Source organism: Rhipicephalus microplus, chromosome 9 (assembly GCF_043290135.1).
Source record: "Rhipicephalus microplus isolate Deutch F79 chromosome 9, USDA_Rmic, whole genome shotgun sequence".
Classification (NCBI taxonomy): Eukaryota; Metazoa; Arthropoda; class Arachnida; order Ixodida; family Ixodidae; genus Rhipicephalus; species Rhipicephalus microplus.
Window position 1 is genome coordinate 108981865 of NC_134708.1, and position 72089 is coordinate 109053953.

A 72089-nucleotide genomic window follows, 5' to 3' on the forward strand; every position below is an offset into this window, starting at 1 on the left:
TGGACATACTGTATCAGTCTTGAGGGATACTGGAAGCAACACCCTGGTCGTGCGACGTTCCCTCGTTCCCGATGATGCGCTGACGGGTACTACCGCCACTATTTTATTGGCCGATGGTAGTTGCATCGAGGTACCGGAAGCAGAAGTACGGATTCTATCGCCCTATTTCACCGGAAATGCGATAGTCAAATGCATGACGTCGCCACTTTACGATGTCATCGTAGGAAATGTTCCCGGCGCCCGTGACGCTAATGACCCCGACTCAACGTGGAAGGAGTCAGCGAGCCTGAAGTCGGAAACTAATCAGGCATTGAATTCTGAAGAGAAATCCAAGGATGGATGCGGGACGAATAGCACAGTCATGGTTGGTGTTTCAAGCAAAGGACATCGCCGGAAGCTCACGACTGCTAAATTTGGAAACTTAGAGGTGTCACAGGAGTCATTTCGCCAAAAACAAGAGGAAGACCGGTCGCTGGATGTTTGTAGGGCGAAAGTCGACACCCTCATCCGCGGTAAAGGAGCCACATACCACTCATTTATGTTCGAGAAAGGAATCTTGTACCGCGTTTACCACTTGACTCCGGGTAGATCAGTTCAACAAGCGGTGGTTCCAAAGGCGTTGCGTGTCCATGTGTTGCACTTGGCACATGAATCACCGATATCTGGTCACCAGGGTATCAAGAAGACGAAGGACCGAGTTTTGGGGTCGTTTTATTGGCCCGGTGTACAGGAGGAGGTACGAAGATTCGTAAAATCATGCGACGCATGCCAAAGGACATATCCCAAAGGCAAAGTAGGCAAGGCGCCTCTTGGACGGATGCCTTTGATTGACACGCCATTCGAACGTGTGGCCGTTGATGTCATTGGACCTCTGACGCCGATTTCAAAGAAGGGTAATCGGTACATTCTTACCCTTGTGGATTTCGCCACTCGGTACCCGGACGCGGTGGCTTTGCCCGCAATTGATTCGGCAACAGTAGCAGATGGACTACTGGAGATGTTCTCTCGAATAGGATTTCCACGGGAGATCCTCTGTGATCAAGCATCCTGCTTCACGTCAGGACTGATGGAAGAGGTGAATGCTTTGCTTGCTATTCGACATTTGAGCTCGACGCCTTACCACCCGATATGCAATGGCTTGGTCGAAAGGTTCAACGGCACTTTGAAACAGATGTTGCGCAAGTTGTGCCAAGAGAAGCCGAAGTCATGGGACCGATTTCTTGCGCCTCTGTTATTCGCCTATCGAGAAGTACCTCAGGCCAGTATGGGCTTCTCGCCGTTTGAACTGATCTACGGCCGGCACGTCCGAGGACCCCTGGATATATTGAAGGAACTCTGGACAGGGGAAGACCTAGAGGAAGATATCAAGACTACTTACGGATACATGCTTGATCTGAGAGAACGTCTTGAACGCACCTTGAAGCTGGCTCAAGAGAATCTCTCCCGAGCTCAACACTCGCAAAAGAAGTATTATGACCGAACCTCCAAAACCCGACAGCTCAAAGTTGGTGACCGGGCTCTTATATTGCTCCCAACCAGGGAAAACAAGCTTCTTATGCACTGGAAGGGGCCATTTCCGGTTACAGGAAAAAAGAATGACCACGACTATTGGTTGGACCTTGGGCACACCACGAAAATGTTTCACATAAACATGCTCAAGCGCTACGAAGAACGTCAACCAGAAGTCACTAGTCAAGCTTCATCGTTCGTTGTAGTCGAAGAAGGAGAGTCGGATTCACCCCTCCCTACATTTAAAGTAAATGAAGGGAAAGGTATTGAGTCGGTCACACTCGGAAGTAATTTAGACGAAGCACTACGCGATGATATGTACAATCTCTTGGAGGAATTCCGAGACATATTTTCCGAAGTTCCTGGGAAGACGAACCTCCTAGAGTGCCGGCTAGAGCTTACTACAACAAAACCAATCAGCACGTCACAGTATCCGTTGCCGTTTGCAATGAAGGAAATAGTAGAGAAGGAGGTTCAAGATATGCTGAAGTTGGGAGTTATTGAACGATCCCATTCGCCGTATAACTCACCCTTGGTCCTGGTTAAGAAACCGGACAACAGCTTTCGCGCTTGCATTGACTTCCGTCACATTAATGAGGTTCTGGTGTCCGATTCTGAACCCATACCCAGAACTGACATTATGTTTGCTGAAGTCGGCACGAAGTCGGTTTTCTCTAAGTTAGATCTTACAAAGGGCTATTGGCAAGTACCCTTAGAGGAAAGTTCTCGTCCGAAAACAGCTTTTTCAACGCAATCTGGACACTACCATTTTCTCTATATGCCTTTTGGGATTAAGACAGCCTCGGCCATATTCACACGATTGATGAGGACATTACTGCACGGCATTCCAAACACAGTGCATTACATAGACGATGTTCTAATTGCCACAGCTACGTGGGAGGAGCATCTAGTGACATTGAAACAGTTGTTTCAGAGGATCCGAGAAGCAGGCCTACGGATCAAACCTCAAAAATGTGAGATCGGAATGACTTCTGTCATCTTCCTTGGGCATCACCTCGGCGATGGTACAATTCGCCCAGTAGAAAGCACGATAGCGAAGATCGCTAAAGCCCCAAGACCGGAAACGAAGAAGCAGCTTCGCTCTTTTCTCGGCTTGGCGGGATATTACCGAGACCTCATACCTCACTATGCCCAGAAAGCGAAACCACTGACTGAAATGACAAGAAAGATGGAAAAGAACAAGTTAGCGTGGAATACCGAAAGAGAAGAGGCATTTGAAACCCTCAAACAAGCTCTAGCATCTATGCCAGTAGTCAAGGCTGCTGACATAAAGAAACCCTTCGTATTACGTACAGATGCATCTGATAGGTGTATAGGCGCTGTGCTTATGCAGGAACACGAGGGTCTTCTTCACCCGGTGTCATATGCCAGCCGCCAACTTATGCCCCGGGAAGAGAGATACTCTGCAATTGAAAGAGAGTGTTTAGCGTTAGTTTGGGCGATCGCGAAATTTCATATCTTCCTTTATGGAACCTCCTTCGTCGTTCAGACTGACCATCAACCGCTACGATACCTCTCTCAAGCCGAGCATTTGAACAGCCGGATCTTGCGCTGGAGTCTCGCATTGCAAGAGTACACCTTTCGCGTTGAGCATATCAAATGATCAGAGAACGTAGGTGCTGATTATATGAGCAGGCTACAGGTGTAGATGCTAGCTATACAACATTAATGTAATAATGTACCATATGCCTAGGGACTCTCACATACAGACTATTCTCTTGGTGCAACAGTTCTGTACATTTGTTTGTCGTAAGTCTTGTCCCCCGCGCACTTTGGACAGTTTTTTTAAAAAAAAAACTTTTTGAAAGGGGGGACTTTTGTCATGATATGCGCGGTAGGTTCATCTGGTGCGCGATGTTTGTGAGTTTGTGCTGTGCCGTACGCCGACGAAGATGACGATGAGACAAGGAAAAGGCGGAATCGTGTCGTTAAAGTCAAGCCAAGCCATGGGGAGAGAGAAGAGGAAGACGACGACGGGGGTTCGAGAAGAAGGATCCGAACGAAACAGTGGCAGGCTGAAGCGCTCGTCGGGTCGTGGTCCCGAAGCCTACCTGTGCCTGTGGTCCGCCCGAGCCTGGCTCCCTTCTACCGTGTGATCCAGCAGCCGGCGCCGGTCCGTTGTACTCGGATCCGGGCATTTTCCAGACCTGGGCCTACTACTGGCTGTCCGGGACGTGCTTGCCACACATCGACTCTGCCTCACGCTCCGCTCCGACCATGCCTGAGTCATCGCTGATGTCGGCGTAAGACGCAACGCAACGCATCGACTCATCTGCCTTCGACGTCACACGGTGAAGTGTTTCAAACCTTGTGTAGTGCAGTGGGGGACTACGCTAAGCGTCAGACCTTGTCTTTCGAGAACGTGTGTCGTGCTCGTACCTAAGGCAGTTCTTCGCTGTTGCCAGGTAAAACGCCAAGCTTCATTATCGTTTTTTTCTTTTTTTTTGTGGCATTAAAGCCTTATAACTCAAGTTGCAAATGTCTTCGTCAGTCTCGACAACGATTATTTAAGTTGCCGTGATTACACGAACCTTTTCCCTCACACCCTGCATACATGACACAGCTAGACACGAAATTTATTTTAATATATATTTACGGGTGTAATTAAGCGAAAGTATACAGAGCATACCAGTAACAAGTCGCGACACTGAAAAAAGTTCCAAAACACTCACTAGGATATGTTTTGTATGCAGAAGGTATCATCATAATAACCGAAGAGTGCACAGGGCTTCGTTTATGTTCAAAGCTATATAACTGGCTGAAACGATCCGGGCCGTGCCGGGCCAAAGCATTTCAGGCACGGGCCGTTTTTGCGAACACCGGGATGGGCTTGGTAGGGACGAAGCAAGATGTTTTTGGACCGGGTGTGCTCGGGCCGGATAAGTAGGCCCGTGCAGTGCTCTAGTCCGGGTTTCTGCACAAGCTCACGTTTCCCGAAACCGCGGCCAGATGGCGTTAATATCTGACACGGATTAGCGTTACTGTATAGACTTTTGTTTTCGTGTGCGCCGCCAGCTTGCTAGCGGGTGGTTCTTTTCAGGTCAGGCAACCCATCTGGCATGGGGGAAGCTCGCTGTTTGCATAAGAGGTAAACGTGCCACTGTGGTTTTGTCGTTACTTTCAGTTTTAAAGATGATAGTCTTTCTTGGGGACCTTCAACGGAAAAATTTTGATCTGTCTGTCTGTCTGTACACTTGTCTGTTTGTCTGCCCTAACAATACCTTTTTTTTTTTTTTTTATTGGCGCTAGTATGCCCTACGGCATCTGTTAAATAAAAAGGAAAAGTTTTGTTTCCTGTATGAAGGCCAGGAGTTGTCGATGCAGTGGACCGTGCGTCCAGCGCGTCAAGTCAGGTGGTCGGCCGGGGTGGTGGTGAAGGCCGCGTAGGTGGCGAGTGCGAGCCTGGTGAAGGCCCGGGCAGGTTCCCAATAGGTGATCAAGCGTTGCCTCTGTGGCTGGGGCAACGCAGAATGGGCACGTCGTTGGGGGAGGCTGTGCACCAGATGTCCATGTAGCCCGGATTGCAGGAGTCAAGGCGGCGCCCACACGAATCCTCCTGAGCGCAACCTCCTCTCGGCGAGTTAAGCCGCCGGGAAGGTCAGATCCACGCGGAGGAATGAGAGCACGCGTGGAGCGCCGGAGGGTTTCTTTGTGCACAAGCAAGCTGTCCTTCGGGGACAAACGAAGTAGAGGCAGCGGGTGTTGAACAGTCGCTGGATGGCAAGCGGCATCTGCTTCCACTTGAGCCGGTGCAGACCGGCGGGTCCACAGAACGCGGACAGGACAGGCACATGAGTGGATCAGTCGGTGTATATCAGAGGCTATATCGATGGAGCTGGTCACTTTTCGCAGCTCTCGAACTGCCTGCGTGGAGTCCGTATATACAAGCAATTTATCGTGTGACAAAGAATCCATTTTGGATATCATAACTGTTAACCCGTCCCGTATAGCAGTGAGCTCCGCTAATACGGATGGGAACGGTGCCTCTGTTACGTAAGAGCAGATATGTTGGATTTCAGGTTGCGCGGGGCATACGAGACTGGTGTGCAGAACGCAATTATCGGTAGCTGCGTCTACGTATACCGCTAGTGAGTTCTCGGTGGTAGTGACGATGCCCTCCTGCGCCGCTTGTCGGGTGGATTGTCGCAGGCGGGTCAGTGGTCGGTTGTCACTGGCCTGTGCCTTGAGCCATGGTGGAACTTCTGCCACGGGTGCGTCAGGCTGTGGCAGCGTTGAACCATAGTAGTGAGCTAGAGCTGCCGCCGCAGGAACAGCTTGACTCTTTAGGTAGCGAGCGACTCGACGCTGGTGTACAATTTCGTCGATGGTGTTGAGCTGCGCTTCCGCCTGGAGGGTCGTGATAGGTGTCATACGGGGAAGGCATGTAATCGCCCTCATGGAATCTCGGTTGGCGGTTTCGAGCAAGTCCCAGTCTCTCAAAGTCAGTCGTTGAAACTGAGCTTGATAAACGAGCCGAGGTTGTAGGATTGATCGCACCAAGATACGGGCCATTCGAGAACAGGCACCCCCCGTCTTTTGAGAGATGCGACGAATGAGATGGAGGGTATTAGCACTCTTCCGGCGAGCAGAGCGAACCCACGCATTCGCAGAGCCAGATGCGTCCAATTCGACCCCGAGCACACGTATAGTGGATACAGGGGTGAGGGTATGGCCATTTAGGCTCAAACATATCGGCGTCTGCAGGAGGCGACGGCGACCTCGTCTGTTGGTGATAGACATGAATGCAGTCTTCGTGGCAGATAGTGTCAGTCCTATGCGCGCACACCAGTCCGACGCCTTGTCGAGAGCACTCTGGAGTGCCTCCTGCTGGCGTTGAAGGTCTGGATGTAGTGTCCACACAGTCAAATCATCGGCATACAGGAGGAAGAAGGCATCTGGAATGCGTGCTAGTTGCCACGCGAGGGGCAACAGGGCAATATTGAAGAGTATCGGGGCTAGAACCGAGCCCTGCGGTACACCCCGCTTCATTACAAAGTGTCCGGTTCGTTCCTTGCCTACTCTGATGCAGAAGGTACGGTGTGCCAGAAAAGACTCCACAAAGTTGCAGACGCGAGGCGGAAGTTGAAGCCATTGCATTATGTGATTGATCGCAGAGTGGCTGACGTTGTCGTAGGCCTTATGAACGTCCATGGCGAGAAGGGTTCGAATGCTGCTTGATCTTCTTCCCACAAGCACCATGGACGTCAAATGATCTAGGCCATCTTCCGTGCCCAGGTGCGGTCGAAAGCCAATCTGGGCCGGATGGTACCAGGCGTGCTTTTCCAGCCACCAGGAGATGCGCGACGCCAACATGCGTTCAAGAAGCTTGCACAACGTACACGTTAGAGCAATCGGCCGAAGATTAAAGAGGCTGTTCGGGTGCTTTCCCGGCTTAGGTATCGGCACAACTTCGGCATGCTTCCACGATTCAGGCAGCCCTCCGGTCGTCCAGACTGCGTTAAGCGTGTCCAGCAGCCACTGCAGTGCAGGGCCATCCATGTTCTTGAACACTTCATAGGAGATCCCATCTGGTCCTGGTGCCTTGCGTACTTTTGCCTGGTCAATTGCTGCCTGGAGCTCCGCCATCGTGTATGGCGCTTGCATGCCTTCGATGTCCGACGGACTGGGAGTCACGCCAACCTCCGGAGGCAGGTTACACGGACAGTCGAATTGTGGTGGGGCCAGGTTGTAGGCCGGGAAGAAAGCCTTAACTATTTCTGGAGCGAACTGGCTTGGCGTGCATCCAGAAGACAGACACGCACTGGCCGCTGGGTCCGGCGTACGGGTGCCTAGTTCCATACTCCGGAACGTTCGCCATATTGAGGCGGTTGAAGACGATGGACCGAGTGACGCACACCAGTCCATCCACCGTTCGCGGGCGAGACGCTTCTCGCAGCGACGCGCCGCAGCGGTGAGTCTGTTGAGGTTATCACGAAGCTCAGCGGCTGCCGGATCTCGGTTTAAGGCCAGCTCTGCACGACGGCGTGCTGCCCACAGACGCAGAAGATGTAAATTTGGATGTGGTCGGTTCTCCTCTACCCAGCTTGACTGCGTGGCGGCTTGTACAGCTCTGGTTAACACCTGCAATGGATCAGACGATGTATCAGCAATCGAGTCGTTCAGTTCATTGCGGAATAAGTCCCAGTTGGTTGTGTAGCATCGACGTCGGAGGCGGCGCTGGTTATACGCGGCCAAACCAATTTTCAACGGATGGTGATCACTCCCCCAGCAGTCTGGTTCTAGGTCCCACGAAACGTCACACATGCCCAACCACCACGAGAGATCGGGCGCATAAGGTGGAGCACAGGGATGATCCCACCGACGTGTAGAAGTAGCCGGGGCATTCAGAAGGACAAAGTGCGCGTCTGTAAATGTGTCTAGCACGATGTTGCCTCTAGCACTGGAAGAAGGGTAGCCCCACGACTGATGAGGTGCATTGAAGTCTCCCCCAACTAGTACTGGGCACCCAGGATAGGTTTGACGCAGGTGAGCCAGCCACCCCAAACGCAGTCGGGGAGCGCTGCCACTATACGGACGCACGTAAACTGAAACCACAATCACGTCAGTACGCGGAAGTCTAACGAGCACTGCCACCACTTCTTGCCACTGGTTACACCACTGCAGCAGGGGAACCTGCGTTTGAGGATATGTAGTCACAACATACACTGCAGCCTTGCCTGGAGGTCCCAACGCATTGGTGCAGCGTCGATCAGGGATGGTTGGGGAATCATACGCAGTGAATCCAGGGATGCGTGGAAGCGAATTCGTTTCTTGTAGAAGCAGGCACCAAGCGGGGAGCTTCCCCAGCGCAAGGCGATAGCGAAGCTCACCAACTTTATTTGCAAGTCCCCGGCAGTTCCACTGCAGGACACAGTGGTGGCGCGTTGCTTTCAAAGGAGTGGTCATTGCGGTGGAAGGTTGGCGAGCACCACCTTTGAAAGCTCTTGCAGTTGCCGGGCAACAAAGTGGAGGAGCTCTGCCGGAGTCATCTTGACTGGTGCTGACGCGCTTGCGCAGGATAATTCAGGCACAGAAGCAGCGTACGGCACGTCTGTACCGCGCATCGCAGTTGGTCCAGCGGGTCGAGCGAGATGGGTTCTGCGTTGAGCGAGGCGCTTGACTTCCATTTGGAGCTGCTGTATCTGTTGGTCAAGCTTCGCCAGATCGTCTGTACCCGTAACGCTCAATTTAGGCGTATTCGCAGGCTGCTGAACACGTTTTTTGCCCCGCTTGACGGCGTCGCTGTACGTGGGGACTTCATAGCAAGCATTTTCAGGTTCTACCAACGCTGGTGTGTCCTCTTCGGAGGGGGACAACAGTTCAAACCGGTTGCTAGTCGGAATGTCGGCGTCCCTTTCTTCTTGTGTCACCGAACGCTGGCGGCGCTTGCGTTGGCGACGGGCTTTGAGAGCCTTCTGTTTAACTGGACAATCTTTGGACGTTATTTCATGATCGTCCGTTTGGCAGAGCCCACATTTGTACGTGCGCGTCTCGACGGACTCCATGGAGGTGTCTGCGGGTTGGGGACAAGAATCTCGCATGTGACCGGTACGAAAACACCGATAGCAGTGTACCACACCGGGCTTGTACTCATGAAATTTCAGGATGCATCCATAGTACGTAATGCGGCTTGGTGGCGTTCGAGGCCCTTGGAGAGTGACAAGGCACGTGCGTCCACGGCCCATATAACGAGCTGTTACAATCTTGTGTGTGGAGCAGGTCAAAGCAGTGATAAGGCCCTCCGGCGATTCCCCTGGGTCAACCCCAGAGACCACATACCGACGCAAGTCCGAGCCGGAACTCAAGTACGCTTGCACCTGTACAGTACAATCAGCTGTGACTGGCAGAGTTTGCAGGTGGGTGAGGCGGTCAACGTCTGCTAGCGAACGCACCCATACGGATACGCTGTTGGTGGGATGGTGAATGGAGAAACCTTGAAACGCGGTGGTGTTGAGGCAGGTGTCGAAGGCTGACTGAAGGAGGCGATTTGACAATTTTGATACATCGAAGCACTCACGAGGTTTTACGACGACTTTGTACTTAGACTCGGTGCCAGGCGAGGCGACAGCTGCCGGGGAGGGGCACTCCCGCTTGCTTGCCGGTGTGGCTGAAGCAGACAAATCATCTATTCCCATTTGTGAGTCAGCCACGCGTTTCGCACTGCGTTTCGGAGCGGATGATGGTTGTGATGGCTGCATCTTAAGCTCCGCTGCAGCCATCGTTACTGGTTCACATGAAGAACACGGGAGCGTTGCCGCTGCCAGATGCAACCGGCGAGACGCCGGAACTGTCCTGGCGAGCGTCCCACGCACAATGTTGAAGTGAACGGCACCAAGGGTGGTTAGTCCAGGTCGTCGATGGTGTCCGGAAGAAGAGTGCTTGGGGGCGACCCCACGGCCTCGTCCAGGGCGTCCGGCAGGTCTGTCCTTAGCCGGTGGGGCCAGAGAGCTGGGCGGCGTTGCGTTGAGCCAGGGCGCTGAGAGTGGGGGAACGCCGGTGGGGCGATGGTCGCGCGAGCCGATGCTTTCAGCCGATATTCACGGAGCCGTCGAAACGCGTCCGCTCTCGTCGGCAGCTCAGCTGCGTCCCCTAACAATACCTCAAACGCAACAAACGGTCAACCCCATCCAGAGCGCCCACCAATATTACTCAAGGTTTAGCGTTCATAGTTGCGCGATCGTCAATTAAAAAGCAAATATTGCGCATATCTGAGGCGCCATAACAACATGTCTATGTTTTGTATGTCTGCCTTTATATTAGAAGAGGCACACACAAGTAACTCTAAGGACTGTAGCGTTTAACGCACTGCGCTGACAGTGCAACGTGATGCTCAAGAAGGTGTTTCGAACACTTTGCTACGACGGCATGGTGGTAGCACCTGCCCGTCGCTTTGCATTCTACACCTTATTACCTCCGTGACTGGCGCGCATCTTTCTCCGTAGTCGCGCACGCCTTCGTTTTCGAAGATAACTGCCAGATGGCGCTCGTGCCTAACGTGCCTTAAGAAGTACTTTATGCACCACAATAGACAAGGACGAATCAAGTGGTGCAATGGCTCCCTTTTCACAACGAGAGTGGGAAAGGGCTGAGAAAAGAGTTCCTAGTAGTAACATCAACAGGCCCAGATGGCATTCCAATTAGGCTGATAAAGACATTAGGTCCGAAGTCTAAGCAGGCTTTGAGAGAGGCAGTGAGCAAAATAATAATCAATGGTGAAGTTCCCGATGGATGGAAACTTAGCAGGATGAGCATGATCTATAAAGGAAAGGGGGACAAAGCTGACATAAACAACTACCGTCCTATAACAGTGACATCAGTGGTCTACAGGCTGGCGATGCAGATTATAAAGGAAAGACTGCAGGCATGAATAGAAGATGAGGGGGTGCTGGGGGAACTGCAGAATGGGTTTCGGAAACACAGGAGGTTGGAAGACAATCTGTTCTCACTGACGCAGTGCATCGAAATAGCAGAAAAGGAACACAGGCCCTTGTGGCTAGCATTCTTGAATATCAAGGGAGCGTACGATAGCGTGGTTCAAGAGGAATTGTGGGGAATACTAGACACACTAGGCAAGGAACATGTGGTCACTAATCTTTTAAAGGGTATCTATAAAGGTAACAAGGTAGTTATAAAGCGGGAAAAACAGGTATCCAAGCCTGCAGAGGTAAAACGGGGGCTTACGCAGGGGTGTCCCCTGTCACCCTTATTATTCATGATGTACCTACAAGGATTAGAGGCAAAATTAGAGGGAAGTGAACTGGGCTTCAACCTCTCTGTTGTCAAACAAGGAAAACTTATTGATCAGGCACTACCAGCATTAATGTACGTAGATGATATAGTGCTAATGGCCAACAACAAAGAAGATATGCAGAGATTGATGGACATCTGCGGTAATGAGGGAGATAGGTTAGATTTTAGATTCAGTAAAGAAAAATCAGCAGTCATGATTTTCAATGACAACGAAGGTAGTGAGCTTAGGATACAGGAGGTCACGCTAGAGATAACAGATAAATACAAATATCTGGGCGAATGGACAAGCAATATGGGACCGAGTACCTGAGGGAACACGAAATATACGTGACGACTAAAGGTAACAGGAATGCAGCAGTGATGAAAAATAGGGCACTGTGGAATTACAATAGGTATGATGTTGTGAGAGGAATATGGAAAGGGGTCATGGTTCCTGGGCTGACGTTCGGCAATGTGGTCTTGTGCATGAGATCAGAAGTTCAAGCAAGATTAGAAATTAAGCAACGTGGAATAGGTAGGCTTGCTTTAGGAGCTCACGGGAATACACCAAATTAGGGAGTACAAGGTGATACGGGATGGACATCATTTGAGGGCAGGGAAGCTAGCAGCAAGATAAAATTTGAGAAGCGATTGAGAGAAATGAAGGAGGAGCGTTAGGCTAGGAAGGTTTTCAGCTACTTGTACATGAAGAATGTCGATACAAAATGGAGGAAGCGAACCAGGAAGTTCGCTGGTAAATACTTAGAAAACAGCAGGTGGCCAAACCAAAAAGAACTATCGGTTAAGAAGAAAGTGAAGGAAACGGAGACTGACATGTGGAAAATGGGCATGATTAAGAAGTCCGCACTAGTGATCTATCGAACTTTTAAGCAGGAAATTGCCAAGGAAATGATCTATGATAATACTCGGGGTAGTTCTCTAGTGTTTGAGGGAAGGACGGGAGTACTGCGAACCAAGACATATTGGGCCAAATACGAAGGGGTAGACACAGTATGCAGTGCGTGTGGAGAGGAAGAAGAAACTGCCGAACACTTGATAATGTTCTGTGAAGGGCTTCACCCTATAGTTCAGGATGATGGCGCAGAGTTTTTCAAAGCACTGGGGTTTAAGGACCGGGAGGGCAAAATAGACTTTAAGCAAGAAGACTTAACTAGAAGGTGGTTATCTGATTCGTGGCTAAAGTCAAGGCACGAGTGAAAATTAAACTCTTTACTGCAAAGTACGAATCCTCCAACTCACTTTTTAAGGAAAAAAATAAATATAGTTTTGGGTTCATTAAGTATTACGGCTTGGTGGCGCTAGCCACCGCCCGATCTAAAGGGTACAGCCATATCCATCCATCCATCCATCCATCCATCCATCCATCCATCCATCCATCCATCCATCCATCCATCCATCCGTACATCCATCCATCCATTCATCCATCCATCCGTCCGTCCGCCTGCCCGTCCGTCCGCCCGCCCGTCCGTCCGTCCGTCCGTCCGTCTGTCCGTCCGTCCATCCATCCATCCATCCATCCATCCATCCATCCATCCATCCATCCATCCATCCATCCATCCATCCATCCATCCATCCATCCATCCATCCATCCATCCATCCATCCATATATCCATCCATCCATTCATCCATCCTAGATGCGCTTGTTCGCCTCCGTTGCACGCTCGACACACTGAAACATACGCACACACTTAGTTTCAGTTCACACTGAAACATCCGCTTTCTACAGCGACCGAAATTCCCCTGCCGCCGAAACGCAGCGTTGTTCGCACTGGATGCGCCCCGCGCCGCCGAATATGCCATCTACTACGGGGCGAACGCGGGATGGTGGTGGTGGTAAAAAACATTTATTTCAGAAAAAGTCTACTAGAGAGTGCCGACGTGGCCCATCGGCCTGCTAGAGTGGCAAGACCCTATTCCGGGACGCCAGCGGAGCTGGAAGCTGCCCGTGCGCGCTCCACCAAGGAGCACTGTGCAGCCAAAGTAGAGCAGCCGAGCAGGTGCTCCTCCCAAGCCTCTCTAGTTGGGATAGGAAAAGGGGATGAGAAAGGGACGGGATTAACTGGGCACGATGCTACAACGTGATATGTGTCGGCCAGCACATGACAGGTCGAGCAGGTGCCATTGATTTCCGGCAAAAAGTGCCTGGCGACCGCCGGACTGATAAAGATGTTTGTCTGCAGGCGGCGTAGCAGTCGTTCGTCCGCTTTCTCCAAACCGCGTGCGGAGTCCGGGTAGAGGCGGCGCGAAGCCCGGTAATAAGCCAAAATTTCGTGAAAGCGCGTCAGGTTGGTATTGCCAGATTCCGTCTCGGGACATGGAGGGGCAACGGCCCGGACAGGAGAAGCGCGGGCAGCGGCATTTGCCGCCTCGTTGCCGGGCAGGCCCGAGTGGCCTGGGGTCCAGACTATACGAATAGGATGAGGGTTAAAGCGCCAAGAGGCTGCCTGTAGTAGGCTAGCCGCCAGCGGGGCAATGGAACCCTGAAGATACTGAGAACAGGCCGAGCGCGAGCCCGTCAGGATGGTGCGTGAGGCAGGGTGAGAGGCGGCCAAAGCTATGGCAACCTCTTCAGCGTGCGTTACTGTGTCTGCTCGAAAGGAGAGGCCATCTACGTGTTTGCCCTCTGTAATCACGGCAGCCGTGAAGTGACCCGAGGGGGAGGGACCCGAGACGTCCACGTAGAAAACACCAGGACGATCGGAGTGTCGCGTATGAAGGGCCGCGGCGCGTGCTAGTCTACGGCCAGGATGGAGGTAGGGGTTCATATTACGGGGTAGAGGTTCCACCCATAGTTCCAGAGCTCTGGTACCGGCTGCAGAGGGTCTTGGTCAGATATCGGGTTAAGGCCAAGTCTGTGTAGAAGACGGCGCCCTGAAGGCGTCTGCGACAGTCGATTGATTTGGTTAACGCGATGAGCTTCGCGCATCTCTGCAAAGGTGTTGTGTACCCCCAGAGCCGCGAATCGGCTGTTGGAAGTTGCAATAGGTAGGTCCAGAGCACGTTTGTATACTGAACGAAGAAGGACGTCCAGCTGGTGCTCGTGTCGACGACGCAGGCGAAAGTAAGGCAAGGCGTAGAGAACGCGACTGGTCACAAACGCGTGGGCCAATCGTAGGGACTGAGACCCGCGGAGGCCGCCGCGCTTGGTAGAAACTCGCCGTATCATGCGGCTCACCTGTTCGCTGGTGCGTCTGAGGCCTGCTATTGTGCCCTTTGGATCCAAGGACGATGTGAGGTGAAGGCCAAGAACCCGAATATTTTGCACTGACGGGATGGGCCCGGACGGAAGAAAAGTTTGAGGCGGCGGTAGCGGAGAGACTGAAAGAAGAGCCGATTTAGCTGGAGAGCACTCCAGGCCGCATGAACCTGCGTAGGTGTCCACCAGAAGGGCAGCCTTTTGCAGGCATTCTTCGATTTGCGCTAAGGAGCCGGTGTTGGTCAAGATTGTGATATCGTCCGCATATAGTGCGTGTTGTATTCCCTCGACCTCGCGTAGAAGAGAGGGGAGGTTCATCATCGCCAGGTTAAAAAGCAGAGGAGACAGGACTGCCCCTTGAGGTGTACCCCGCGTGCCTAATAAGTACGGGCCGTGTTCGGTAGAATTAAGGCGAATGAAGGCGGTGCGATGTGATAGAAAGGCGCGAATGTAGTTGAAAGTATTCTGCCCGCAGTTTGTGGTAGACAGGTTAGTGAGTATAGTGCTGTGTTTGACGTTGTCGAACGCCCCACGGTGATCGAGAGCGAGCACGGCTTTATCGTTATGGCACATAGTAGTCGGCTCTATGATATCGTGTTGTAGCTGGAGCAGGACGTCCTGCGCCGGCAGATGCGGGCGAAAGCCAAACATCGTGTCGGCAAAGGTCCTCCTGGCCTCCAAGTAGGCGGAAAGGCGTTCGCGAACCATGGTTTCCATGAGTTTGCCTGCGCAGGACGTAAGTGAGAGGGGTCTCAGTGCCTCGATACTAACGGACTTTGCTGATTTGGGTATGAATGTCATGACCGATGTGGTCCATTCCGTTGGCAGCGGAGAGCCGTTTCATATCGAATCGATAAGGTGGAGTAGCGAGAGGTGTGCTTGGTTGGGAAGATTTGTCAGGAGCGATACTGTGATTCCGTCGCGTCCAGGGGCCGTGCCCCGTTGCATTTTCGTGAGTGCAAATCGTAAATCGGAAAGCGTGTATGGGGCGTCGAGGTCGTAGTTAGGGGCGCCGGAATACGTATATGCTGGGCCCGCGGGATCAAATGTTTGGCAGATGTAGCGGTCACAAAGTTCTCGCGCGAGTTGATCCGTAGTGCCCTGAAAGGCATGCAGAGCACGGTGGAGTTGGCGTTGCGTTTCTCCCCTGGTGGTGGAGGGATTGAGAAGGCTTCTAAAGAGTCGCCACGCACTCTTAGAGCTCATCTGGTTTGCAGCCTTCGAACTGGTGTCTGCCCAGTTAGCATCGGAAAGTTGTGCAGAGTATGCGGCCGCCTCTGCAGTGAGCGCCTCAATGCGAGCGCGAAGTTTCCGATTAAGTTTGTTGCGTTTCCAGCGCTTTAAGAGCCCTCGGCGAGCGTGCCAAAGATGTAGGAGGTGTGGATCGATTGCAAGAGTCAAATTAGAGGTTGTAAGGGTGCGAGTGTTCGCTCGTTTTAAATGGAGGGCGTATGATGCCCACGCTGCATATTCGGTCGAGGAGAGGACGGCGGGAAATGATTGCATTCTGAACTGAGTCGCCCCGCCGCGGTGGTCTAGTGGCTAAGGTACTCGGCTGCTGACCCGCAGGGCGCGGGTTCGAATTCCGGCTGCGGCGGCTGCATTTCCGATGGAGGCGGAAATGTTGTAGGCCCGTGTACTCAGATTTGGGTGCACGTTAAAGAACCCCAGGTGGTCTAAATTTCCGGAGCCCTCCACTACGGCGTCTCTCATAATCATATAGTGGTTTTGGGACGTTAAACCCCACATATCAATCAATCAATCATCTGAGCGAGTCAAGTTCGCAGGCTAGTTTTTCATTCTGAGATCGCAAAAGGGCGAGCTCATGCCTGAGTTTTTGTGTTTCGGTAGTGCTTGTGGCAGAAGGTGGAGAGGAGAGAGAGGAGGGTGAGGGGGTGACCTCCACCCAACTGCCTACCTTGGGTTGGTTGCGTGCAGCGTTGCCAGATGGAGCGCCGAAAGCTGGAGATTCCGCCGTACCAGGTGGTAGCGTTGCCATTGCTGCTTTGCCAGTTGACCGGCGCTTTGGTTTGGTTGGGGTCCCCGATGTCCTGGACCCTGGTTGCTGAAGCCTGATGAATTTTTCAGTGCATTCGCGGGAGCTGGTGAGGTGCGGAACCCCGCAAACTATGCACGTTGGGTTGTATTCGTGGGGGGACATCCCCTCAGGACCAGCGCCCACGTTTTGGCCACAAAGGCTGCATCTTTCGGTGACCGGGTTGGGACAGATATCCGCCCGGTGCCCCAGTGCAGCACAGCGGTAGCACGCTGACACTGTCTTCTTGTACTCCATGACAGGAGTCAGTTCTGCGTTATAGTGGACAAAACGCGGAACGTTCCTTCCCGCGAAAGTCAACACAGCTACGTTGGAGTTCCCCAGCTTGCGCGCATAGACTAGTTCACCGCCACGCCACTGCACACTATGTTTCAGGGACGCACTGGTTTCGAGGTTGTGCACAGAAATCACGCCGCGACACACATCACCGGTGAGCTTGAGGTGACCGCGAAGCGGCAGCGGTCCTTTGCTGGTGTTGATTTGAAAGTCCGACAGCAGTTTCTGAACCACCTCGTTATTCTGCGTGCCACAGATGATGATGTTTTGCTCCCAATTGGGAGAAATGGTGATGTCATTCATGTGCTGCCTACCGATTAGTTGGGAAATGGCAGCACCAAGCTCACCTTGTTGAAACGCTGCCTTGAGGGCTACTGTGATGCGTGGCTTGAGCACGATCACGTAGTCGCTAGGATTCATCCTGACCGTTGGTTTCGGCGTCCACTTGGAGACTGGTGAAGTCTTTTGTGGAGCTTGAGGAGATGGAGCGCGAGCGTCTCCAGTGGCTGGATAGTTGAGAGGAGTTTTCAGTGCAGACGCTCCATCCGCGTTTCTTCGGCGGCGACGCCGACCCTCGACGAGTTGAAAAATGTCAGCTTGCTCTGCCGAAATGGTGGATGGGCCGTCGTCTGATGGATTTGTCGGGATATACGACCACAACAGAGTCGTAGGGTCGTAGCCACGTTGTTCAGGCAGCGCCATGTTGAGGAGTTGACCAAGCGGCGTCTCCGCATCCAGCAGCGGCGGAGCGGCAGCCGTGAGGCTTAGCTCGTTCGCTACGTTGTGATGCAAAGTTGCTCGAAGTGGCCGAAAATTGGACGTACCTGGGTAAGATCGGTGTCTCCAGAATCTTGCTGACTTTGCAGATGCAGTCGCACAAGTTTTAGAGCAGCCACATTGAAAAGAGCACGGTTCCAGCCGAAAATCGACGGAGCCGATGAGCGTCGCGTCCGATCACTTCGCGAAGCACCTGCGTCTCCCGACTCTGAAGGAGTGACCGTATCTTACTCGCTCGTTCGTTTTTACAGGTGTGCACCCGAATACAGCACTTAAATCGAACGGCGCTAACGTGCCTGCGCGTCTCCTTTTTATCCTTTTTCTAATCGCGATATTTGAGTGAGTCTCAGTGCGTTAAGATGGCTGGAGTTTCTGCTGACAGTGAAAATGACAGTGCTCCCAATGTTCCGCAGTGCGTGCCCACGCAGGAGCATTTATCACGATCGTAAGAGCACCATGTATCACTGCACAGCAGAGTATTTGGTAAGCTACCCTTCGTTTCTTCGTTGGCACAAGCTTTTGCTTCACTATTTGTCGCCGCTGTACTTTGACCTGCGGTAGAGAGAACTTTTACGTGGGGCTGTTTATCGGAAAAATATTATCATCTCTAGAATAGGCTGCTTACCTTCCGTTTATAGTGGAGGCTGAGCATCTGTGTCGAAGTCATTGTGGTTTGTTCGCCTGAGAAGAAGTGCTCTGAACGTGCCCGAGTACCCACGGATGGTACAAAGTTTTTTTTTATGTTTAAGTTTGCAAGCCATAGAAGACACTGCTCCTCGTCGAAAGGAAAACGTTGCAACTTGAAGAGTCCACAGCCACAAAAACTCCGCGCCTGGTGATGCACATGACGTATTTCTTCCGAGAGCAGTTTCGTTTTTCTGCAGTTGCTAGCGCGCCCAAAGAGAGCGCAGTGGTTTGCTGATGATCAACTCTTCGCCGTCATAGCAATGAAAAAAAAAAAAAAAACTAAACGCGCAGGTTGGCTGAATACACGGCAAATTTCTCAAAAATGCCACACATACCAGCATTAACAAACACACCCCAAGCAGTCGCCCACATGCCAAAGAGGAGAAATGCGTTGTTGACAGGCCGAACCTCCTCGCCCCATGCAAATGTCTATATGCTTCCTACGGGAGCAGAGGAACGCATATGCCCGCCATATTGTCTGGATAGCAACCAAAGCTATGCGGCGAGGCCGCACTCTGTTTTTGCAGGCGCCTTGCTTTTAGCCCGTCGGAGATAAACAATGCTTGTCGCCGATCGCCAGACGACGGGCCTGACCTGTCGAAGGCCAGAGAGGAAAAAAGAAACGCCTACTTTCTGGATTGCGCCAAGGGAGTACAAAAGCGTATTTTAGTCTATCTGGTAACACAGGAGAAGGAGAGAGAGAGATGAAGTAGAATGCTGAAAAGTTAAGCTTTTAACATCTGGTTTGCTACCAAGCGCTAGGAGGGGGGGGGGCATGAAACAAGATGCAGAGACAGGAGAGAGAGAGAAATGCACACGATGATGTGCACACAGGAGAAAACAAAGACGCACACAACGCACCAGAAGAGTGCTCTGGCTACAATCGTTCAGGGAGGCCTGTTGATCACAAAAGGCGCACAGTAACGCCTCTGTGACGTCGCATCCTGATGAGGGTGTAAAACTCTTTCCTTCGACAGAGGTTTAATTTTCTTATCTAATTTGTTGAGTGCGTTGCAAAGATGCACGTAGTCGCTGTGAACTACATTGTCGGTGGCCACAAAAAATATGTGCGATAGTTTCTTCATTGCCACAGTGGTCACTGGCAGCGGTATCGGCCATACCGATGCGGAAAGCATATGGGCGTTGGTAAACGCAACGCCTAATCACAACCTACACAAAACGGTGGCGTCTGCAGGGCGAAGCCTAGACGGGACTTCAAGACTTAGCACAGGGTCAAGCGAGTGCAGTCAGGCATGGTTGAAGTGTAGCTGCTTTTATTGTGACGTAGTGCGTCGGCGAGCAAAACAGTGGAGCTTTCGTGCAGCGGTGGTCCTATGAAAGCGGTCGTAGTAACTCATGATCTTTTGCGAGGGCTGAGCGGGCAGCCTGATCGACCCATTGCTTTGTCGGTGATTTTGCAGTGACCGCGTAACCACTCAAATGTATTTTGGGGCCTTTTCTCAGTTAGGTAGTGCTAAGCTTTGCTGTCTCTACTACAAGCTGCTCGTGTGGTCCACGGCATGAAGCTGACAGTAGAGACTGCAGTGCCACTTCCGAGTCACAGAAAATTGCCTTCTTGCGTGTTGGTGACGACACAGTGACCGCGCATGGTGAGTCAATACCAGCTTTCTTCACTCGTGCCGCTAGACCTGTGACTCCTCTACGGTGCCTCGCTGCAGCAACATTTCCGTACTTCGCTTCCAGACCAAAAGCCGATTTGTCTTCTCCAACACTTAAGCAGCTCTCACTATTTCGCTGAAATGAAAAGTACAGAGATTCCATGCACATCTACACTGATGGATCTGTTCTGTCGAACAAGTTAAGCGCCGTAGTCACGATACCAATTAAGGTTTGTCACGACGAATAATTTGAAGACAGCCTACACAACAATATCAATGGCGGCAGAATAAGCAGCCCTTCGTAATGCATTACGATTCTCCATTACTCAACCGCTAACGCGAAAGCATACGGTAGTGCATATGAGGTGTCTCGATGCGAACACCTCTCAGCGTGAGGACAAATACGTCATTTGCTAGCGCAACGACAATTTTCTTGCATTCTCTGATAGCGGGTCACGCGTTGGCGGTGGTGCACGCCTCAAAACCGGTGGCTACTGCCTGCCGGGAGTGCTTTTATTCTGGTTTAGCATCGATATATTCATTTCTTTGCTAGAGTAGAGCAAAGTAAGACTGAAGATTTCAAGAAGCCACCACAAGTTTGAAAGGAATATAGCGATTATTTAGCAATTATTCTTTTTGCTACATCACTTGAAAAGGGTGGGCAAGGACATGCCGTCGTAGCCGCGCCGTCAGTGTTAGCTTTCTGTCATCACGCTTATGTTTGGTTTGTCACGAGCAAGAAAACTGTGGGGCACATCATATCCCATTAACATGTAGTAGGGTATACATAGGAAAGTCTGTTGAAACGAACGGCTGAGAGACCGCGTTCAGCTTTCTCGTAGTCATGAAGCTTACTAAAGCAGCATTTCGTTTGGGTGTGTTGGTGCGTCATACTGTGTTTTTTTAGCGCGGGAAGAAAAAACCACAGACAAGGAAAAACTAAACAGGTGCTAACTCGCTACATTGTTTATCTCTACAAAAGGTAAGCATATATTCAGGCACCATTGCTTTTCATTCATCATTATCAGACACACTTTGCACATTTACATATATTTACGTAGATAAGCTAACTTCATACACGAAAGAGCAATGAATGTTTTAAAACACAGTTATCGACCAGCCTACCTTCGAAATGACCGTGCAAGTGTCGATGTCCGTACCTTGTGCATGGCGAGTTCTATTGAGTTCAGTTGTTGGTACCAGCAGAGATGAGCTGACCCTCGAAGCAATCTAGACAGAGATGTTTGATAGACCAGCAGATAATTGTTTCTAAACTGTCAATCGCCATTTCTTGTAAAGAGTTAGCTTATCTACGTAAGGATATGTGAGTTCGCGATATGCATCCAATCATGATGATATAAAAGCGATAGTGCCTATCTCAGGTTACCTTTTCCAAATTAAACATTGCTGCAAGTTAGCGCCTGTCCTTTCTTTCTCTGTCCATGTTGTTTCGTGCACTGAAAAAACTACATCATTATAGAATCAGCGAATGCCTTCTCGTTAAAAGGGCATCCTTGGTTGGGGATATAAGTCGATACAATGTGGCTTTAATGCTCATAGAAGCCTTCTTTATAAAAAAGGTGCCAAGGATGCATCAGAGAACCGTCACAAGTGTACAAATGCGAAGTCGTTTTATAAGTGCTTGGTTAAAAAAAAAACGGCGGGAATACCGAGCATGCATGTTCAAGAATTGGAAGAAATATTTTATTTATTAGGATGCACCGCATTAACTATAAAGTAAAGGCTGAAATCATTAATACGACACACACAGACCTCTTAACGAAGTTTTTTTGAGTTATTTTATTTTAGTACTTTTGAATGTAGCAACGCTACAAAAGGAATGGCGTGCTCAATGATTAGTGCTACGTGCCACTTCTCCTGAACCAAGACGAAACTTCAAGTTGGCATTGCAAACGAGCTTCCACTTTATTTCACGGCTGAGATTTTATTGTATTCGTGTAGAAAAAGATCATCGATGACTTCATGATAAATACATATTTATTCACAGTTCAACAGTACTAGTCGCTATAATGTGCATAAACCAGCGTAACATGAGGCCATTTTTGCTAAAATCGGATATTGAGTGCACTATACAATGATGTTCATGCTATGTCAATGAGTCATTTACAGACTGAAAGGATGAAACAGAATACGTTGTTAGGCCTGCCTAAGCAATCAGTGGCTTGTGTCATAGTATGCGGCAGGCAACAAAGCAAGCCAAACGCATTACATAGTAGTAATACCAGGCATGAAAGAGATGATAATGGAAAAACACAGATAGCGCAGACATGCAAAAAGAATGCATACAAAGGACAGTTAAGACGATTATGCGATATTTTTACAAAACATGAGAAAAACAAAAAAATGAAATGGAAACGCGACATCGATCGACTCAATTGCTTCATGGTGCAATAAATGGCTCATGCCCCTAAACATAGATAAGTGCAAATCATTATCATTTACTCGTAAGCGTGCCGTACTTGCCAACATATATTCCACTAACGCCGTGCCCATAGCTTCCGTATCATGCTACAAATATCTTCGCGTCCACTTGACTTCATCGCTATCCTGGACCACCCACATCGATTCCATCTGCTCTACAGCATCCTGTACACTCGGCTACCTTCGACGCAACCCGAAGTGCGCATCCCCCGACGTAAAAAAACTAGCTTTCATCACCTTCGTACGACCTAAACTTGAATATGCTTCAGCAATCTGGCATCCTTCACAAGCCTACCTAACAACTAAATTAGAGTCCTCACACAAAACCAGCGTTACCGAGCTAATACACTCTCTTTCCCTTCCAACTCTTGAATGCCGCCGCTTGATCACCCGTCTATGCCTTCTACACCGCTTCTACTATCATCCACGCTCAAGACATCAGTTGCTCTAATCTGCTCACAGAACTTCATCGCGCATAAATCACAGCAGGCCCATTGCACGCATAAATGGCAGGACGACAGCATTTATCACCTCATTTTTTCCTAATGCAAAAGCCCTCTGGAATGCCTTACCGGATGACTCCGCTTCATGCGCCGACAGGGAAACGTTCCGCGCAAAACTGAACGAACATTTTTTCAAGCGTCTCTCCTGATAATCTCAACTACTTCGTGTTTATCGCTAATCGTTTTAGAATTGTACTTAGTTTTACTCTGCAATTGTTTAACATATGTAAAGCATTGTGTATTCTTTTTTATCTTGTTCTAGTTCGTTCATGTGATTTCTAATTCCTGTCTTCTGTGTAAACTTATTTGCTTTTATTCATTTATTTATTTATTTACTTATTTTTATTTGTTTTTTTTTTGCTTTTTCCTGTTGACCATTGTACCCTATCTTGTTACTTCTCCCCCCTTATGTAATGCCTTCGGGCCTTTAAGGTCGAAATAAATGAAATGAAATGAAGTGAAGCACCACGGTGTTTGTAAATATAATTATCAAGCTCGGGATTCCTGCAACAACAGACTTCCCGGGATATTACCCGTGTAAGCACACTAAATCAAATTTTGTTGAAGAAAACGTTGTGAGAGCATCCTGATTTCTTGTTTTTCTTTTATGGGTAAAATGTTCACACACACCGCCATTATGTCAGATGCATGGGTCATATACAGCGATTACATGCCCCACCTAATGGTGATGATACAGGTTGGAATTATGAATGATGAAGTTGTAGGTGACTAGTCCTGTGCTGAGGGGGAACTGTTTCTGTTGTTCACAACCGTCGTGCACGCTTGGCGGGTGGTCGAATGACAAGATCGTTCCGAGGTCCTTGGCTCGACGGAGGCACGGAGGAATTTGTGGTGGATGCTGCACTCGAGGCCGCACTTGAAGATGGCAAAGATCTTTTCTTGGGATTTGACGTTGCCTCCCCTAGCCAGCCTGAGTATAGGAGCAATAAATAAAACAATTAGACGATGTCTGAAAATTTAGAGTGCAATAAAAATGAAATATACCGCTCTTTCACCATAACAAGGCTATGTTCCCTCAAAGAACGTAATAGCTCGAACAAACAGAACATCAAAAGGAAGGAAAAGCTAAGTTTATGTGTACCACCGATAGAAGTCAGAAAGTTCACTTCTCTTTATTTCGTAGTCATCATCGTCCTCAACATCATCAGCCTGACTAGGTCCACAGCAGGACCAAGGCCTCTCCCATGTTTCGCCAGTCAACTCGGTCCTGCACTTGCTGCTTCCAATATATACCCGCAAACTTCTTAATCTCATCTACCCACCCAACCTTCTGTCTCCCCCAAACTCTCTCGCCTTCTCTGGGAATCCAGTTAGTTACCTTTAACGACCAGCGGTTGTCCTGTCTACGTGCTACATGCCTGGCCGTTATCCATTTCCTCCTCTTGATTAATAGTGCAGCTTTCTTATTACTGAAAATAAAACACAATTAGGCATCTTGAAAAACAATAAAAACTAAACGTTCAAGACACTAATAACCTTTCTTCCGTTCGTCACAATTTTTATTCAGACCTAATAATCACACCACAACATGCTCTGCGGAACTTCCCTGCATGCAATCATTGTTCACTCATATTGCTCACACAATTTCTCAATCTAGTCAGAAGAAACACATGCAGACCTATAATATTTGAGAAGTTCAAAAAGGCTCAATATTTAGTGAAAGCCGGAAAACTCGGTGTTAGTACACACTTTGAATGCATTGTTAGATTCCTTTGATGAAACTGATTACTTTGTGCTCAGCTGTCTGCAACATTTGCCCCAACATAATAAACAGAACTTCATGGAGAGGCTGAACAGTCAACATGCTTCAATACAAAGGATGTTTGTCAGCAGTTCCCCAATCTCAAGTTAGATGGCGGGAAAAGCCGCAAAATTTTGAAGCCTTCAATATTATATTCAGCATTAGTACTCCTAATATTAGGTGGCCATAATACATGTCAAACACAATCTTTTTAATGACTTTCAGCTGTGGCTTTGTTCTGAAAGATTAAAAAGCACACAAGATTTCTGCTTAGATTTTCGTGACTAACACCGTTTTGCTTGTAAATTTTCTTTAAAATATTAACCAGTATGACGATGTTTTTTGAAGGAAATAGTAACTACACAAAAAAACACCTCTCCGAAGGGAAACATGAGGAAATGCGAATGCATTGCGTAGCGTTCATAATGGCACTTTGCCCCGCCACGGTGGTCTAAAGGATAAGGTATTCGGCTGCTGAAACGCAGGTCGCGGGATCAAATCTCGGCTGTGGCTGCTGCATTTCTGATGGCCGCGGAAATGTTGTAGGCTCGTATATTTAGATTTCGGTGCATGTTAAACAACTTTTTGTGGTCAATATTTTGGGAGCCCTCCACTACGGCGTCTCTCATGATCATATGGTGGTTTTGGGATGTTAAACCCCACAAATCAATCAATAACGGCTCTTCCCATGTGAGACCTCAGCGCTGAAAGAATTATGTTTTGTTTTTGTTTTTCTTACACCGTTCATTCGCCCCCCCCCCCCCGGGGCGTTTTTATGTTGCAAGAAACGCGGTATGCGTTTCCAGCTCTAGAAGCTAGCGCGTATGGTAAAAAATGGCAGCATTTCCACGAAGTGAATGATGGATAGTGGGGCGAAGCATCTGCCCGTCAATTCGTTTTTGCTTCCGTCCATCCATGCGTGCGTCTGCGTGGCCGCCCGTGCGTCCATACGCCCATACGTCTGTTCGAGCATCCGCACGTTCATCTGTGCGTCCGTCCCTGCTTTCGTCCATGCATCTGCTCCTGCGTCCGTCCATGCATCTGTCTGTGTGTCCGTTCGTCCATCTATTAAACATTCCAAGTCCCACCATCTCGCATCTTTTCTTCGTATATTCCGCATATAGAAGCACCGCCATCCAGCAGACATTCAAAGGACTGAACGAGAGGAGGCACACGCACACTTTCTTACGGCTTGCGCTTCGTGTCTACTTCCCACCTTTAACCACCTCGAGTTCATGGTATATACTAGTTCACTGTATTCATGGCACTGTGGCCCAAAGCTCGCTAAACCTTTCTAAAACCTAAGAGGTTACGCCCAGCGAGTATAATGTAGCAATCTTTTCTTGTCTTCTGCGTGTTGTTGAACAATAAAAAATTCTCATGTCTCTCATTCCCCCTTAGTAGCCATTCGCATGTACACTGAGTACTATCTTTTATTATTCAACAATGCACAGAAGAAATCTCTCACCGGCATCACCTTGGAGGTCAAAATGGTGTACTTGTTACACACTACTACAACGGCTATGAGGGACGAACGGGTACCGCTACAAAGAGCTCCGCCCCTAAAGATACTATGAAGTGAACAATACACATACTGTGGCAGCACAAACGTGTTTCAAACGCACTGCATTCCTGCGGCGGCAGGTCACGTTCAATTCAAGGAGGTGGGGGCTCCAGTTGCTAGGGGCGAGGATAAGTGCGCGTGCCCACAACTGTTGTGGCAGATGCCGACGCCGAAACGTGACATAGTGGTGGCTCCGGTTGATAGGGACGCGCGCGCCCGCAGCTGTTGCTATGGTAGAGTGCGGTGGGCAGATCCCAACAAACGCCTGACATAGCCCGACAAAGAAACGGATATCTATTTTAAAAACGATTAGCAAGATGGAAAGAGTCCTGCGCGGTTCCAAATGTGTCACAGAGGAGGTTTTCATATTTGGTGTGACTGCAAAAGTGATTATCTTTAGACAACTTGGCAACTCCTGCAATGGGTGTTCGTTTATAGTTACTTGGCTCGTTCACGGCCCTTTCTGTGGAATAAGCAAAAAAGAGCCTAGGCTGGTGTGATCCTCACCTTGCTCATAAGAGCTGCGCCTGGACTGGTGGGGTTGGAGCCATGAGCCCTGCAGAGGCTGGGCGGAGTGCGTACTGTTCTTACTGGCTTTCGAGGCGGACGATGAAGTAAGCGAGGGCTTGTACTGACTGTTCATTAGCGATTGAGGGTGGTGTAGCAGCTGATGCGTCGTGTGATGATTGCCAGAATGGCGACTGTTGTCATGGCGTGCAAGGTTGCTTGAGCTGGGCTCGTAACGAGAGCTCTGCTGTTGGTTGCGTGTGCTGGACTGGCTGGCAAGATGCGCGCTGCGACCACTGCTGCTCGTGCGATAACTATGGTGTTGGTCCGTAGTCAGAGAGCTGCTCCTATTGCTACTGCTACGTGTTTCTCCAGCATCTGTACAAAGATAAAGCAATGCCCAGAGCATTAGAACACATATATTTGGCCACTCTGAACTGCTGCCTCCATCCTTTCTTTGTCCTAAATCTCGAGCTTTCAATCAGTGACAATGACTGTGACAGTGTTACATCGTATTAGTCTTCATTGCTTATTGGAACAATGTTATGTTGTACAAGGCTACTACAAATATTATTTTCAATAACACAGAAGTAACTATTCCACAATAATATTCAATTCATTGTTTTTATACATTCTTCATAAATATATGGATCTCATGCATAAAGCCAAAAAAATTCATGACACCCCATAAAAAATACGTGCAGCTGTAAAGACTACTTTACCACTAGAATAGCCAAATTAGTCTCTTCACAATCGAATAGAAAAACAACCATCAGTGTGAACATTGTAGCCCCACTAATTTACAAGAATTGTCCTAAATGAGAAAATACGTGTAAATATAACGACTCGTTTTCTTTTTTAAACAATGCAATAGTGATAACTGACATACAAAGAGGCCTACAGAAGTATAGTGGATGTTATTAAAACCAATTCTAATGTAAACGTACAAAAAGAAAAGTCCACGAAAGGATAACTCACTAGACGTAATATAAGAATCTGGTATTTTGGAATAGCACATCCGATGCTTGCTACACCCCTGAGCCACAATTGCGGTAGCCCCCACATCACTTTATAGGGTGTATGTATATATATATATATATATATATATATGTATATATATATATATATATATATATATATATATATATATATCGTCAACAAAAGCGAATATACAGGATGTTTGTTAGCAGTGCTCTCCAACAATTATTTCATTTTCATTTTCTTTACTACTTCAAAGAGAGGTGGGCGTAGGAAAAAAAACCAACAGAGCTTGACTAAGCTTCCTAGCTGGTTACATTCCAGCGTCACGCAGTCGCAATAAACACATTTCGCGGAATAAAAAGAAATGAAAAACATTCATTACATGCAGTGAGTCATCAGCATTTAAAAAAATAGGCACACGAAATACTTCATGAAGAACATTCCCCATTTGAAAGACCAGATATAGGATTCATTAGAAAAACACTAGAAGATCAGACCTACAACATACATCAATGTCAACACCACCTCGTGCTGCTCAAGCATTTAAAACCGAGGGTACAGTAACTCTTACTATTTAGGCACTGGAATTCGTGCGAAAGGACTTCACCTTAAATTTTTCCGTCAGCTTCAAAGGGTATATAGGAACGTATTTGGCTAGTTCTGCCATTTCGTTAAGCGAGATAGGAAATGAGAGTTAAATAAAATGGGAGATATGAAGAAAAAGCTACGAAATTTAGAAGCTTTCACTAATATATTGTCACGGGGTTGTGACGTGGCCGAAGACAGAAAACTTCGTGTTGGGATTTAACTGTTTATTTGGGCGAACCTGTGCCCGGTAAACAAAAAGTCTAATTACAGCAGCAGTCTTGCACAGATAGCAGTCTCGGACTGATAGCGGCAAACGGAGCGTCGGCCTTCGATCAACAACTGACAAGCGGCGAAGCGCGACGGCATATATGCCCTTGCCGTCGAATGTTCTAGCGTTATCGCTGGCGGTGGCGTAGGTTCCAGAACAATCTGTACTGTTCGCACAGTGGGCGTGATCTTATCGAAATGATCTCCTACAGTCCGGAACCTTCTCGAAAACTGCAGGCGCGGTTTGCGCTGAGAATCGTGTGGTGTTTTGGGACGATAACAAAAACTTGGGAAATGGAACGTGGCATTGCCCCCCTTTGAAAAAAGGCATCGTCCCGATGCTTTAACCAAAAATGAAGGCACAATAATAATGCAAGAAAGTACAATGAATAAATTACAAGACAACAATAATACAAAAAAACACTGTTTCAGTTTGTTAACGCTCATGAAACGGCTTGAGGCGCGCGACATGGACGACTTCAGGTCACGATCGGCGTCGTTGAGAGTTCGTGATGCCGTCGGGGACAACCTTGTAACCAAGTGGGCCGAGACGTCGAACCACCCTGTATGGTCCGAAGTACCGTAGCAGAAGCTTTTCACTTAGTCCACGTCGGCATATCGGCGTCCACATCCAAACACGTTCACCAGGCTGGTATTCCACGAAGCGTCGTCGAAGGTTGTAACGGTGGCTGTCGGTCGTCTGTTGATTCTTGATACGGAGACACGCAACTTGTCGGGCTTCTTCGGCGCGTTGAAGGTACTCGCTCACATCGAGGTTTTCTTCGTCCGTGACGTTGGGTAACATGGCATCGAGCGTCGTTGCCGGGCTCCTTCCGTAGACCAATTTGTATGGAGATATCTGCGTAGTCTCCTGCACCGCCGTGTTGTATGTGAAGAATGGCGTCCCACGTCTTGTGTTCGACATCGACGTACATTGACAGCATGTCGGCGATCGTCTTGTTAAGCCGCTCGGTGACGCCGTTGGTCTGTGGGCGGTACGCTGTCGTCCGGCGGTGGTTTGTTTGGCTGTATGCCAAGATCGCTTGAGTTAAGTCGGCAGTGAATGCCGTTCTTCTGTCGGTGATAAGGACCTCTGGGGCGCCGTGACGTAGGACGATATTTTCAACGAAGAACTTAGCTACCTCGATGCACTGCCTTTTGGCAGGGCTTTTGTCTCGGCGTAGCGGGTGAGGTAGTCGGTAGCTACCACGATCCACTTGTTTCCGAAAGCCGACGTCGGGAACGGCCCCAGTAGGTCCATACCAATCTGCTGGAAAGGTCGGCAAGGTGGATCAATTGGCTGCAGAAGTCCCGCTAGCCTTGTCGGCGGTGTCTTGCGTCGCTGACAGTCCCGGCATGTCCTCACATAACGAGTGACGTCGGTGGTAAGACGTGGCCAGTAGTACCTTTCTTGTATCGTCGCGAGCGTGCGAGAAACACCGAGGTGCCCTGCCGTCGGATCGTCGTGCAGGGCCTGCAGGAGTTCTGGCCGCAGAGCTGAAGGCACCACAAGGAGGTACTTAGCTCGAAGCGGTGAAAAGTTTTTCTTTTGTAGAAGACCGTTTCGTAGAAAGAACAACGCAAGTGCGCGCTTGAATACCTTCGGACTTCGGCGGTCCTGCCTTCGAGGTATTCTATTAGGGCCTTAAGTTCTGGGTCGGCCCGCTGTCGTTCAGCGAAGTCGTCGGTAGTTATCGTTCCCAAGAAGTAGTCGCCATCCGGGTCGTCGGGTAGCGGTTGTTCGACAGGCGCACGGGAGAGACAGTCAGCGTCAGAGTGTTTTTTGCCGGACTTGTAAATGACAGTAATGTCATATTCTTGAAGTCTCAGGCTCCATCGTGCGAGGCGACCTGAAGGGTCCTTCCTTTGAAGGGCCTGCCGTAGAGGTAGAGGCGAAATTTTGACGTAGCCCAGATGATGGCGAGGCACTCCTTTTCTGTTGTGGAATAATTTACCTCTGCTTTGGATAGCGATCGGCTGGCGTAACTGATAACCCTTTCAAGTCCGTCAGCCCTCTGCACAAGAACGGCGCCAAGACCTACGCTGCTTGCGCCAGTATATATTTCTGTCTCGGCGAATTCGTCGAAATGGGCAAGTAACGGAGGCGTCTGGAGGCGATGTTTAAGCTCCTGGAAAGCGTGTTCCTGTGGCGTTTCCCACTTGAACTCCACGTCGGTCTTGGTAAGGTTAGTGAGAGGATCGGCGATGCGGGCGAAGTTTTTCACGAACCGCCTATAATAGGCGCACAGGCCCAGAAATCGGCGCACGGCCTTCTTGTCAGTAGGCGGCGGGAAGTCGCGATGGCGGCTCTTTTCCGTGGATCGGGACGAACTCCAGACTTGCTGATAACGTGCCCCAGAAACAAGAGCTCCTCATACGCAAATCTGCACTTTTCTGGCTTCATTGTGAGTCCGTACATCTTGATGGCTTGAAGTACAGCTTCAAGGTGCCGGAGATGCTCGTCGAAACTCGAGGAAAACACGACGACGTCGTCCAAGTACACAAGGCAAGTCTTCCACTTCAATTCTGCCAGCACTGTATCCATAACGCGTTGAAAAGTTGCAGGCGCTGAGCAAAGGCCGAAGGCCATCACCTTAAACTCGAAGAGGCCGTCCGGTGTTATAAACGCCGTCTTCTCTCGGTCTCTTTTGTCGACTTCGATTTGCCAATAGCCAGTCTTGAGGTCCATTGACGAAAAGTACTTGGCGTTATGGAGCCGATCAAGTGCGTCGTCTATTCGTGGGAGAGGATACACGTCCTTTCTTGTGATTTTGTTCAGGCGGCGATAATCGACGCAGAAACGTAGGGTCCCATCTTTTTTCTTCACTAACACCACGGGGGATGCCCATGGACTCTTGGACGGCTGGATAATGTCATCCCGCAGCATTTCATCAACTTGTCTCTTCATGGCCTCACGTTCTCGCGTCGAAACCCTGTACGGACTCTGACGGAGTGGTCTGGCATTTTTTTCGGTTATGATGCGATGTTTCGTGATTGGGGTCTGCCGAATTTTCGATGACGACGAAAACCAATCTTCGTATTGCAAGAGCAGGGCCTTGAGCTGTTCGTGCTTATCGTTCGGAAGTCTGGGATTGACGTCGAAAGCTATGGGAGGGGCTTGGTTTCTCTGAGCAGGTTCCGCAGAATCTGCGAGGGCGAAAGCACTGGTGGCTTCGACAATTTCTTCGATGGATGCGACCGTTGTTCCTTTGTTCACATGTTTGTACTCATTGCTGAAATTCGTGAGCATAACCGTTGCTTTGCCTCCCCGCAGCTCTGCAATTCCTCTTGCGACACAAATATTTCGGGTGACCAACAGATGCTGACTGCCTTCAACGACGCCTTCCAAGTCAGATGATTTAGGAGCGCCGACTGAAATAATGACGCTTGAGCGAGGCGGAATGGTGACTTGTTCTTCTAGCACATTCAAGGCATGGTGTCCTGACAGCGTGCGCGGCGGTAGTGCTTCTTCTGTGGATAACGTTATCGACTTTGTTTTTAGGTTGATGACAGCACCATGGAGCCATAAGAAGTCCATGCCAAGGATGACATCTCTCGAGCAACGCTGTAGGACTACGAAGTCTGTAGAATAAATACGGCCGTTAATGGTGACTCTCGCTGTGCAGATTCCTGCAGGCGTTACGAGATGACCTCCGGCTGTGCGGATTTCAGGGCCTTTCCAAGCTGTCCTAACTTTCTTTAACTTCGCGGCAAACGACCCACTGATGACAGAATAGTCGGCTCCAGTATCAACGAGAGCGGTCACACTGTGGCCGTCGATAAGAACGTCGAGGTCGCTAGTTTGCCGTCTCGCATTACAGTTAGGGCGTGGCGTCGGGTCGCGGCTGCATCTGCTTGTTCCGCTGCTTCCATGTCGCGTCGTCTGGCCACCTTCGGTAAGTGAGCTTTTGCCTTCAGGGCTTTGCCTGGTTGGCGTTGTGTTCGGGAAGCTCCGTCGCGGCGGCGTCGTCGTCGGAGGATCTTCGGTAGTTCGTCGCACAGCAACCACACCTCCATCAGTTGCTGCCCTTAGTTTCCCGGATACGGGCTAGGAGACCGGCCCCGCGTTGGGCCAGAGTACTGCCGGGGGTGCGGTGACATGCGGCGGCTGGGCGACGGCGAACGGGAAGGACTTCGTGGTGTCCATTGAGTTTCTGCCAGGTAGTCGGCGATGTCACGTGGCCGATTTCCTGGCTGCGGACGCGGTGCATTGACGGCGAAGCCACGCAGTCCCATCTGTCGGTACTGGCAACGGCGGTATGTGTGCCTGGCCTCGCCGTAGTGGTAGAGCAGAGCGGGCGGTTGTCAGGTGCACGCCAAACGTCCGTTTTCCTCGGCGCACTGCGCTGGCCCGCTGGGGAACGGTAGGACGTCGGTGGGGGTGGTGGTGGCGGTGGCGTTTGGTGACGGAAGTGCGACGGGGCGGCGTTTTGGCGTGGACGGGAAGGAGCGTTGTGGCGCACTGCAGCGGTGTTTGGGGAATTCGAAGCGATTGCCGGACTTCTTCTCGCACAATGTCGGCGATCGAATACACTTGAGGCTGCGCCGAAGGCAATCACTCGGATCGTTTCACGCAGGTCTACGGAGTCACTGGCTTGAGCAGCAGCGCATTCTGGAGTCAGGCGACGATTATACTGTCTGGTGCGCATGTCCAGGGTTTTTTCGATGGTGGTCGCCTCGGACACAAATTCTTGAACGGTGTTCGGTGGATTCCTCATTAGTCCCGTGAAGAGCTCCTGTTTGACCCCTCGCATGAGGAAACGAAGTTTCTTCTCCTCAGGCATGTCTGGGTCAGCGTGACGGAATAGGCGGGTCATCTCCTCTGTGAAAATTCCAACCTTTTCATTTGGTAGCTGAACCCTGGTCTCTAGTAGAGCAGCGGCCCTCTCTTTGCGAGCAACGCTCGCGAACGTTTGCAGAAATGCGCCGCAGAAGACATCCCACGTTCGGAGCGTGGACTCCCGATTCTCTAGCCAGGTCCTCGCGGTGTCTTCAAGGTAGAAGTACACACGACGGGGCTTTTCTTCGTTGTCCCAGTGGTTGAGGGCGGCCACACGGTCGTATGTTTCTAGCCAGGTTTCCGGGTCTTCAAACGATGACCCATGGAACGTTGGTGGTTCCCTGGGTTGATGAATGACGATCGCGGGCTGGGACGCTCCGGTTGTCATTGTCGCTGCAGTCGAGGTCATGGCCTTGGTCTTCCGCGCCTTGTCTTGTCGAAGGCCGTACTCCGGTGGGAGACCTTGCTGTCGGCGGCTTGTTCGCTGCTCTTGGTTGGCATCGGTGTCTTCTCCGCGACGTGGGCTGGGTTCACGGCTTGACAGGGGCGTCCGGTACATGAACGAAGCAGCACCTCCACCAGATGTCACGGGGTCGTGACGTGGCCGAAGACAGGAAACTTCGTGTTGGGATTTAACTGTTCATTTGGGCGAACCTGTGCCCGGTAAACGGAAAGTCTAATTACAGCAGCAGTCTTGCACAGATAGCAGTCTCGGACTGATAGCGGCGAACGGAGCGTCGGCCTTCGATCAACAACTGACAAGCGGCGAAGCATGTCGGCATTTATACCCTTGCCGTCGAATGTTCTAGCGTTATCGCTGGCGGTGGCGTAGGTTCTAGAACAATCTGTACCGTTCGCACAGTGGGCGTGATCTTATCAAAATAATCTACTACAGTCCGGAACCTTCTCGAAAACTGCAAGCGCGGTTTGCGCTGAGAATCGTGTGGTGTTTTGGGACGATAACAAAAACTTGGGAAATGGAACGTCGCAATATTCTGCATCAGTACTCCTAACGGCAGCTGGCCAAGCACAATCATTTTTAACGTCTTTCAAATGTGACTGTTCTCTGAAAGAATAAAAAAAACACAAGATATGTGCTTGGAATTTTCTGTGAAGTTTCTTTCAATAATAATTACTATGGCTCGATGTTTTTGCCGAAGATGTTTTGAGGAAATGGCGACGAGACAAGAAAACTATTAGCAACCTAAAAAGTTATAAGGGGTCCTGAGTAGCTTCAAAAGTGTCACAGGGCCTGAGATGCATCTTCAGAAAAAGGCAATAATATTCCTGACAGACTTTTTAGTGGAGACCGGACCGGACAAGCGCCCATGACTGACAGCCAGAGATGGGTATTATGTAAAATGTGGTCATGTATATACTGGCATTAGAGTAGTAAGTTGTGCATGTAAATAGTTTATGACTGTGTGAACTGCGTGAAAAAAACTGTGTATTGGCATGTTATTTGAACTGGTTTCAGTGTGCTATTATGTGTTTTCTTTTTCCTTTTCCGTATTGTTAAATTTTGGGTACCGTTCTGTATTATTATTTTATTTTTCGCTGCAGAACTTTGTGATATGGAGTAGCCGAGGCAATAGGCTCCTCAACCTCTCCACAGCAAAACAGTTAAAACAGAACAGAAGTGATTTTTATGTGCGGTATGACTGCAAAACGGAATATCTTAAGACAACTTGGCAGCACCTGCATTAAATGTTTCTTTATAATTACTTGTCTCGTTCACGGCCCTTTTTCTGGAATAAGCAAAAAGAGCTAGGCTTGTCTGTCCCTCACCTTGCTCAGAAGAGCTGCCTGTGGACTGGTGAGGTTGGGGCCATGAACTCTGCAGAGGCTTGGCCGAGTGCCTGCTGCTCTTGGTGCCTGCCGCGGAGGACGAGTAAGTTGTCGATGGCTTGTACTGGCCGCCCATAAGTGATTGAGGAGGGTGTGGCAGCTGCTGCCTCGGGTGATGATATTTAGAGTGGTAACTGCTGTTGTGGCGTGAGAGGTGGCCTGAGCTGGGGCCGTAAGTAGAGATCTGCTGTTGATTGCATGTGCTAAAGTTAGAGTGGCTAGCAGGATGCGTGCTGCCACCACTGCCGAAACGACCACCGCTGCTGCTCGCGCGATTACTATGGTGTTGCTCCGTAGACAGCGAGCTGCTCCTATTGCTACAGCTACTCTTTGTTCCTCCAGGTTCTGTACAAAGATAAACAAATGCCCAAATCATTAGAACAAAGACGTCTGGACAATCTTAACTGCTGCCTACCTCCTCCCCTTGTCTCAAATGTTGAGCTTTAATCAGTGATTGCAACTGGTGCAGTGTTACAAGATATCAGTCATGATCACTAATGGTAGCAATAGTATATTGTATAAGGCTATAAACTATACTATTGTCAATATTATGAGAAAAGTAATAATTCCACAATAATATTCATTTCTCTGCTGTTAAACACACATTATATCAACAAAACATCATGAATTAGGCTAAAGAAATGCATGAGCGGCCTACACAGAATACTTGCAGTGGTAGACCCAACTTTAAATTTTATATAGCCAAATATGCCTCTTGACATTCAAATGAATAATGAACCATGAGTGAGTACAAATTAGCTCCACAAATTTGTATGAATATGAATAATCCTTTTTAAGAAAATACATTTAACTGTCTTTCCTTAATTAACACTGTACATATTTAGGAGCGTGCTGTCCCGTTTTGAGTGCAACTTTCGAAAAGTGGCAAGCAACACCCACCCATGGCGTTGCCATTCTCCGTCGAGGAAGTGCTGCTTCTGCCATTGACAGGTTTGCCAACGGCAGGCGGGGTCCGAGTCTGCTGGGCCACTTTGTTGCCCGCGAGGCCATACAGGTGATCACGGTGGTGTGCAAAGAGCCACAGCGCCACGTTGAGGTCGCCCAGAGCGTCCTGGACGCGTCGCGACAGGTCGTCTTCCTGGCCAAGAAGCACCTGTAAGCATAAAACGATGAAACGGGTGGTGCTATCGAATTTCAAGGTATGACAAGCCTCGTGTGAATTTTTCTGTATGCAAAGGCAACACACAAATGGTGGTACACTGCAAATGTTTAAAAAGTCACTTCCGAAGTTTTGAATTGTCACTTCCGATGTGTACATTGATACTCAATTCACCAATCGAGGCCAATTACTTTAGCGCATCTACCATTCACGGAGCTCCATATGAAGGCCCGCGAAAGATGTCGTGACGGTGCACCATACTGCCTGCCCGCCTGCCTGCCTGCCTGCCTTTCTACACGCCAACATCTTAGTGCTCACATCATCACCTAATTAACTTCGGGTAGACAAAAATAGGTGTGCAAACGTAAAGCGGCTTGGCGATTCTCACTTTCAGGTTATGACATGAACAATGTGAATATCTGGTCCCATACAATGTCGAGCCCTTTCCTCCCGACATGTTTGGGACATAGTCGCCACCACGGGGCGCTGTATGCGGCTATGCGCTATCGGTTTATGACAGTTTATACATAGCGAGGAACAGCAAGTACAGACATTGGTGATTTCAATGCGATAAGGTTAAGAGAATCCGGCGTTGGCACCGCTGACTCAACGAATGCAAATAATTTATTTTATGGTGCCAGCTGGATCGTAACCCAAGTATTCTATATGGCAGTATGTATTCTCCTGCAGATCCATGCCAGGTCTCTGAACTCTTTTGGAAAAACACCCCGTGCAGGCATAAGATTGATGAAACGTCAATTCTATTTGCACTGCCATCAATCTAACCCTTTAAAAAATGCACATGATAAAGTCGTAACGTCGTAGCGGCGACCATCATACTTAAGTGCCGACCACTGATGTTGGTCCACGTAGGACCAGGGTTACCATCCTCGAATTCACTCACGCTACATTTTGGCTTACCACTTCAGCTTTTGATAATACCCTTGTTGTTCTTGCCATGCTAAATCAGCTGTAAAAAAATCTGGGTGTATAAAGTACATGCGACTGATCAACAAACATGTTTGTGCGTTTACCTTTTTCCATATGTTTAGGGTCACTTCGTAACGTTTGGCTCAACATATTCAGCACTATAGTCTAATGCCCCTATACTTCGTAAAGTACCGCCATCTGCTATCCCCCTCACTGCCTCCTCTTCGGTGCGTTGCTTTTTTTTCTTTCTTCGCTTGCGACAGTGGAGCCCCCTGTAACGCGCCACGAGCTTGCAGTTTGCTTTCGAGCGGGTGGCGCGCCGCCACTGCTGCATTAGTTACAGCCGCTCCCGTACAACCGTGACCGTGTGCCATTCCTCGCATACGACTTCATGTAATGATTTATCTGCGTTGATTTTCTCAGTAATACTGGATGCACTCACCATCAATATTACGGCAGAAGAGCTGCTGCAAGTCATACACGAGTTGTAGCAAACTGCATGTCGTTTAAACTTGTTTTCGCAGCTTAGTGTTTTCTTGTGTATCTGGCGCTGGCATATATAGCTGGGTTTATTGAAAACAGGTTGATATTAAACTAAGTAAACTCAGTCCGGTAGTTATTGAGCCGGCAAGAAATAATTAAATCGCAGCTGTGCTGTCTTACGCCACACCGTTTGGGAAGGAATAGTTGCTGTGTGTACAAACCATCTCGATATCTTATAACTGCAGTAATGCAAACAATGTCCATTAAAGTGCTTGCTCAGAACTTCGTGACGTATCACATGCTACCTCTCCCCTGCCCGTCCAATGTGATGACTAGTGCACTCATTGCGTCGTTCTGACATGTTTGTCCTCTGCAGCACAGTTTGCAGCCATTGTCTTGGAAGTTTTACATGCCTTCATAGCCGTTGGACATAATTTAAATGATAAACGTCCTTCTTGCACACGGAAACTATTTCGGATTGCCAGATGGCCAAGATGGTGTTTCGATGTAGAGGTCGAAAAATGCAGTCGCATCATCACTGACGAAATTACCGCTCGTCCATTTCTTGCGATGTATTATCTGAACTCAACCTCAACGCAATGAGAAAGTTGGGCACATTGTCATATCTATTGCAACAAATCGTTCTTTTTTTTTGCAAGTTCCAGCGGTTAATTTGATGTGCACGCTGTTGCAGACACAGGCTACGCTTGAGAACAGCAGTGATAATCACGAAATTCGAAACATTACCACTTTTGATAGAATAGCTCTCAGACGTCCTGCACTTTGCATGCGGCGAACAAGCAACAAAGTGGCACTCTGGCACATCCAACATGGCGCCGAGTGGTGAAAACTGTTTCTTCGCCGCATCCACCCGAAGCGACAAGAAGCTCCAGCGAGGAGAGGAGGGAGCAGCGAGATCAAAATAAAGGTGTACTTTTCTGAAAGCATAGGGGCTTTACTACAGTCACCTTCCATACACATGCTCGGCTTGGCATACATCTTCAGGGTACGTAGGATATGCTGAGTTTTATTTTTTTCTGGTGCTTGTGTGGCACGTGTGCACGACCGCATGCAGTACTCTGTACGACCTGAGTCATAGCATTGTAAGGTCACGTGACCAAGTTACCTACTCTGCTACGTCACTGTATAAGTCGACACTCGCAAACCGAAACTAAAAGTTGCCCACTGTAATAAGGCAATAGTGAACTATTTAGCGAAAATACAAGAATCCTTATCCGAGCATCGTTCTTTTTAGAACTAAAAGAAACGCTTGCAGTATAAAAACCGCACGCCCAAATATGATGGCACTAACCCTGTAAGCTTCATATCATCTGTGCACACAGAGGGTTTATTTTCCCTCAGATGTCATCCAAGGTCACCGATGTCAAACCTTATTTGAAGAACAAACAGTTACTGTCTCTCTCCATGCACAATTATAGGTTTACTAGGACTTATATTTTCCTAGAACAACAAGACAGCGGTTCACAAGTTTAGTCAGTGAGTACGCCAAAGATTGCTTGGAGACATCTATGAGAACTTTTGTGGGAGTTCCTACGACTGTTTCAACAAGCAAAAGTCATCATATGCAAAAAGTGATGCATGGAGAAATGAATGGTTCAGGAAGTAGGGACATCAACGATAACTGATTTCACTTACTCTTTAGGATACAGGAGATCTTATATGCAAGTTATAACCCAATGAGAAATATTGCCGTTGGAAATCACCTAATTGTAACTGTATCCGTGTCCCATCTCTTGGCCTCTGTGCCGTCAGCTACGGCTGAAACCTGTACCCTGGCTTTCATTACTAGAAAGAGGTTCCAGGGTGTTGGCATACAGGAACGTGAAGCCTCAGCTACTAAAGTATTTCGAGATAAAGGAAGTAACATTTACGCGAATAACAAATTTTCCACAAAAAATTGTGCAACAAATGCTCCGAAAATTGTGGGAAATGAAACGCAAAAGTGGTGAGACGTGCTTCTCATTCAACAGCATAGCCTAAATGATTCTCGTACCCTTCTGATTGTTAGAAACTCAGACGTGAACTTACGCCTTCATTGTTAATATATAAGAAATCTTTAAACATGCAATGCTATTTGAACCGGTATCTGAGGCACACGCAACGTGCGTATTTGATACACAGTATTAATTTGGTCCCAAACAAAATGATGCTAGTGCCGTCTCTTATACAGGCCGAGTATCATTGCAAAATCAACAATTTTTTACTATGTTGAAACACAAGTGAAATTAGCGTTTCGGTGGGCCCGACCAACTTGCCTTCTTCTTACCCTTTATTGAATAAAGTTATGGTTGATAAACAGAAAAAGAAGCCCCCTGTTCTTAACTTCACTCAGCAACAAGATGAGACGATACGATGTTCGAAAAAGAAAGAAGCAATTTCTTAACGATAAGGCAAAGGCTAAACAAGTATCAGCTATCTACTTTACAATATAACTTTAGAAATTTAAAGTGTTTTATGCCGGGAACCATCAAGATGTTACTGGCGTATTTGTGTCAAGGATACTATTTTGCATATATACATTAAGAGATGGCAAAAAAACAATTTACAAAAAAAAGTTCAGTCCCCGGAAGTCGTACCTACGAACTGCCGTTCTGCAGTGAATGGTAAAAAACGATTCGGCCTTGAACCGAACGTTCTACAGAATATTATTCACCAGCTGTAAATATTCATAATATTTACTATCAGTGGAGCTCTGAGGTGGTCGAATTCAGAAGGTTTTCGTCATGACAAGTGAGATGGCACGAGACGCTAGAGGGTGTGCTTTAAAGGTCGCAGCTGCACGCGTCGCCATGCTGGGTATTATGACCAGTTCGCGCATGTCTTCTGCCTACTTGCGTGCTCGTTTCATGCGTCTATCTTTGTGTATGAGCAGCACGCTTTATTCGTAAAACTGTGACAGTTGTTTGTCTACGTTCGTGCCCTATTCATGCGTGCTTTCTACAGGAAAACTTGTCAAGTTTCGAGCTGCTTGCCGTTCTTCACGTCACATTACAATTTATTGCTATAACATTCATTAGATTGCCTCTGTGGCAAAACAATAAACGCTCCACAACCTATGCAAACACATGTTTCACTTTCGTGTTTTATCGATTCCTATGACACAGCTAGGGATCACACAATTTTTTTCCTTGATCTTCCTCACAGGTAAATTCCTTAAAGATTCCAATAAACAGCATATCCTAGATATCAGATCAAAATTAACCAAACCTACCAATGTTGTCTCCAGATGTCTACTTAATTACGATAACACCAATCGAAATCTATTGAGCAGCTGAAATATCCTTCTTAGGCCACCAGTTAAGGACTACACTAACCAGTTGATGCAGACGACTGAGGTGGAAAAAACAATTTGTGAAACGGGGAGAGCAGAGAGCAAAAAGAACAACGCCAACTACCAACTGTTTCATGACAACACTGAGTAGACCGGTTGAGAGTCGGTGCTGTTCTTTCTTCTCTTCTGCTCCCCCCATTTCGCGAAATGCTTTTTGTGCCTAGTAAGCACTAACTAGCCCGAAATCATGTTCTTTTACACTAAACACCTTGAGAGCATACTAACACAGGAAACCCAGCATGACATTGCGAAATGTCCACAAGAATAACGCCACGCACCCCTCTTCCACTTGCGCTTGTGTTTAGTTATCCGGAGTGTATCATACCTTGACGGGGCTCAAGAGGGGGGGACATTCTCCTGGATCTCCTCCAGCCAGACCATGCACGCGAAGGGCGCGAGTCTTTGGCGCCTGCTCTCGAAGGGCTGCACGCTCGGCGCTGCGCAAAAAGCAAGAAGATAGCACTGTTAGATGCGCTGCTCCGAAATTTTGAGCCTTAAGTTTTGCACACCAATGACGCTATCGGGTCACAAAGCAGCCATGCACTCTGTATTTTTTGCCCCTATGTAGTTTAACGGAAAAACGAGTGACTGCTAAGTTGCTATCAGCACTCAAGTGTTATAACATTTGGGGCCACGTCACCATCTTTTGTTCTCCAAAAATTCTTTCAGCAAAACTGTGCAGAAGAGCGAGCACAATACAAAAGCTTACATATTTCGATGGCCACGAGGTTTTACAAAAACAGCAGGTAAAAAAGAATGCGTTCAATAACCTTGAAAAGTGTTACTTTTCAACACCATCGGCATCACGACACAAACCTATATAAAGATGCGCACCTGAAACCAGGTTGATGCAAAACACGCTTGAATCAGTACGAAAGGCGCTCCAAATGTGCTACATTACCTTTTCGGGCAAAGAGATACCTCTTGCTCGCTCGACGCTCCGACTGCTGAGCCCCAAAGTCAGTGTTGGTAGGCAAAAGCAATGCCAGTAGCTTTACAACGAAATTTTAGACGACATCCTACCACCAGGTCACAGCAGGGAATAACCTTACACTGGCAAGCTGCCTCAATTTATATCGAATGTATGCAAGGCACAACACGCTGACCGTCCCGCAGGACACATACGAATGTTGCGACAGTGTTAATCAGGTACGAGCGACTGGTTACACCACTGGTTAACACTATGGTTCTGACAATAATGACAATAATAGCTAAGCTTCTATAGGCCAACTTCCATGAAATTCAACAAGCAAAACCAGCCAGCAAGCCAAAGCAGGCAGTGACGTTGCAATAATCGATCATATGAGTGAATCAATCAACAAATGACCAAGAATAAATACAGTGAGAGGAGGTGGCAAATGAAACCATTCCGGTGTAAGTCCTCAGTGCCGATGAGCGAAATAGATCGCTAGCTGATGCAACGGGAAATGAAACACAATTTGGATGTGCGGAATGCAGTGCAAAGTTTTCTGAAAAATCACGGCAAACAATGCCGATGTTTTCTCATCTTACAAAACTCCAAATTTCGAAATAGACGAGGTAGAAGACAGAACTTCAAAAATTTGAAGCATTTGTAAATTTACCTGTCTTACTAATACATGTGATCAATGAATTGCCTTACCAGACAACCTTCTTCGCCCCTTACTGTTTCAGTTCTGCAATTGCTATTTTATTTATATCCGTATTTCATTTTATTTGTATCTGTATTAACCACCTTGTTCGGACCTTGAGTCTGCAGTATTGAATAAATAAATAAATAAAATTATCATGAATGCGGGAAACAGTTGCACTTGCAAGCCATCTGTTTCGCTAACTCACGCGAAGCTACAATACTTCATTGGTTTCAATATATGCATTCTTTTACCATTCTTATTCTTGCTAATTTTTTCAATGATTCACCAACATGAATTGTTATCCCGATGACTCTGTGCGTTCTGGCTTGTTTGCCAGTTTCGCTTGTTGATATTTATGAAGTTTGGCTGATTGAAGTTTTGCTACTGCTGTAAACATGGTCGTCATCCATTTCTACTTCTTTGCCTTCTGCTTAAGTGTCCGAGTGTCACACTTATAGTTGTGAAATACACGTCATGTCTTTCTTTGAAACATTAGATGGCATTCTGACATGTCACTTTTCACTGTAAAGGCAGTATGGTTGGTGCCGTAAAATTCATTTTCAAGTTGAACGCTCCTCTGGTTGACTGCATTCTTTCGTCCTCGTCCTTGTGTGGCGCTGTGTTTCCCAGCTAATGTCAACAAGAACCAATGTTGAATATTTGGAGCGAGTCAGTGAGTGCACAGTGCAAAAACTGAAAGCTGCATATGATTATGGTGCATCAAGAAATTACTCGATGTGCTCCAGTTATGAAACAAGCAGTGCGTCGAAGACACAAGAAGGCCAACAAAAAAAAAACGGCGTGATAAGGCCACGAACACGTTTACGGCAGAGCTTGGTATGTGTGCCACTTCCACCACCGTTGCCGATAAGCTCTCAATTTGCACTGAGGCAAAGCATGTCAGCCGACGTGCAGCCCGGTCAACCCAGAGAGAGCGCACTGCATTCAGGGAGAATCTCTGATGGGCGCACAGCTTTTGACGAAATCCGCCAGCATATCTAGTCACTGACAAAACTTGCCTCATCGTGTAAGCTAACCCTACGGAAATGGAAACTGAAAGAGCGGCAGTTCAGTGGATGAAGAAAATAAATGCTTCTCACATTCTGAATCGAAGTACGAGCACATTAAAATATGGTTTTGGGGCAGAAATCAGCCGAAGATGAATCATTCTCTCGTTTATTTTTAGTGAGCCTCCTCACCTAGCTAACGTCGTTAGTGCAAGGGTTCACAAGCAGGACTAACACAGGGAATCAAACGGATATTGCTTTTCTCAAGAGTTAGTTCACTTTAAGTACAAATGAATGGTAAAAGAACAGACGAGACAGCGAGTGGCACTGGAGACACACCCAAGCAGAAAGGATCACTTTTAGAAACTGCATGACGAACCCTTACCTTACTCCACTCTGTCCAAATGATGCAGAGCTTGTTGACATCGAAGAACATTCTGTGCTGCCTGCTTCTGGGATTTTGCTTTCTGAGTGCATCAGCAGTGATGAAGAACATGTAGACGACTCGTGCTGTGCTGAGGTGGAACGGTTTTCTTCGTTCGCATTCAGGAAGAGTGCACCGGCAGTGGGTGGTCGAGTGACAAGTATATTCGGAAGTCCTTGGCTCTTTGGCCCCGAAGAAATCTTGGTCCTGCCTGCTTGTGGGTCCTTGGTTTCTGTGTGCACCGTCTGTGATGAAGAATTGGCAGACGACTGCTTCTGTGCTGAGACGAAACTGTTCTCTTTGCTCACATCTTTGAAGGGTGCACGGGCAGTAGGTGGTCGAACGACAAGACGTACCACTCGGAAGTCCTTGGCTCTTTGGCACTGAAGAAAACCTGGTCCTGCCTGCTTCTGGGTCCTCGGTTTCTGTGTGCACCCTCACTGATGAAGAATCGGCAGACAACTGCGTCTGTGCTGAGACAGAACTGTTTTCTTTGTTCACATCTTTGCAGGGTGCACGTGCAGTGGGTGGTCGAACGACAAGACCACTCGGAAGTCCTTGGCTTTTCGGCACCGATGAAAACTTGGTCGAGCCTGTTTCTGGGCTCTTGGTTTCCTTGTGCACCATCAGTGATAAAGGACTGGTAGACGACTCGTGCTGTGTTAAACCGAAAATGTCTTCTTTGTTCACATTTTTGGAGATTGCACGGGAAGTAGATGGTCGAACTACACGACCACTCGTAAGTCCTAGGCTCTTTGGCACCAAAGAAAACTTGGTGCTGCCTGCTTCTAGGTCCTTGGCTTCTGTGTGCACCGTCAGTGTCGAAGAATCGGCAGACGACTGCTTCTGTGCTGAGATGGAACTACTTTCTTTGTTTAAATCTACGGAAGGTGCATGGGCAGTGGGTTGTCGAACGACAAGACCATTCGGAAGTCCTTGGCTGTTTGGCACCGAAGAAAACTTGGTGCTGTCTGCTTCTGGGTCCTTGGTTTCTGTGTGCATCGCCAGAGATGAAGAATTGGCATACGACTGCTTCTGTGCTGAGACGGAACTGTTCTCTTTATTCACATCTCCGCAGGGTGCATGGGCAGTGGGTTGTCGAACGTCCAGACCATTCGGAAGTTCTTGGCTCGATGGTTCCAGGAGGGGGTTCGTGGTGGACGCTGCGCTCGAAGCCGCACCTAAAGCTGGCAAACAAGTTGGCTCGGGATTTGGTATTGGATCCTCTTGGCACCCTGGAAGCGTTAACAAGGCATAAAGCAATTGAAAAAGCACTCAAAATCTTTAGAGCAATAAATAAAGGAATAAGACGGTCTTGTATCCTAATGACAGCATGCTTCCTGAGACACAAGGAATTAACTTGCACAAACACAACTTACAAGATTGATGAAAAGTCGACTTCACATGTACTACCAGTATAGCTCAGAAAATTTTCTTCTCTTCGATTTATAGTACATCCATCTCAGTAATGATAATGAAACACAAGAAGGTGTCTCCAGAAAGAAAACGAACCTAAACATTGAAAAGTCACGAACGGCTCTACCACCGTTTGTAACAACAATTCATCATGCCTTTTAATAGTACAGCAACATGCTTTGCTGGATCTCCTTGCACGCAGTCATTGTGCACTCGTATTCTCACGCAAGTCCGCAATGCCAGAACCAAAAGGCCCACACGACGCTCCATCAATCGGCAGGGTCACACAGCCTGAAGACTCATTTAAATGTGGCAAAAATCATGAAAATTTCATTCACACATCGAATTCTTCGAGGAAACTCGTCGGAGTGTTTTGAGCTTTGTTCTAAATTTGCATATCATATTTCGCTAAACTGCATTGCGAGGTTCAACAGGAACATGTAAATTCAGAGGTTGTTTGTCACCAAGACTACAAGTTAGAATGGGATGGTAAATGATAACAAAAGGCTGCGACTAAGAAACATATAACATTCTTTGTTGTATGTAAAACGTTATATATATATTAGAAATACACCGTTAAAATAACATTGAATGTGGAACATTAGTGCAACATTCAAACAAAACATTGAACATTGAATATTATATTTCAAACATTAAAGAAATGTTAAAATTGCACAAAGAATTAACATAACAGGTAAACATTCCAGTAATGTTCATGTAATATTTTACCATCATTATTTGCCAAAAAAGCCCATTAACCAAGAAATTTAATAACTTATAGCTGCAGGGAAATACTTCATGATGTACAGAGAAAACATTAAATTTCATTTAAGAAATGAAATTGGTGTTTGCTAAGTGATACCAGATAATGGTAGTTACAATAACATGTAGTGCAGTCAATCTGTGGCTATTCTTCAATTGATATTGCAACTATTCTATGCACGCTTATGAACTGGTTTTACTGCTTGAAATGTCATGAACAGCTGTCATTTGGTCATGTATTTGTAGTAGCTTTCAAGTTTCTCACACATCACTGTGGTATATATTATATATTACAGCGATGTGTGAGAAACATATGTACATATGTACCATGGACGTCGGCGTGAATGAGTCAAGTCTTGGCGGGAGGGGGGGGGTTGCATTGCCGTGGGGGAGTGCTGGTGTGGCTTGGGCAAATGATGCTTTAAATGTGCATGCCCCTGCTGATTCCCAAGAACACTGGTGACTCACAAAAGGTTGGCAAAACAGTAATGCAATTTTTTTATTGAGGTCCCAATGCTTTACATGCGGGAGTGAGCCAAACAATTATTGTAAATGAAACAAAGATTCTAAGGCTTCGCTAAGGCTATCCAAGTTTGAATGATGGTGATGCTCTTAGAAAGACCGTTCCAGTCCTGGGTGGTCTAGCAAAGGAACGACAGTGCGTCACGGTGCAAAAAAGAGGTAGGTCGACAGCCTTGTGATAATGTGTGTGGGCTGAAGTATGATGAGCAGTTTGGAAGTTATATTGAAATGTATGCATTCGGTACTACAAGTACATTCTAGTGATTGTGCATTGCAGGTATACATTATGTACGCCTGAGTTCGTCCTTATCTAAGCAACACTAGCTGGTACAGTACGAGTAACAGTAGGGTAATTGGAACAGATTAATATAACTTCACGGTTTAGGTCAAGCTCCATAGACATCATTTGGGCTGCGTTCAAACTGCAGATGATTAATTTTGGGCCAATTCATGTTTTGTAAGCTCAAAAATTTGACTCATGGAGGGGCAAAATGCAAGTTATAATGAAAATAGCCAGAAGATTTGTAAGTGTTGTTAACTATCTTACTACAGAAGACGTTTAGATTCTGGTAATTCTTAAAAGACAAGACACTTAAGATAATTGAGAGACTACATCGTAGCGTGACCTCACCAGGGCTTTTGCGATCCTTTAGACTTCTATCAGCGAAGCTGTTTAGGAAATTGTGAGTCGGTGGAAAAAACTATCATTATAAAAGGTATGTGACTCTATGCAGTCTACCAGAAAACTATCATCATCATAAATGGGTATGTGTGACAGAAATTGGGAAAATCTTACTACTCGCCCCTGGTTCACTAATAATGATGAAGGCAACAGTTAGCCCAACAAATCGCTTTAAAGTAACAGCGAACCGAAGACCCCTAAGCCCCTATGAGAAAATACTAGGAAATGAGAAAGGCAACAGCAGCGGCGAGAAGACCCCGAAGCAATGGAAGGCCTGTGCTAAGGACATGCCTATCGATCTATAAAAGGTGTGGACGCCCAGTTTCAGGTAGAGTTTTTGTCTCTGGAATTGGAATAACCGTGTCGTGCCTGTGACTGTCTATGGGCTTCTTTGATCTAAAAAATCAACGTAAAAACAACCTAGCATCACCTAGCTAAAGCCTAGAAGCAACCATATAAGTCTTCACAATCGTCCAGTTTTGCTGTTTCAAGCCTCGAGTGGCCTAGTACAAGTTTTGCCAATTTTTGTACGTCACTGCATTAGAAGCGACATAAATATTGTGTATAGTTTCCGCATCCACCAGAATATGAGATAATTTAAGGGGCTTTTATATTTAACATGTCAAAACATTTCTCATCTCAGTAAGAATTACTGTTCTTAACAAGTATGGTAGCGCGAGCATGTAAAGAATGCTCCTCATTCTGGCTTGTTTTCATTCACCGTCTAACAATCAGCAGCCAAAGCTACAGGCAAAATGCCAGAGGGTAATCTACAGTCATCAGTAAGCTTAGCTCGAATGCTCCACAACATGTCCTGAAGCACTTTGGTTGACACCAGCGCCACGCAGCTTTGAGTTTTGTTGCCGAGGTGTTACGCATCCATGCCAACATACAATCCAAGCTTACCGAGCTATTATCTAGGCAACAGTGCCCAGTGTTCCGCGGTTCGCCTCAGTCAAGCCAGTACAAGACATGCCGCAGAGCGTTCGAGTTAAGCTTTCTGACAATTGTACGGTGCAATGTCGTTTAAAAACACCAGATCGACAATTGTACGGTGCAATGTCGTTTAAGAACACCAGATAGTTGAAATTCCTAAAGCTCTCTGCTACAGTGCACTCATATTCATATTGTGGTTTTGGCATGTAAACGCCCCGATAATATTATTATTAAAACTATACAAAGCCAGACATAAGGACATGACAGTGAAAGTAGTCTGGCTGTTTCAATTTCAGTGCATAAAAGAAAACAGAGCAGTAGGAACATTTAACATGAGCAGTCATGTTGTACATTCTCTGTGTGCAGTCTGCTCTTGTGCAACAATATTTGAACAAGAGCCAATACTAGATTTCACACCGGTTCTGTCATGTGCACCTTGAAATTGTGTTAAATTAATGAAGATATGGCAACTCGGTCAGGATTGTAGGCACTGCATTAATAGGATGAGGTTAGTTTCTACATTTAATCTGGAGCACAGCCCGAATGAAACTGACCGAAAATGAGACGTTTAATGAAAAGCATTACGCTAACGTAACTCCTTAGCCAGAACAACAACAGGGAAGCTACATATATGAGACGTAACGCAAGTGTGCCAGTAACACACCTCGTAGGCTGTACAACTACATGCAGTCGGCCACTCGGTCAAAATAGCTGAACACTAGTCAGAAAATGTCCTGCCGAAAGTCAATCCGTGCACAGACATGACATTGCAACCAACAAAATATGGTCAACGGGCACATTCTCGTCTTCGCCGCTTCGGTGAATCATGAATGCAAGGCGTGAAGACAGCGCGCAAAGGCAGTGTGCAGCTGGGCTAGCTACCCTTGCTCAGCCGCACCACGAACTGAACCTAATTGATAACACGCTGAACAGAGTAAGCACATTCCAGGCAACATGCCGTAAGGTGGGACAGGTTGGCACCGATCAATGCACCAACCACCTTCCACGATCAAATCAAAAGCACAGTAGGCGAGCGCTGAGAGTCCCAAGATCTGTGAAGGCCAAACTGTGCGCCGAATGTCAGAATGTCGCAACACGAACAAATCACGAACGAACCCTACAGTTTTGCAGATGATGCACACACACTCCATACGTTTCGAGACGATGGCCCACATCAAAATTTGTTACCATTACGATCTTTTACGACGCTAATTTCACCAATGGGTCATTGCAGCTCTAGCGCAGCTTGCTTTACGGCTCTACTTAGTGTAACAAGGCGTTGACTGTAACCACTTAACCACAGAACCTAGTTTTTTACAATTTAAGCCACTTCACGGGTGCAGCCCCGTTTTCACCTCTGTTTTTGCTCAACTGAGAAAGTAGCGCTAGTGAAATTTTACTGATGCTTAAAAAACATACTTTATTTAGTTAACAAAAACTTCCTATATTGAATTACAATCTGTTTTGTTTTGCGAAAATGTTTTTTGTTTCAGCACTAGCCGATTTAATCAGATGCAGCGCTTAATTTTTATATGTTTTGGCTCAAGTTGGCAACCATGAAAGCGTCTTTCTGTTTTCTTGGCGAGCGTAGACGATCGTGACGACGAGACCGGCAGGCTTTTCGTTCACGCTTGTGAAGATAGTATATGAAGGCAAGCATAAATGACTTCATTGCACTTTAAAGCTGCTACTCTCGATGAAGTGAAACTACAGCATGAATGTAATACCATCGTCACTGCGCCATGGCTGATACAAAAGCCTGCGCCAAGAACTGCGCCATGGCTGACACAAAAGTACAAAAGGGGTCAACAATTTCCAGGCCACGCTGCCATAGAAATACATGAGATAGTGACCTAAGAACTTTTGACCAACCCTGTACGTCCCACCTTTTTACGTGCACCTCAAACGCTAAGCGACGTTTGCGTCTATACATGAACCACTGATGGTGTGCCCCCGTCACTTTCTATAGCGTTAAAAGACGCATGCCAAAACGGACTACTTCGCGTAGTGCTACATGTGGAGAAACTCCACCTCCGTAGCTTTCCGTGCAGTGCCAAGAAAAGTTGTTGCTTAGTATAGCAGTTAATTTCAGTCATTCTTTTGTTTTGTGTAATGGTTTACACTAATCTAGTCTTATCAAGAGCCAATTGTATAATTCGCCATTTATTCGAGTGCAAGCATCAGCAGCCAATCTGTCAAACTTTATTTTCTTTCTTTTTCTGTGGTAATATGCTGTGCCTTTCTTTTGTTCAAAAATCGACATGACAGTGCAATCATATGGTACATTTTTTTCTTTCCATCAGTTCTTGCAAAAGTGCTCACGCAGGTTGAGCATCTAAAAATGCAGCTAGATGCACAAAGTGCAGTTCTGACAAGAATTAAGCATCGCCTAAATCAAGACACCACAGTTGAAAACACCATGGATTTAAATGAAATGCCCCTCTACCCTGCTACAACTGAGGAAGAATTGAGGACACTTGAAGCTAGTCTTGAAAACAGCATCATTTTTGCTGCACTGGTAAGTGCTGCTGTTCATTGCAGGTGCTGCAAGCTGGTTCAACAATAACACAATGAGTTGCTTCAAAATTCCAGGACTACAAGAGTATTATGTGAATCTTTTTCAACATCTTTTCATTCAAGGTGAAAGAACTGGGCCAAATTGGAAGTTGTGACATGAGCACGACCACAAAAAGAGTAATGAGGCTTCTTCATGACAGTGTAGCGGTACTGTACAGCTATACTGAAAGAAAAGGCAAACGACGGGCAGCGGAGCTCAACATTGTCCGTCTTGTATTTGGTAAGGGGACGCAAATTTTTTATGTCCTGGTGTACTTATTACTGTTCGTGAAAAAAAAATGATGGTCCTTGTTGCTATGCATATTATTTCCAGCTGCTGTACGTATAACATGCAAGGCAACAGATGCTGAGATCAGCCACGTGATTGGCAATTGGTTACGCTTTGCCAATGCAAGGCTTACTGCGTCCAAGGCAAGCAAAAACTTAACGTTTATTATTTTATCATTCAGCCGAGCTATCACCGTTTTTGTCCTTGCCACCTTTAGGTTTATGGCGTAACTTTTTTACAGGCCTTCCTGTGTTCTTTTGTAAGAAAGAGAAAGTCGTAATGTTTATACTTACGCTTTCTTTTATAGTTAATCTTACTTAGAATGTAATAATATATATATATATATATATATATATATATATATATATATATATATATATATATATATATATATATATATATATATATATATATATATATATATATATATATATATATATATATATATATATATATATATATATATATATATATACCGTAATTACTCGAATCTAACGCGCACCTTTTTTCCGGTTAAGTTCATAAATCGCATGCGCGTTAGAATCGAGTACGAACAAAAAAATTACGGTCAATCTATTGCCATCGACAAATCCAAAATGGTTGCCCCCTACATGCGTCGGCATGGCGCGTTGGCCATTTCTGCCTATGTGTTTCCCATGTGCGGCACTTCGTACGTGTGCTCGGGAGTTCGTCATCTAGTAGTGCATTAGCATCGACGGCATGGAAGGGCCGACTTTAAAAACTCGAGTGCATCACGATGCCGCTTTTAAAACAAAAGTCATCGCATGTGCAGAAACGGACGGAAATCGGGCCGCATCGCGGTCGTTCGGAGTTCCCGAAACGTGCGTGCGGGACCGGCGGAAACAAAAGCAGAAGATTGTCGACAGCAAAGCTTCACGCAAAGGCTTCAGTGGACCACAGCAGGGTCGGTTTCCGCAAACTAAAGAGCCGCTTGGCGAATATGTGCTTGAGCAGCGAGCGGCACAGCGGCCCGTGACGACAGAACTGCTCGAAGTGCGGGCTATGCAATTAGTCTTAGAAAAAGGTCTAATGTGGAGCCAGTTTAAAGCGAGCAGGTGCTGGCTAACTAACTTAATGAAGAGGAAAGGCTTTTCCCTCCGAAGGGGAACATGCATATGCGAAAAGTTTTGCGGAGGAGTACGATGAGAAGCTTCACAGTTTTCAGAGGTTCGTCCTAAACTTGCGGCGCAACAACGGCTACCTGCTTGGGCAAATCGGGAATGCCGATGAGACGCCTCTTTACTTCGACATGCCTGGCACCACAACCGTCGAGAAGAAGGGGGCGAAGCAAGTTCGCGTGCTGACATCGGTCCACGGTAAAACTACAGTGAGGGCAATGCTCTGTTACACGTCAGATGGGCACAATCTTCACCCGTACCTCATATTTAAATGGAAGATGCTCCCGAAAGGAGTCGTTTGTTCGAGTGGTGTGATCGTGTGGGCCAGCGAGAAAAATGGGTGCGCATTGCAATCGATGTGTTACGTTTTTTTTTTTCGGGGTGGAAATCGGGTGCGCGTTACAATCGAGGGCGCGGTAGAATCGAGTAAATACGGTATATATATATATATATTACAAGTTCAGTTATGTTCTATTTTTGAATCAAAAGAAGAAAAAATGCAGCACATAACAACAGCTTGTGGTAATCAGTTTTATGGGAAGCAGTCTACGAGTGGTTGTGCTGCAATTTTTTGCTTTAAGTTAAACATACAAGGTTGGTAGATGTGTTTTGGTCAGTGCAGTGGTTATGTGCGCATAGGGTTCTTACTAAGCACGTTGGTTACACCAGCTTTATTTATTGCGTACAGCTGGATCCCTGGGTTGTTAGATGACAGTATTTTTTTCACGCCAAAGATACCTGATGCCTTGTCTTCAGGTTTAGATGAGACTAAATGATGACACGTTATACTGCTTATTTTTTTCTGTCTGGTTAGAGCGCCAGTAAAAAGCACCAATTTGGATGAAAGCAGATGGTCTGGGTTGTATGGGGGCTGCCATACTGCTGTAGGTCATCTTGGTTAGGGAGGCTATTGCGATTACCAGCTGGTAATGGCTACAGTAATTCAGGGTTTGCCAAGTACATGCCAAACGTACTTCTTATAGCTGTAGCGTCTCATGCAAGAAGCACAGCTAAAACCCTTGTATATGCTTAATGAAACAGCTTTGCCCGGAACTATATTGTATATACTGCACAAGTCTACTGCCAGTGTATTCCGCGTAGCTCCGGCAGCGCTGCAAGGTATCTGCTTCCATTCAGTGATTCAGTATAAGTAAGTCAAAAGATTTAAATTTTGAAGTGCGGTCAAGTGCAAGCAGGCAGCAAATGACAACATATACCATCGAGGGACCACCATGGCGCTATCAAATGTGACGTGTGATGTAAACCAGGAAGGTAGCACTATTGCAAGGCAGTGCTGACAGTGAACATTATTGGTGGTTGGACAAAATTCGAGTTTTTAAACAGCTGCTGCGAACAAGTACTTTACAGAGCACTTACAAGGCTATGTGCATTAATTTTGCCCCGCCGCGGTGGTCAAGTGACTAAGGTACTCGGCTGCGGCGGCTGCATTTCCGATGGAGGCGGAAATGTTGTAGACTCGTGTGCTCAGATTTGGGTGCACGTTGAAGAACCCCAAGTGGTCGAAATTTCCGAAGCCTTCGACTACGGCGTCTCTCATAATCATATGGTGGTTTTGGGACCTCAAGCCCTACATATCTATCTATCTACGTGATTAATTGTGCAGTGGGGGTGAATGGTTTTCATTGTCCTATAAAAAGCATCTGTAATGTTTGTGCTGCTACTAAAGCTATTATGTTTGTTTATTATCTGCAGTAATTCCTGAATATTTCTTGTTTTTGCAGAACAAAGTGCCGCGGCTTGCTTATTGATGGCAGCCAAGCCTCGGATGAGCATCGAGGAATAAAGTATATAAGGGCATCATGCAATAAAATATATTTGCAATCAAGACATGCAGTTGAGATGTGTTAATGCTGCCAAACAGCTGCAAAATGTAGAAAGTCGTTGAAACTGCTGATTAGAGTGCTTCGAATCAGTCTGGTTCGGTCCATGCATATATATACAAGCCGCTAGCACACATGCGTTCCATAAATAATTTAATGTACTTTAGAATACCCTACTGCATGTTGAACATGTGCTCCAGCTATGATTCGCAAGTTTGTCTTTTCAGTTAAAAAGACTTGTGACATTGGGCCTGTTTTCAGCGTTGCATGAGCATAATTTACAATAATTCTTAATGTTTTATAAATGTTACGGGAGTGTAACTTGTAACGTCACTCTTACGTTTTGCTTAAAGTTATGCAAACGTTATCATAACGTTTTATTAATGTTTACATTATGTTTAAGATAACATTATTTCAACGTTTATTCAGAACGTTGGCAGAACATTTAGTTTCAATGACATTAACAATATTGTTTCAACATTAAAGCTGAACGTAAAAGTAACATTATTATAACGTATTTGTGCTACTTGGGTTCTAAATTCCATCCAACCAGCATTTATTGCGGGTTCACGTTTGAGGTTCGGCTGCCCTGGGGAAAACTCTCTCGTTGGCACAGCGTCAGGCTGTGGTCAGCACATCTCAGGTACAAGAAATAATACATCTTTCAAGGTTTAGGTTTATTTACAAATTCGTTTGCACAAAGCAGGATTCATTATAAGGAACAATATGACAGCAAGCTGCTGCCTCTCTTCTAGCCCTGTCCCCTTTAGCATGCAAGTTTTGAAAAGTGGCAAACTACACCCACCCGTGGCGCTGCCATTTTGCACGGAGGATGTGCTGCTACTACCATTGGTGGGTTCGCTAACAGTCGGTGGGGTCGGAGTCGGCGGGGCTGCCTTGGTGCCCGCGATGCCATACACGTGGTAGTACGAGAGGAGCCACAACGCCTTGTCGACGTCACCCAGCGTTTCCTTGAGCTGTCGGGATACGTCGTCTTCCCGGTCTGGGGCCACCTGCAAGCACAAATTGAAATAAGGTGCGGTGCCAAAGAAATTTGAGGCTACAGCAAGCTCCTTGTAGATTTTCTTGCAGTGTAAGCCCCCTTCCCGCCCCCCCCCGCACAAAATGTCAGACACGGCAAACGCTAAGTATAGGTTTTTCTTTTACTTGCCTTTCAAAGTGTACTTACATGCTCAATCTTGATTGATGGATATGTGGGGTTTAATGTCCCAGAACCACCTTATGATTATGAGAGACACTGTAGTGGAGAGCTCCACAAATTTTGACCACCTGGGGTTCTTTAACGTGCACCCAAATCTAATCACACGGGCCTACAGCATTTTCGCCTCCATCAGAAATGCAGCCGCCGCAGCCGGGATTCGATCCCGTGACTAGCTGGTCAGCTGCCGAGTAACTTACCCACTACACCTCCGTGGCGGGGCGTGCTCATTTTTCCGATCAAGACTCATCGCTAGGACGTCCGACACTGATGTAGTTCCATAGAAATAGCAGTGAAAGGTGTACTGACACCGTAGCAATTGTGTAGTGACGTGAGTGACCTCCTGAGTTCAGTCACGAACATACTGGCAAAGTATCAGCGGTGACCACTAGCGATAGCAATTGTCGTCGTGTTGTGTTTTGCTCATACTTCTGTGGAACACGTGTGTGAGAGCAAACTCTACTCAGAATGATGTGCGTCACATGTTCGTGTGATGACTTGAGCAAGTAACCTAAACTACTACTACGTACCTGGTGAACTCGTTGCCTAAAAAACGAAATTAAAGTTGCTCATTTAGGTAAGACAAAAATTAATTATTTAGCGACAATACTTATTTTGTATTCGTGTTTCATCTTTCTGCCTACTGCTTACACGAGTATCATTGGTTGCTTTTGGAGGAAGACGTATCAGGGTGGTCGCATACTGGCCCCAAGCCCCATGTACTACAGCAATTACGAGTAGAAGCCACCAAAACTTCGCTCGTACAACTGCTGCTGCACAAAACTTGTGCAACAAATACTATCATAACTGTGGGAAATGAAACAAAAAAAAAATGTATCTCTGTGAACAGCAATGTTAAAAGGACTGCCAAAGCGTGTTGTTTATCAGCCTTGCATATATTTTATGTGCCTAATGGTTACATGTGAGAAAACCTAGTCATAAGCTAACCGGCCCTCGGCAAGGTAGTCTTAGCTTAGCATGTCCGAGAAGCCCTCATCATATCCAGCCTCCGCTTCTCCTTAATGTACTTTTTTTAATATAAACTTCTATACACGTTATTTTTTCTTCCCTAGAGATAATTTTCAAACCATACACATTTATTCAGCTAGTTTTCTTGAAACTGAATTATCAAGAACTTATTGCAGACTTTTTTTATCATGTCCTGTAATGAAGGACAAAATGCAAGCTACCCTTTTCTTGTGATGTCACAGGCAACATCAACTTTCAACTTGAAAGCTATTACAGATGCTGGCCATGTCAAGCTTTGAGGAATTCACCCAGCCCAACACATGGTCAAACGGTACTGCCGTCTCGTTTTCGTGATCTTATCACATGTGTACTGTGTTTATACGAATGTGGCGTAGCTTTGTGACATCACCACAGCTGTCTTTTTTTGGTTTTAATAAATTCTTTCCCCGTTATTTAGTATTATTGATTTTATTTTTTTTGGGGGGGGGGAAGCAGCAGCTAAAGCTGAAATTTCTCAGTGAGCACAACGAGAAGTCATTCATCTTCAGAATTCGGTTCCTAACTCCTCATGAACCCAGAACGTCTAGCACCTACACTCTAAAAATTTTTACACCCAGAAAGGTGTATTTGTTTTGTCTCATGGGCCCTTATAGGGTTTCCAAGAACACTTTAAACAATAAGGTGTTCAGAAACACCCTGAAACCGTAGGGTGTGAAGAAACGCTACACCCTACTTTAGTAGGTGTTTATGAATACTCCTAAACTGTGGGTGTTGGATGAAGCTACACCCATGCGAGTGGGGTGTACACTGAAAACCCCCTTGAGACGATGGCAGTTATATGGATAAGTATACTTGATCAAATGAAGCGCAATTAACGGGCAACAAAAGTAGAGACACAGGAGGTGATTCTTAGACTTGTGTGTTGAGGAGAGCCGTTCACAGCACTTCATTCCATCAAATATGCGTCACCAACTGGCCCAAGCCTCAATTGTTCTCAGGGAGAAGCATATATGAACCTTCTCTGCGGCTGACAAGGAAGAAGGAAGATACTGGTGTCCCCCACTGCACTTATACCTGCATGCATGCAGCTGATAAATTAAGGTGCCATGGTCTTGAATGAGCTGCATGAGACCAGTGTATATATGTGTACGTAGACTGGGCCATAAACGACAGAGACACGGAAGGCACTTACACACACACACACACACACACACACACACACACACACACACACACACACACACACACACACACACACACACACACCACAGTAGTGTAGTGCAAGCAGTAACCTGTAGCGTAAGGTCCAACCGAACATAACGCCGAAGCAAAAAACAATTAAGCCCATATGTTAACATCTGCCTTTATTATAGAAAAACTGAAAATCTGTCAAACAAGACTCTGAGGGCATTCTGTAAAATTTTGAAATATGTCACGGGACCAAGTTTCCTTCTCTCTATACTAAAAATTCATTTTTTTTAATACAATAAATCTCCACAACTTTCAATACATTTGCGCTAGTCGGGCAAACGATTGAGACGTATGGCGTTTGACACCTATACAATAGAAAAAAACACGTAGAATGAGTAAGCGAGTTTCTGAAGTCACATTTGCAACCTATTACATCTCGCAGTATAAATTTCAACTTAAAAAAGAGAACATTCAACAACGTAGTGTAGTGGGGTTGTATTGATGTAATGTCAGTGTTGGTATACTTCTGACTGCAAAACCACAGCTCGTCACTGCTGCTTGCACAGTCATCTTCAGCTGCTGAGATGACTGGTGCCTTCGAGAGAAGTGGGGCGAAGCTGTTCTTTCTGTACAGGAAATTCAATCCCGGAAACCTAAAATAAATACACAAGGAACAATGACTAAAATTTCACAAAGAGTGCAACATACAGTGTGCGCCATGCATAACTAACTGCTTTCTTATGTGTAAGTGTAAATTGAGTGCATAGCAAGCATATTCAGTGGCATCGGGATCCTATGCAGTGAGAAATGCTAGAAAAGGTATGCTGAGCAATAAACACCATAAAAATCGCGCTGTGGCAGAATAATTATGCCTTTCGTGCTGTAGACATGAACCCTACTTTACTCTTTCAGCTTGCTCGTGCAGGCAAATAAAAAGGTGCTGCTCCAAGTTGATAATGTTCCATTAGCTGCATGCAACGACCAATCTAAGTGAATGTCAAGTTCTATGCTTAAGTATGCATCAACACAGCTGCATGTGTATTTCTGCAGATCTACCGTGGTACTCATTCGATTAGTTTATTAAAAGGAATAGTGTACGACGTGCAACAACATATACATATTTTATCTGTATTGCACAAAAGCACAATGCCACTGAGCATACATGACGGTATGCGCATTGAGAAGGTATTCAGTGCATGTAACTTCAAAATTGAGTACTGTACAGTTACGTATTAAAATGCAAATGATACTAGTGTTCTTGAATGGGCTGACATTGACACAATTATATAATGGAAGAATTGGCTATTGGGTCATTCCACATCAGACGTCCCAGCCATTTTGGGGACCACTGCAAATGTATTCGAAAAAAAAATCGCATTGATTTTACTGCATTAAACAAGATAACTGCTAGAATATTTCGCAGACAAATAATTTATTGGTCACGTGGCTGCCTCCTGAACTTCCCGGAATCTTGTCTGGATGTTTGTGAAAAAAATTATTTAATAAGTATATCTTCTTCCGTGCCAAATTCGGTCTACAAGTCAAGTGAAGGGCTTGCGTAAAGTGTTTGAAGCTCAGTAATATTATTACCATTTTTCGACCACGTACGCCTCAAATAATTTGGCCAAAATGTGTTATATCTGCATTTTTCTATATCAATACTGCACTTTGAATGAATATCTGAGAAGTGAATGCTTAATCCACATAACGTATATTTGGAGGAAAAAATATTTTAGACCTCTCAAGCTGTCAAACTTTACGAAAAAAAATCGCAAATTTCACAAAATAATTGTTTTGTCTATAATGAGACGCAATTTGCACCATGTGGTGGTTGAATTAAAATAGACTTTGTACCTAAATCGAAGCAAATAAACAGTTCTTTTCATGTGCCAAATTTTGTCATCGCAATTTATGTTTTGAGAAAAAGATCACAGCATATCCACGGAGTGAATGATGATGAGTGGGGCGTAGCGTTCGTCCGTCCGGACGCACAAACGGATGGACAGACAGTCTGACGCGAGTATGGACGAACAGAAAGACGGACGGACTCACGGACAGACCGACACACGGAAGCCCGGACGAACGGATGCACAGCCGAACGGACGAAAGCACAAATGTACGGACGAACGATTCGCCCAACGAATCATCATTTTGTCCATGTATATGCTGTGAAAACCGCTAACGCTATCTATTGTGCAACTCATCAAGTGGCTACATAATACTAGTACGACTACAGAGGAAGGAATGACCCACGGCCTCAAGAGCTTTGCCCCTAAATGATTTTTGAAGTTCCAATTTCCCCATTCGCCATTTCGTCATACAGCAGCTGACGCCTCGAAGTTCCCCATTGCCGTTGATGGGAAAATTCAAAAAATATTTTATTCCTTGAAATAGAAGTTGTAATGATGGAACTTGTCACATACAAAACTGTTTATTTGCTTTCAATTTAGGTGAAAGGTGATTTTTAATTGGACCACCACATGGTGCAAATTGCATCTCAAACAGACAAAAATAACCATTCTGTGAAATGAGTGATCTTTTCTCGTAGAGCTTAACAGCTTAAGATGTCTAAAAATTATTTTTATCAAAATATCTTTTCTGTGAAGTAAGTAGTCACAGCTCAGATATTCATACAAAGTGCAGAATAGCAATGAGAAAATGCAAACATAACACACTTTGGCTAAATTCTTGCAGACATATGTGGCCGAAAATTTGTATAATATTGCTGAGTTTCAAACACCTTACATAAGCTCCTTTACCTAACATGTACCAAAATTGGTATAAAAAAGGTGCGGTACTTGTAAAATATTTTTTTTTCACAAACAACACTCAAACAAGTCTGGAAAGTTTGAAAGGCAACCACGTGACCAAAAACTTCTTTCTCTGCAAAATATTCAAGCAGTTCACTGTTTTCAGTGCATTAAATCAGCACGATTTTTTTTTTTCAAACACATTTGCCATAGCTGCAAGATTGGCTGGGAAATGTCGAATAAAGTGACCCTGTTACCTTCACTCAATGACCATTGCATACTGTTAAATGAGGGCCATTTGTTTCAATCATGCTGTCAGGGTAAGAAAGCATAACTCCTTCCCGATGCAGCGTAGGCTGTTCAGTGGCTGTGCGTGTTGTGTTCCCAGATAGATATGCTGCCCAGCCTTACATTTTGGCTGCCACACATGCCTAGATACCGTGCTGTATGTATTACATTAAAGTGCTTTTGTGCAACAAAAAACTAATAATACACTTCACATAGCGAAAACACCTTTAACATCTGAAGTACTTAGCGAAGTTAAACGCCAATGCGAGGCGATGGCAATAAAACTCTGAATAACAAGAATATTTTGAAAGTTACACGTGATGGAAACAATCTGAATAAAATGTGCTCGAACGTTAGCAGTTATGTTCAAACAAGCGTTTGCGCTGTTCAAGTAGGCAATTCGACCACACAGACTAAAGGGGCAAGGTTCCTTTTGGCGTTGCATAAATTTGTTGCCAGACTTTGGGATGGTTGTTGCCAGACTGCCGCTAAATTTGGCTTAAAACATTTTTTCTGTAGTTGTGGCTTCTCCGTAAGAGTTTGGTGCTATCCGCGGTGCATTTCGCGAGTGCATGAGCGACTCTGGCCGTTTTTATTTACGGAATGAACCGAGCCTAGCAGAAGTCGAGCGTGGGGCTGCCGTGCAATTAGGAGGCCAATTTAGTTAACGGAATAAACCGCGCCTAGCAGAAGTCGAGCGTGGGGCTGCCATGAAATTAGGAGGCCAATTTAATTAACGGAATAAACCGCGCCGAGCAGAAGTCGAGCGTGGCGCTGCTGTGCAATTAAGAGGACGTTTTAATTCCGTTTTAATTAATGGAATGAACCACGCATTACAGATTTCGTTTTATTTACGGAATGAACCACGCCTAGCAGAACGATGACGATAGTTATAGCGCGAGAACAAAACGACGACACAGAGACAAGAAAGACACGAGCAGAAGTCGAGCGCGGCGCTGCTGCGCAATTAAGAGGCCGTTTTAATTAACGGAATGAGCCGTCCATTACAGAAGTCGAGGCGCGTTCTCTTGCTGTGTGCGCAGCTGTGCGATTAAGATATCGGGTCTCAGTATTAGGGATGACGGGAAAAACTGAATAGAGTCGCAGGAGGTGATGCGCTGCCCCCCTCCCCCCTTACTTTTCTTTTTTTTTTCCTCTCTGAGCTGATCGTGTCGCGTCGACCGCGCGCTACGACGGGGGACGCTACGCTTCCCCTAGCTGTGTCAGCACAAGACATATCGTTCGGACTCGTATATACATGTGATGAATAAGCGTTCCAAGTCTGGTTAATCGGGGTATGTCGGATATGCTACAGCTTTGTACGCCTGGAATGCTGCTTTATCGAAGCAGATGGAGCGAATTAAGCGCGTACCTGTAAATGGCACCCGGCCGACGAGCCACCGTCGCTTACAGGGCCCCACCCACAATAAGCACAAACTACCAAAATTCTAAATAATGATTGTGTATTGTTTCTCAGCTCAAAAGCTTAGTATACAATAAGAATAAAATGACATAACATAATAATGACAATAATAATATTACAACATAATGACAACATAAACATAAGAATAAAATGACAATATGTCTCACTACGCGCTAATCACAACTAAACTGAATACCGGTGAGCAACTACCTCCATTAATAGAAGAAAAGGGTCTTTCGCGTTGGGAGGTGCGTTAATTGATCTCCACCAAAGCCAGGCGAGGTGAGACGGCATAAGTGATGTAGTCGTCTTGTTGCTGTTGCGAACGAGACGGCGCTTGTTCTTGTGCCATTCACTTTCAATCCTTTGTGTGTTGGCGCCTGTCGTAGGATCAACGAAGTTGACACTGTGGTTCACGGTGTGCCAGTCCAAGTTTAGCGGTGTTCCGTTGGCATCCACAAGTCTGGGTATGCACAGGTACGCGGCCCACTCGTCGCTGTACACCGTGTTGCGAAAGACGGCGACGCCAACACGGTCCCGAAGGCGCCACTGCTTCGAACTCCGCAGGGAAGGTCACCAGCCGTTTGGTAGCGTAGGTTTCTCAGCTCGCGACTGCTTCTGCGCAGAGCTGATAGACGAGCGGACGAGACGACGGTGAGTTAAACAAGGTTTATGTACAGCATATATACAGAGGCATTACAAATTCGGCACTGGGGCCGACAGAGACTCGAAGAGCTGAGCTCTCCTCTCTAACACAAAGGTGTGCTCTCAAACGGGTCCGCTCTGACACACATGTCAGCTTTCACCTAGGACCCCCGATAGCGACGCGCCGCAGGGCTTCTTTTATATGCACCGGGTCCAACTCAAATGTCCAACCAGAAGCGCCGCTGGTCGTCAGGGCAGACTCCTCCAATGGGGTCGCCGCGCAATGCGTCAGACCCCCAGACATGAAGACACCCGTTGTTTACTCGATGGGCTCGCTTGCAAGTGCGCTGACTCACTGCACGGGGGGGGGGGGGGGGACGACAGAAAGGCGCCGTGGCCTGCTGACGCCGTTGAGTTGTTGATCGCGTCAGGCGGGCTCGCGGCTGGCCTTGACACAGATTGCCTTTTTCAGAGGCACGGCCGTTCGCTGTGGACTCGCAGGCATAACAGCACCCCCGCCGCCAGACAATGCGCCGAAAAGACGAGCTGCTTCCACGGGGCTCGGATGACAGGCGCGCTCGTTCGCCAGGTCCCTCCAGGTTCGCCTCCAGGGCCATGGGGAGAATGCAGCTCCAGACTCTGTTCCGGGAACACATCCCATTCTTCAGGACAGACCCCAGCTCCACTGGCTTGTCGCCACAACTTGTTGACCAGCTTCGCTCTTCTCTTCTGACAATCTTTGGTTTCAGCACTTGTCGATGGTTCTGCAACTTGCCAAGACGGTTCGACAACAGACAACACGCGACACAAGCAAGTGCCCTCGGTCACCCGACAGAACACCAGACAAAGTATAGTTCAACATATACCTAGCTACGTGTCTATCTGAATTTTTGTTCCCTCTACATCAAGAGGCACATGTGGGACACAAGACTCTTAAAATGACAACTCAATTTTTTTTCCACGTACGACAACGTAACGAATTGGAATACAACATAAAGTTGGCCCCTTGAGATCACATTGAACGAGAGCTCTCAGCCCAGGTCGTGATGAGGTCAAAATTTTGCCCCGAATCGCCAGCGAGAAACCGAAAGGTTGAGAAGGTACTAGCTAAAACGCACTGCTCAATGCACCTGCATTAGCGTTTAGCTTTCCTTTTTTTTCTTTAGCGAACATCAAAGTTGTGCTGTGGAGCAACATGCTCCACCTCAGTAACCGGCCACTTTTAGGCGACGATACCTATGCGGTACCAAGAGCGGCTCAGACTTGCGACGTTGCACAGGGGAACAACGACACGGCTTGCTACGGATTGACTCCTCACCGCTTAGCTCGATATCGTGTTCGATCACCCTCGTGTTTCCGGGGCGGTCTGAAAACACGTCTCCAAACTCGGAAACAATCTTTCTCAGGTCCTCCTTCCGGACTTCACTTAACCTAGGCTCTAGGTTTATCTGCTCCCAGATTACTTTCGATCCCCCTTCGAATATATCACTAGAACTCCAAATTTCTGCTCCCTCTTCCTCTGAAGCATTCAACAGCTGATTGACGACCGCTTGACGTTGCACGTATGGTTTTATCAAGTTGTAGATTTTGTTCTGCCGCCTTCCTAATTTCACTTCATAATTCGTATCGGGAAGCTTCGATATTACATTGGCAGGCCCTTCCCAATCAACCTCAAGCTTGTTCCTTTTGGACGGCTGCAGAAGCATTACCTGACTTCCTACTTCAAAAGCACGCTTCTACACCGATTTCTCGTAGTGCTCCTTCGACAGCACTTGTGCCGCGTTTTTGTGGCTTTCCACTAGCGCTTCAATCAAGAGGTCCTCACGCTGCTCTTGAATGGGCGTCTCTCGATCATCCCTCGACAGCTCGCTCCAACTTTCCGCTACAGGCGAGAGCGTTGCAACCCTCTCGCTCTGACTCAATGGGGCCATGTCGTCTCCCCTTTCTACGGAAACCGCGCCGGTCGGTTCGGCGACGGGCCGCTCGCGTGACTGCTCACATGACTCACGCGGAAAATTTCCTCTCTCAGGTTCCGTCGACCCGCCGACAAGGTCACTTGAGAGTTCACCGCTTTGAACAAGGTCAAGCTCTTGCGAAAGCTTCCGCGCTTGCGATCGCGTGAGGGCCATGTACGCTAAGTTGGGGAAAAACGACTTACCCTGCTCTTTGAGAACCTGCTCTGAGTTGTTGTAGAAAAGATAAGGAAAACGATCGGGAAGCGCGGCAGACACAGCCGCTTCGGTGCGAAGCTTACCGAACGGGCCTTTAATGACAACCGTAGCGATTGGTAAGCAAGCACTCTGCTCCTCGGCGACTTGCCTGATCCACGCGCATTCTCCTGTAAAGTCCTCCGGAGACATTATTGAAGGATGGACAACGTCCATGGTTGCCGCTGAGTCACGAAGTGCTCGACACGTTTTTCCATTCACACTAATTTCTTGGATATACGGCTCTAACAACCGCATGTTCTTTTCCGATTCTAGAATTGTTGCAAAAGCAAACTTTTGCTTACAGTTTATCGTGATGTGCCCTTCCTTTTTGCAGTTGTAGTAGATTAGCGGCTTCCGTGATTCAAACGCCCGTGTGGTATCGGTGCGTTGTTTAGGAACCTCACTCGATTTCTCCGCTTCCGTTTGCCCTTCCTCTACAGTGTCCTTCGTAAGAGACGGGTCCTTCTTGAAATCGTCGGCGACAGAAAGGCACCGACAGAAAGGGCTGACGCCGTTGAGTTGTTGATCACGTCAGGCGGGCTCGCGGCTGGCCTTGACACAGATTGCCTTTTTCAGAGGCACGGCCGTTCGCTGTGGACTCGCAGGCATAACAACCGTTGTCCCGGGAAGAATGTGCTGCCGGCCGAAGCGATGGCGCAGGCGACAGTCCGATTTCTCGAAGGAAGGCCTCTTCCGCAGCAGGGTACCTTATGATGTCGGCGATTTCGACAATGCTGGGGTCTATCCGTGTCCTGGCCATGACGAGACGCTTCCTGAACTGGTAACAGTGTAGCTAGCATGGCTAACGTTACGGAATTTTATAAGGGTCATGCGGTGAAAGGGGGATAGAGCGCTCTAACGTTGACAGGGCACCCATGTCTGTGAAGAAAAAGGGGGTGGGTCACGGCGCCGACGTGGCGCGAGCATCTGCGGAGAAAGAGGGGGTGGGTCACGGCCCTAACGCCACGCGAGCACCTGCGGAGAGAGACGGGATGGGCAAAGACACCTGGAATAAAAAAACATAAAAAAACTTTTTGTACCTCTAACGTTGGTTGACATGGCGCCGACCCGCGCGACGCGAGTGTCTGCCGAGAAAGAGGGGGTGGGTCATGGCGCCGACGCGACGCGAGCATACGTGTGAAAATACGGGATAGGCGAACACGCCTCGAATCGTACAACACCTAAGTCACGTACTCCACTTCGGTGCCCCTCCTTCTCCACAACAACGGTGACTTGAGCGGGAGTGCGAACGACGTTACGTGATGCTACGTGATGTGACCCACGTATCACATAAACAGTACACCACCCAGGGCACGTTCTCCACCTCGGTGCATTGGGCGTCGAAACATGGCCAAACTTGCTCACGTAAGCCACTTAAATTTCCTGATTTGGTGCTCCCTATCTCGGTCGCAATCGCTAAGTTTTAGGATCGTGATCCTTATGAATTGCCGTAACGTTAGTTGTGCAAAGTACATTGTCACCATTTCAGGAGCCGTCGCGTTATCGGACTGTCGAAGACGCCATCGCTTCGAGCGGCAGTTAGACCTGAAGACAGTCGGGAACAGCACAGAAGCGGCCGCCGACATCCGAGTGATGGGGAATTCGCAAGGACCTCGGCTTAATTATGGTGACCCAGGATGCAGTAAGTCGTCACGTACAATCGCCTTGGCAAAAAAACGAGCAGACCCACACTTCAGGTACAATGGTTGCAGGAAACAGCTAGCTGTCCCAGCTCCGCGGGACACTCACGATGAAGGGTAGACAGGGGCAAGGCTCCTTTTTTTTTTCGCCTCTCGAGACGTACTTGGTCGTTGCACGTCTCAACGTGAAAGACCCTTTCCTTCGATTAATGGAGGTGATCGCTCGCCGATATCCCGTTTAGGGATTCCTGCCATATCGTGAGTGATGAGCGTGTAGTGAGACATATTAGGCCATTTTATTCTTATGTACCCACCCTATTGTTTTATACTGCGCTCTTGAGCTGAGAGACAATTTGTGCTTATTGCGGGTGGGGCCCTGTAAGCGACGGTGGCTCGTCGGCCGGGTCCCATTTACAGGTACGCGCAAGTCGCGCTTAATTCGCTCCATCTGCTTCGATAAAGCAGCCTTCCAGGCGTACATAGCTGTAGCATATCCGACGTACCCCGATAAACCAGCCTTGGAACGCTTATTCATCACATGTATATACGAGTCCGAACGATATGTCTTGTGCTGACACAGCTAGGGGAAGCGTAGCGTCCCCCGTGGTAGCACGCGGTCGACGCGACACGATCAGCTGAGAGAGGAAAAAAAAGAAAAGTAAGTGGGGAAGGGGGCAGCGCATCACCTCCTGCGACTCTATTCAGTTTTCCCCGTAATCCCTAATACTGAGACGCGATATCTCAATCCCACAGCTGCACACACAGCAACAGAACGCGCCTCGACTTCTGTAATGGGCGGTTCATTCCGTTAATTAAAACGGCCTCTTAATTGCGCAGCAGCGCCGCGCCTCGACTTCTGCTAGGCGCAGTTCATTCCGTTAATTAAATTGGCCTTTTAATTGCACAGCAGCCCCACGGTCGACTTCTGCTAGGCGCGGTTTATTCCGTTAATTAAATTGGCCTTTTAATTGCACAGCAGCCCCACGGTCGACTTCTGCTAGGCGCGGTTTATTCCGTTAATTAAATTGGCCTCCTAATTGCACGGCAGCCCCACGCTCGACTTCTGCTAGGCGCGGTTCATTCCGTAAATAAAACGAATTCTCTAATGCGCGGTTCATTCCGTTAATTAAAACGAAATTAAAACGGCCTCTTAATTACGCAGCAGCACCGCGCTCGACTTCTGCTAGGCTCGGTTCATTCCGTTAATTAAAAGGGCCAGCGTCGCTCATGCACTCGCAAAATGCACCGCGGATAGCACCAAACTCTTACGGAAAAGCCACAACCATCAAAAAAAAAACTTTTCCGCCAAATTTAGCGGCAGTCTGGCAACAATCACCTTTCCAGTCTGGCAACTATTTATGCAACGCCAAAAGGAACCTTGCCGATTAAAGGCCTGTTCAAACAAAAGTCCCGCTTCCGGTGCTCGATCCGCTACATAGGCACGGCTGTCGGCAGTGTCACGCTACGTTGCGGGTGAACGAAAATACCGGTGAAGACAAATTTAACGAAATTGAATGTATTAGCAAGTAGGCAAACTTCGCGAGGCGCACCTAACGCGAAGCAATATGCTGTGTTGTCACCCGATGCATCAATCCGAGTTATCAGGTTATATTACCGAACAAAACGAAAAAAGAACCGAAAAGAACGACATGGACACCACGCCCTTGTTTTCCGCTCTCGGTCTTTTTGTGCAATAAGAAAAAAAAGAAAGTAAATGAACTGCCCACATGCCCAAGCATATGCGTCTTATATACGGTTGATGCTTAGAGCTAACAGGTGCCGTCCCCCCACATGTATTAATTAGTAAATTAAAATTGATGTGTAGCACGAGCGGGCCCCGTTAAAAACGGCTGCAAACAAAGGGTACCACAAAAATCTGTTCAATTTCTTCGCTGAACCTCAGCGGCGCACGCTCACTCTGCTTTGTACTCCAAACAATCTAAACAAACAACAAAAAACTTGTCCACAATCACACTTCGCCATCATCCCCGTGAAACAGTTCGGACAAATATTCTCGCTAAGTAAACAAATGCTGAATTGTCATCAACTAGTTGAAAACAAAATTGTTTGAAGGCGTTATTCTCGTGCTCACGCAGTTAACAAAGCGCTGAACGGAACAACGTGAGAGCGGTACTCACTATTTCACTTCGAGTGCTCCACAATATGAATCCACAGGTCCAGTCTTCAGGATGGTGCACCTTCGCAATGATCAGCCCTGAAAGAACACACTGATGGAGCACAGCGCGCAGGCACATTTCAAACTAAACACCGACTAATAAACTCTACCGATCGAGAAGCCACGCGCACCACACGCTCACACACGGGAGGGTTTTTCGCCAGCGAACGCAGTGACATGTAAGACGATGTCGACCCCTTTCCCGCGCAGTGCGCCCGGCGCGCAGCAATACGGGGCAGCCACGGAGGAAGGCGGGCCGCCAAGGTTGTCTAGGCGACGAGACTTGATGGCGCCTTGTGGCGCTCTCAGACCGGCTAGATGCGGTTTGACGCTAGCTCCGGCCCTCTGCTGATAGCGTGGGCGCTGCTTTTTTTTTTTTTTGCGGAAGCGATTTGTTACGTTAAACTCGTTCTTTAACAGTGCATCTGAATCGCAGTGAACTTTGTGACGGTGCAGTGCGGCCAGCATGAGCTACTAGCCAGAACGCGCATTTGTAATATTCAGGAGCAATGTTTAGCGCACCTTCACCAACCTAATGTAGTGAATTTTGGTAAAAAAACTAAGCTGATGCTTTTTGCTTAGCTCTATGTGTATTTAGGGACTGCACATTCAGGGTCACGCAGGCGATATTTTATTAGCACTCTCATTTCTGTAAAGACATTGCAACATTGCATGCATCGGCCGTCACACTATTCGATGAGAACATATTGCCACGTGCGTACGGCTAGGAAGACGAAGACGACAGCGCATACGCGCATCTGCACGCTTTTATGCAGCAAGCAATAACAAGAAAGAAGAGGAACACTCTGGCACGCAGTAAATAAAAATACTGACCTGCTGCTACTTTCTCAACCTGTTAATTACTACATCTGCCTTCGCGTTGCGGCAATACATTTGTACTTAGCTTGCAGTCCTCGGAACAAGACCACGGCTGAGAATATTTCATCAATGCTGTTTTCGCACTACCTACAAAGTCAAGGCTTCGACCGAAGCACGTCTGCTGAAGAAGTTACAGAAATTAAAAGAAGGGGATCCACACACAAAAAAAAAACGGAGAGAGAGAGAGAGAGAGAGATAACTAGAGAATGCGTTTCGGCTCCCCTGAGGAGAGCTTTGTTCGCAATTTAGTCCACAAGGCTCCCGTCATTGTGAGCAAGGCGGCGTCAAGGTCACCGAAATGTCCTTATTCTGCATTTTTCTTTATGGTGGTTGTCCTCTTCCTAATTTCCATGACGCACTCTTAAGGACACATGAAGATGAACATTCGCTACAGTAATTAAATAAAACGTGCCTGCTAAAAATACATGACGCCAATGTTTGTTTTTAAGAGACCTGATGGCCTGCTGACGTGGCGGTTATGGCTAACCAACTGTGCTGTTGTTGTTTTTTTTTTGCAGGTGGTGGTCGTTTCATCTCCAGCTTTAAAAGCTTCGATCTTATGGGGGACGGTGGGGAGGGGGGAGTGTTCTATGCATGGCTACACCAATGTGCGCAACATTACCTTGTTCAGGTAAATCAGTGTACTTTGTGTGTGTTGAATAATCACGCAAATGACACAGATGAAAGAAACAGGTACAGGAGAATTGGCCCTTACTCTATTGAACAAGCGTCGCTCCTATTGCATCTTCCATCATAGTCGTTTGCGTGCTTTATCGATGAAAACTGCGTTTCGGTCACATTACTTTCTGCTTCGATTCATTACTAGGCTCGCAAGCAGCTAGTAGTGGGAGCCTTGCTGGTATCAAGATGGTAAACGTATACTAACAGTATAAGCAAAACGGCCAGAAAATGTCGTGCATTTGTAGCCTTGTAGGCACGTGTGCTCAGATTTGGGTGCACGTTAAAGAACCCCAGGTGGTCGAAATTGCCGGTGCCCTCCACTACGGCGTCTCTCATAATCATGTAGTGGTTTTGGGACGTTAAACCCCACATATCAATCAATCAACGCGTTTAGGATTTATCTATCAACGTCGGATACTGATCCTGTAAAGCGGTACACATTTCTATCCCAAGAAAGCGAGCACTTCCTTTCTGGACCATTGCCCTCATTCCTACGCCAATAACATGGGCAGCGCTGCCTACAGAGATCAGGGAATGGCGAAGGGGGTTAAAAAGATTTCCATTACTTTTTTTTTCTTTCAGTAAACACAATGCCACTGAAACATGTTTAACGCACTCCCATTCGAAAAGCGTGGGTACGAAAACACCAGCAATTCCTTGGGGTTTAACTGCTGGGGACATTCCTTAGAGAATTTCCCGATGCGCCCCGTTATCTATTGTAAACGGTTGGGTTGCCCGTTTTCTGTTTAAAGACACAGAGATCAATTCGTCGAGGTTAGCACCCACGTGCCTTCGAGAGTTACCGAAGGTTCACCTGTCCTATCCTATCTCGTTACAGCATGTCGGTTCAGAGGAGGACACAGATCCAATCGGTCCCGGCGTTTTTGTGGGTGTGTGCTGTCTCATTTTATTCTTTTCTCTTGCCGTCGCACGGGAGCATCCAAGAGGACGCGAGGATCACCATGCAGAAATCCGAAGTCAGCGTTCGAGCTGACGCAGAATTTCAACAAGCTGGATCCCTAAATGGCGGGCATGGTAACGTGAATGCAAACCATGCATCTGCAGTGCGACGCTACCTAAACTCCCTAGATTTTTCCCTGTTCTTTCTGAAGTGCCTACAATCATGTAAGCGCCATTGACGAACCTCATGGGCTAACGCTCGTTTTCGGCAGCATTGTTCTTCCTAATGCTTTGCCAGCAACTGGTGAATCGAGTCTCCCGCTCACTAACGGCGGGACACTTAATGGTGGAGGAAGGCACTTCGCGTCCTCCGAAACAGTGTGGCCATTGTACTTAGACATACATAGCTTTATAAATCTTCAAAGTAGGAAGAAATGGCGGTAGACGTAGGCTGCGTGTGGAGAGGGCCGGCAGAGTAGGCAGTTTGTCGGTACTTAGATAAAAGGGAAAAATCTAGGAACCTTAGCCTGTGCCACACGCTAGCCGGCAAGCTTTCTTTTTTTTTTTCAAAGATTAGTTTTTATTTATTCCGCTTTTCCTATTTTCTTGTTTCGCGGGATCAACATGAATTGAGGTGTGACATTTCTCTTGTCTGCTTCGAAAAGCATCTGTGGTGCTCCTCTACCTTCGCGGGAATCTGGAGGGGTACAACCGGAAAAGCAGTCTGGGAACAAGTGTTCTGCTTGGAAAACATTTCCTTAGGAAAGCAATTTAAACGTGGTTTTAAGGCGCACACATGAATTCTAGACCATTCTACGTATATGGGCGCTCGCTATATTGGTGTAGTTGAGGTACTGTATGTGTAATACCTCTGGGTGCCACCATATTGGACTGTTAAGTCAACTAATCAATT

At 47.1% G+C, this 72089-nt stretch overlaps 1 protein-coding gene across 1 annotated transcript; it reads right to left on the minus strand.

The window, feature by feature from the left end:
* Nucleotides 1-21871: 21871 nt before the first annotated feature.
* Nucleotides 21872-55655, minus strand: LOC142772324 (uncharacterized). Its single transcript, XM_075874524.1, has 9 exons — nt 55625-55655; nt 55011-55307; nt 44024-45297; nt 43155-43261; nt 41344-41455; nt 36034-36247; nt 35074-35478; nt 26670-27047; nt 21872-23767 (listed from the first exon to the last, which is right to left on the minus strand). The coding sequence occupies exons 1-9, from the start codon at nt 55653-55655 to the stop codon at nt 23601-23603; spliced, it is 2985 nt and encodes a 994-aa protein (XP_075730639.1). The 3' UTR covers nt 21872-23600.
* Between the last annotated feature and the right edge of the window lie 16434 nt (nt 55656-72089).

What these genes read in the sequence shown, in the direction of transcription:
- LOC142772324 (XM_075874524.1), bottom strand. Translation starts at nt 55,655, where the DNA reads ATGAGCACGCCCCGCCACGGAGGTGTAGTGG. An exon ending in GCAAAATGGCAGCGCCACGG is followed by an intron (nt 45,298 to 55,010) that starts GTGGGTGTAGTT and finishes TAACGCTTCCAG; the next exon opens with GGTGCCAAGAGGATCCAATA. An exon ending in AGGCAGCTCTTCTGAGCAAG is followed by an intron (nt 27,048 to 35,073) that starts GTGAGGGACAGA and finishes ATCTTTGTACAG; the next exon opens with ATGCTGGAGAAACACGTAGC.